The sequence below is a fragment of the Bufo bufo genome, chromosome 1 (genome assembly GCF_905171765.1).
Source record: "Bufo bufo chromosome 1, aBufBuf1.1, whole genome shotgun sequence".
Taxonomy (NCBI): domain Eukaryota; kingdom Metazoa; phylum Chordata; class Amphibia; order Anura; family Bufonidae; genus Bufo; species Bufo bufo.
The window spans coordinates 770,669,616-770,741,704 of record NC_053389.1 but is presented as its reverse complement, the minus strand read 5'-3'; the positions used below and the strand labels follow the sequence as shown (position 1 = coordinate 770,741,704).

Sequence of the window (72,089 nt, the reverse complement as noted above, 5' to 3'; positions counted from 1 at the left end):
ACAACTGTACGCGAGCCATCAGATGAGATTTAAAGAAAACAATCACAGTTTGCAGACTGATTTTTTTAACTCCTGTATCTCAGAAACAGCTGAACATTTTTAATAAAATCCAATTGAAAAAAAAGATTTTTAGCCCAAAATGAGTAAATGCAACCATAAAAAAATGCCCCCAACTGTGTACATAGATGTACCCACTGTTCGGCAGCTATGAAGCCAGTTACACACTCACCTCGGTTTCCTAGAAATGCATAGCTTCTGCTCTCTCCTCCCTCTTCTTTTCAGGTTTAGGCCTAGTTCACACGAACGGTTTTTTTTTGCAAGTGTACGGGCCGTTTTTTTGTGTTCCGTATACGGTCCGTATACGGAACCATTAATTTCAACGGTTCCGCAATAAAAACGGAATGTGTTCCGTAAGCATTCCGTTTCCGTTTTTCCGTTCCGTTGAAAGATAGAACATGTCCTATTATTGCCCGCAAATCACGTTCCGTGGCTCCATTCAAGTCAATGTTTCCGCAAAAAAAAACGGAACACATACGGAAATGAATCCGTATGTCTTCCGTATCCGTTCCGTTTTTGCGGAAGCATCTATTGAAAATGTTATGCCCAGCCCAATTTTTTATATGTAATTACTGTATACTGTATATGCCATACTGAAAAACGGAACGGAAAAACAGAACGGAAACACAACGGAACTCAAAAACGGAACAACGGATCCGTGAAAAACGGACCGCAAAAAACTATAAAAGCCATACGTTCGTGTGAACTAGGCCTTACACTGGGTTCATTGCTGTGTCTAATCTATCGAAGCCTGAGGGTGAAAAGCTACAAACGTTAGATTGATTTTCAGATTTACCATTGTGTTTTTAATATAGTGTCCTAAGGAAATCTGTGCATGGAGCAATGACTGTACACCTGCTTTAAGTGTGCTTGCACAGATATCTTGACTACTGTTCCTATCCGCTAGCACTTCTAGATGTGGCAGGTGGAATGTTTATGTACCTGTGATACTGAAGTACACATGCTCTATATAGTCAGGGAATATTTAGCGATATCAGTGAAGGGCATTGCACGCATGTAACTATGTACAAAGGGGGTAGAACAGTATGGGATATGAAGGGGGCAGCATTTCCCACTCCATTCCTGCCCTTTTATCTGCTGGTGCTGTTACATGGCTGGGAACTGATGTGATGCACTTTATAGTGGTGTCAGGACTGCGGATAATGAACATGCCGCATTGTATAATGGCACTGCGTACCTCTCTACTCCCCACGCGACTACAGGGTACGGATCATATTTGCTCACTGCTTTCATGTGCGCACTAAATGTTCAGAATCACGGAGGGGGAACTGCTGCTTTTGTGGGGATATTTTCCAAAAAATGGCGGCTGTTTTAATACACGCTTTTTTTTTGTATAAAATTGTAAAAAAGTGAAAGCAGATGTTCTATATATTTTGTGGCTGTTTATATTCCCAGAGAGATTTCTATGTACCTTATAATAAGGTGAATAAATATATATACATATATAGATAGCTATATTTCCAGGAACCAGCGGCTTACCTTGATCTTAGGCAGTGGGACCTGCAATGCAAACCTTCTGCCTGGGAGACATACTGTGCTGCCGGTACGTCTGCCAGATCCCACGTTTTTTGCTCCCTCTGTAACGTGGACGTGTCAGGCTGATATATAAAAGCATTTCAACCGAAGACTGGTAAAATGTTCATCTCTATGCATGTGTCCCGTTGTCTTTATTCAGTGTGGTGTTTGATGGCCGAATGATGCTTGACGGCTGTATGAGGGCAAAAATATTACATATCAAATATAAAGATTTACCAAAACAGCATGAATGACACTCTGGTGTATAATAGTTTGCAACACGAGTCAGATTTATAAGGAATTACATGTAATATACACTACCGTCTAATCGCTTATAACCTTCATCGGCGTTAAAAAAGTGAGGAACTTAAAAAGTGATTAAAAGGGGTCTTTCAGGACCCAGTCCCACAAAGCCTCCTTAAAGGGGTTGTGCAAGAATGGGGTACAGATCCGTATGTCCATTCTGGAAAAAAGATAGGATAGATAGGGGCTCATGCACACGAATGTATTTTTTTTTCCCGTTTCCGCTCCGTATTTTACATGTCTGTTCCACCCAAAATAGAACATGTCCTATTCTTATTCATTTTGCGGACAAGGACAGGCATTGTTACAATGGATCCGCAAAAAAACCCCGGATGCAATACGAATGTCACACGTGATGTCATCCATATTTTTTACGGATCCGTGTGCATGAGCCTGAAGTTAGGAGAGGTCTGATATATAAATTGGGGGACATTTATCAAAGATCATCATTTTACGCAGGTGTCTTTGATATCCTTTGCTCCACCTGAGGGCTTATGCACACGACTGTATGTATTTTGCAGTCCGCAAAAAACGGATCAGCAAAAAAAATGGATGCAATACGGATGTCACACGTCATGTCATCCGTATTTTTACGGATCCGTGTGCATGAGCCTGAAGTTAGTTGAGGTCTGATATATATTGGGGGACATTTATCAAAGATCATCATTTTACGCAGGTGTCTTTGATATCCTTTGCTCCACCTGAGGGCTCATACACATGACCGTTTGTATTTTGCGGTCCGCAAAAAAAAAATGGATGACATCCGTGTTGCCTGCGTTTTTATTGCGGATCCATTGTAACAATGCTTGTCCTTGTCCGCAAAACGGACAAGAATAGAACATGTTCTATTTTTTTGCAGAACGGACTTGCAGACATACGGATATGGAATGCACACAGAGTAATTTCCTTTTTTTTTTGCAGACCCATTAAAGTGAATGGTTCCACATACGGGCTGCAAAAAAAAAACAGAACGGATACGGAAAGAAAATACGATCATGTGCATGAGCCCTGAGGATGCGCTTAATTCATGAGAAGGCGCAGGCCTTGTCGGAAATTAGGCACATCCTCCGGCAGTCTGTGCGCCTAGACTGACCACGCTAGGTCCTTGTAGTAAACTGGCATAAATGATAATGAATGTTTTGGGGCTCACACTACCCCGACCTCCTCACTCCCCTTTTTCAGAAAGTACCATGGACAACGCACAAAAGCCAAATGCATCTAAATTTGGGAGCAGCGGCAATCAAAAAGTTGCAAACCGCGGACTTGCAATTTTCTTTACACCAGTTTCTGGCATGGGGTGGGGGTCATAATAAATGACCCTCGTTGTGTCTTATCTCTGCAAATCGTGGCATTACTCCAGGGCCGTCTTTAATATTGATTGGACCCTGGGCAAGAATTTAATTGGGCCCCCTGGATCCCGCCTTCCCACACCCTAGCATGCAATCACGCCCTCCACCACATCTCGTAGAGTAGTAAACTTTAATAATGATGAGTGGCCACTAGAGGTGTTCCTTGAAAAGTCAGTGTTTACATTAAAGTCATGCTATAGCCACCAGAACTACTACATTTAGCTGTTGTGGTTCTGGTGACTATAGTGTCCCTTAATATAGAGGGAAAAAAAAAGAATCAGCACAAAAGTATCAAATAAAATGGCTGTATCATTATTCTAAAAATTAAAAAAGCACAACTTCTGACACAAATCTATAGTATTTTGCAGATTACTTTTTCTTTTTTTACAATGTGCAGATAGTACTGTACTACTAACCCCTGCATACAGGGTAATACAGCGCCACATACCACTTACATCCAGTGACGTCTCTTTGATGTAGATGTTCTCTTTCCTCATCTTCTCCTTTCAGACCTTCAGACCAGACCACCATTTTTCAGTCATTTCTCGTCTCTGCAGTTTGACAAACAAAATCTTAGTTTACTACTTTTCCATCATCCTCCCATCTTCTGGACAAATCATCCTACCACCCCCAATACTGTGCCCCCCAATACTATACTGCAGAAATAGTTAAACCCCCTGATAATACTAGTACCATGCAGATAGTGCCCTTCAATAATTATTGCCACACAGTGCCCTAAAATAACTGCACCCAGAAAATAGTGCCCCTGACACCAATAGTGTAAACATAACGTCCCCCAAAAGCCCCCACAGTAATAGTGCTCCCAAAAGTCCCACCAATAGGAATATTTCTCTGCTAGAGCACACATGGTAGTAATAGTGCTCCTACAGTGCCCCCAACATGTCCCTACTGTGCCCCAAAAGTAACAATGCTCTCATAGTGCCCATACTAGTAATCATGTTTCCCATAGACCCCCAGCAGTAATAAAGCCCACCATAATGCCCCCAGTAGTACTAATTCTCCTTATAATGTGCCAGTGCAAAAAATACCCTCTTTTAATGCTCCCAGTTGAGCTAATGTCCCCATAGTGGCCCCATCAAAATTGCCAGTATAAAATACCCCTATATAGTGCCCCCAGTAAATGCCCCATAGTGCTCCTCTCCCCCCTTCTTCCTAGTGCCCCCCATAATGTACCAGTATAAAGGCCCCATATACAGGTGAAACTCCAAAAATTAGAATATTGTGCAAAGTTCATTTATTTCAGTAATGCAACTTAAAATGTGATACTAACACGTGAGATAGACTCATTACATGCAAAGCAAGATATTTCAAGCCTCTATTTGCTATAGATTGATGAGTTATGTGGCTTACAGCTTATGAAACCCCAAAGTCACAATCTCAGGTACCCTTTGCTCAGGGGGTATGGATTAATTAGCTGACTAGAGTGTGACACTTTGAGCTGAGAATATTGAACCTTTTCACAATATTCTAATTTTAAGTTGCATTACTGAAATAAATAAACTTTTGCACAATATTCTCATTTTTTCGAATTTCATCTATATAGTGCCCCAGTAGATGCCCTTAGTGTCCCCCATAGTTTGCAAGTATAAAATACCCCTTCTTAGTGCCCCCCATAGATGAGCCAATAGTACTCCTCTCTCCCCTTCCCCATAGCACCCACCATAATGTGCCCCAGTATAAAAAACCCCTATACAGAGCCCCCCATATAAAATACTCCTTCTTTGTGGCCTCAGTAGAAGCCCCCTTAGTGTTCCTCTCCCCCTTCCCCCATATAAAATACCCCTTCTTTGTGGCCTCAGCAGATGCCCCCATAGTGCCCCCCAATAATGTACCAGTAAGAACTGCCCCCTTAGTGCCACTCAATAATGTGCCAGTAAAAAGTGTCCCCATAGATGCCCCCACAGTGCCTCCCAATAATGTGCCAGTAAGATGTGCCCCCATAATGTGCCAGTAACAAGTGCCCCCATAGATGCCCCCCAATCATGTGCCAGTAACAAGTGCCCCATAGATGCCCCCCAATCATGTGCCAGTAACAAGTGCCCCTATAGATGCCCCCCAATCATGTGCCAGTAACAGGTGCCCCCCACTCATGTGCCAGTAACAGGTGCCCCCATAGATGCCCCCCAATCATGTGCCAGTAGCAAGTTCCCCCTTAGATGCCCCCCCAATCATGTGTCAGTAGTAGTACCATATAAAAAAAGAACACTTATACTTACCTTCATAAGGCTGACAGCGATGCGATGCCAGGCCTCTTCCGGCCTGTGTCCCGCGCTGTACTGCTCAGGCAGCCCGATGACGTCATCGCGCCGCCTGCATCGGCCTCTGATAGGCTGCAGGCCTAGTGCCTGCAGCCTATCAGAGGAACGGGAAAGGGAGACACCTCTCCCTCCCCTGCCCCGCCGCAGCACTTCCATCTTTATTGCTGTTCTGAGGACGGCGATACAGATGACTATGGAGATGAAACGCTTCCACAATGGAAGTGCTCATCTCCCTGTGCCCTGCGCCACCCCCCCACGTCACCAGTGGCCAGCGGGGCTTCAAGAGGCAGCTGCCTTGGGCCCCCCAGGAGCGACTAGGCCCAGGGCAGCTGTCCCTTTTGCCCTGTGTTAAAGACGGCCCTGCATTACACTAATCTTCTGTTTGGACAGGCAGACATATGGGTCCTAGCACAGTAAAATACTGTAAGTGATTCGGACTGTTGAGGCCTCACAAAGGAATCCGCCAAATCTGGTATAAAATCCACAATTGTTTCTCATCTAGAACAAAAACATACATTCTCGCAGATTGCCAACGATTTACATGATCGCAGGACCAGACGCAGATTCCAGGTTTATGATTGGCTGGGCATCATGCAGTGAAAGTGAGGTAAAACAGATCAGAGTTACCATGGCAACAGAAGCAAACGGCACAAGAAGAGAACTCGAATAATTAACATTGTGTCTAGAATGTGTAGAAGATTGTGCATGGGAATGTGAGCAGGTGCATAGCTGGAAAAACGGAGAGCGCGGGATCAGAAACGTTACAATGTCAGAAACCTAAATGATATCCTATCCGAGCACAATGACGGAGAAGGAAGGTCCGGTAAAGTGCGCCTCCCTGTTCTCAATAGGGTTGTGTCCTGTAAGGCAGATCCGGGTGACACCACTGCTGACGTAAGTGATAAAGGGTAGATAAAGGGTTAACAAAGTTAGTAATATCAGTTTTGAATACCTTGAGAGGTGTAGTTTCTAAAATTGGGGTCATTTTGGGTGGTTTATATTATGTAAGCCTCACAAAGTGACTTCAGACCTGAATTGGTCCTTAAAAAGTGGGTTTGGGAAATTTTCTGAAAAATTTCAAGATTTGCTTTTAAATTTCTAAGCCTTGTAACGTCCCCAAAAATAAAATAGCATTCACAAAGTGATCCAAATATGAAGTAGACAAATGGGGAATGTAAAGTAATAACAATTTTTGGAGTTATTACTATCTATTATAAAAGTAGATAAATAGAAATTAGCTAATTTCCAAATTTTTGGTAAATTTGGTATTTTTTAATAAATAAAAATGAAATTTTTTTGACTCAGTTTTCATGAAGTACAATATGTGATGAGAAAACAATCTCAGAATGGCCTGGAGTAGGCCCTTTCACACTTGCGTTCTTTTCTTCCGGCATAGAGTTCCGTCGTCGGGGCTCTATGCCGGAAGAATCCTGATCAGTTTTATCCTAATGCATTCTGAATGGAGTGAAATCCGTTCAGGATGCATCAGGATGTCTTCAGTTCCGGACCGGAACGTTTTTTGGCCGGAGAAAATACTGCAGCATGCTGCGCTTTTTGCTCCGGCCAAAAATCCTGAACACTTGCCGCAAGGCCGGATCCGGAATTAATGCCCATTGAAAGGGATTGATCCGGATCCGGCCTTAAGCTAAACGTCGTTTCGGCCATTGCCGGACCCGACATTTAGCTTTTTTAGAGTGGTTACCATGGCTGCCGGACGCTAAAGTCCTGGCATCCATGGTAAAGTGTAGCGGGGAGCAGCATAATTACCGTCCGTGCGGCTTCCTGGGCGCTCCAGAGTGACGTCAGGGCGCCCCCAAGCGCTGGATCACGTGATCACATGACACGTCATCCATGTGCATGGGGCGCTCTAACGTCATTCTGGAGCGCCCCGGGAGCCGCACGGACTGTAAGTATACCGCTCCCCCGCTCCTACTATATGGCAACCAGGACTTTAATAGCGTCCTGGGTGCCATAGTAACACTGAAAGCATTTTGAAGACGGCTCCGTCTTCAAATGCTTTCAGTACACTTGCGTTTTTTCCGGATCCGGCGGGCACCTCCGGCAACGGAAGTGCACGCCGGATCCCAACAACGCAAGTGTGAAAGAGGCCTAAGTAAAAGCGTTTTAAATTTATCACCACATAAAGTGACAGATGTCACATGCGTATGCCATTCTTTTTTTTTTTTTGCGGATCAATTGTAACAATGCCTAAGACGGACAAGAATAGGACATGTTCTATTTTTTTTGCGAAACGGACATACGGATGCGGACAGCACACGGTGTGCTGTCCGCATTTTTTGGCGGACCCATTGAAATGAATGGGTCCACCTCCTATCCGCAAAAAAAACGTAACGGACACGGAAACAAACATTGTTCGTGTGCATGTAGCCTAAGGGGTAGTGTGAATAAATTGACTACTGGGTGTTACCATTCTCCTTGTCAAAATGGTGTGTCCTGCACAGTCTGACAGTGTCCAATCATCTGGAACGGTATCAGACCGTGTAAGGACACATCCTACGGACTAGAGCAATGATAACGCCCAGTTATCAATGTATTCATCCATTCCCAGAAGGAATAAGACTTCACAGGGGACGGAGCCGTGTAGTTCCAGGGCTGGACCTCCGCCGATCAGCTGTGGATGGTCTATCCTGTGGATAGGCCATAGATGGTACAACCCTAGAATACCCCTTTAACCACCTCCGGACCGCCTAACGCAGATTCGCGTTCCGGAGGTGGCAGCCCTGCGCAGAGTCACGCATATATGCGTCATCTCGCGCGAGCCGAGATTACCTTGTGAACGCGCGCACACAGGCGCGCGCAGTTCACAGGAACGGAAGGTAAGAGAGTGGATCTCCAGCCTGCCAGCGGCGATCGTTCGCTGGCAGGCTGGAGATGTGATTTTTTAACCCCTAACAGGTATATTAGACGCTGTTTTGATAACAGCGTCTAATATACCTGCTACCTGGTCCTCTGGTGGTCCCCTTTGTTTGGATCGACCACCAGAGGACACAGGTAGCTCAGTAATATGTTGCACCAAGCACCACTACACTACACTACACCCCCCCCCGTCACTTATTAACCCTTATTAGCCCCTGATCACCCCATATAGACTCCCTGATCACCCCCCTGTCATTGATTACCCCCTGTCATTGATCAACCCCCTGTAAAGCTCCATTCAGATGTCCGCATGATTTTACGGATCCACTGATAGATGGATCGGATCCGCAAAACACATACGGACGTCTGAATAAGCCTTACAGGGGCGTGATCAATGACTGTGGTTATCACCCCATATAGACTCCCTGATCACCCCCCTGTCATTGATTACACCCCTGTCATTGATCACCCCCCTGTAAAGCTCCATTCAGATGTCCGCATGATTTTTACGGATCCACCTGATAGATGGATCGGATCCGCAAAACGCATACGGACGTCTGAATGGAGCCTTACAGGGGCGTGATCAATGACTGTGGTGATCACCCCATATAGACTCCCTATCACCCCCCTGTCATTGATTACAACCCTGTCATTGATCACCCCCCTGTAAAGCTCCATTCAGAAGTCCGCATGATTTTTACGGATCCACTGATAGATGATCGGATCCGCAAAACGCATACGGACGTCTGAATGGAGCCTTACAGGGGGGTGATCACCCATATAGACTCCTGATCACCCCCCCTGTCATTGATCACCCCCCCCTGTCAGGCTGCATTCAGATGTCCGTATGATTTTACGGATCCACGGATAGGATCCGCAAACACATACGGACATCTGAATGGAGCCTTACAGGGGGGTGATCAATGACAGGGGGGTGATCACCCCATATAGACTCTCTGATCACCCCCCTGTCATTGATCACCCCCTGTCATTGATCACCCCCCTGTCATTGATCACCCCCCTGTCATTGATCACCCCCCCTGTCATTGATCACCCCCCCTGTCATTGATCACCCCCCTGTCCATTGATCACCCCCCTGTCATTGATCACCCCCCCTGTCATTGATCACCCCCCCTGTCATTGATCACCCCCCTGTAAGGCTCCATTCAGACATTTTTTGTCACAAGTTAGCGGAAATTATTATTTTTTCTTACAAAGTCTCATATTCCACTAACTTGTGTCAAAAAATAAAATCTCACATGAACTCACCATACCCCTCACGGAATCCAAATGCGTAAAATTTTTTAGACATTTATATTCCAGACTTCTTCTCACGCTTATGGCCCCTAGAATGCCAGGGCAGTATAAATACCCCTCATGTGACCCCATTTCGAAAGAAGACACCCCAAGGTATTCGTGAGGGGCATTTTGAGTCCTGAAAGATTGAAATTTTTGTCCCAAGTTAGCGGGAGACTTTGTGAGAAAAAAAATGAAAAATATCAATTTCCGCTAACTTGTGCCAAAAAAAAAAATTTCTATGAACTCGCCAATGCCCCTCATTGAATACCTTGGGGTGTCTTCTTTCCAAAATGGGGTCACATGTGGGTATTTATACTGCCCTGCATTCTAGGGGCCCCAAAGCGTGAGAAGAAGTCTGGTATCCAAATGTCTAAAAATGCCCTCCTAAAAGGAATGTGGGCCCCTTTGCGCATCTAGGCTGCAAAAAAGTGTCACACATCTGTATCGCCGTACTCAGGAGAAGTTGGGGAATGTGTTTTGGGGTGTCATTTTACATATACCCATGCTGGGTGAGAGAAATATCTTGGTCAAATGCCAACTTTGTATAAAAAAAATGGGAAAAGTTGTCTTTTGCCAAGATATTTCTCTCACCCAGCATGGGTATATGTAAAATGACACCCAAAACACATTCCCCAACTTCTCCTGAATACGGCGATACCAGATGTGTGACACTTTTTTGCAGCCTAGGTGGGCAAAGGGGCCCATATTCCAAAGAGCACCTTTCGATTTCACAGGTCATTTACCTACTTACCACACATTAGGGCCCCTGGAAAATGCCAGGGCAGTATAACTACCCCACAAGTGACCCCATTTTGGAAAGAAGACACCCCCAAGGTATTCCGTGAGGGGCATGGCGAGTTCCTAGAATTTTTTATTTTTTGTCACAAGTTAGTGGAAAATGATGATTTTATTTTTTTCTTACAAAGTCTCATATTCCACTAACTTGTGACAAAAAATAAAAACTTCCATGAACTCACTATGCCCATCAGCGAATACCTTAGGGTGTTTCTTCCAAATGGGGTCATTTGTGGGGTGTTTGTACTGTCTGGCATTCTAGGGGGCCCAAATGTGTGGTAAGGAGTTTGAAATCAAATTCTGTAAAAAATGACCAGTGAAATCCGAAAGGTGCTCTTTGGAATATGGGCCCCTTTGCCCACCTAGGCTGCAAAAAAGTGTCACACATCTGGTATCTCCGTATTCAGGAGAAGTTGGGGAATGTGTTTTGGGGTGTCATTTTACATATACCCATGCTGGGTGAGAGAAATATCTTGGCAAAAGACAACTTTTAACATTTTTTTTATACAAAGTTGTCTTTTGCCAGATATTTCTCTCACCCAGCATGGGTATATGTAAAATGACACCCAAAACACATTCCCCAACTTCTCCTGAATACGGAGATACCAGATGTGTGACACTTTTTTGCAGCCTAGGTGGGCAAAGGGGCCCACATTCCAAAGAGCACCTTTCGGATTTCACCGGCCATTTTTTACAGAATTTGATTTCAAACTCCTTACCACACATTTGGGCCCCTAGAATGCCAGGGCAGTATAACTACCCCAAAAGTGACCCATTTTGGAAAGAAGAGACCCCAAGGTATTCGCTGATGGGCATAGTGAGTTCATGGAAGTTTTTATTTTTTGTCACAAGTTAGTGGAATATGAGACTTTGTATGGAAAAAAAAAAAAAATCATCATTTTCCACTAACTTGTGACAAAAAATAAAAAATTCTAGGAACTCGCCATGCCCCTCACGGAATACCTTGGGGTGTCTTCTTTCCAAAATAGGGTCACTTGTGGGGTAGTTATACTGCCCCTGGCATTCTAGGGGCCTAAATGTGTGGTAAGGAGTTTGAAATCAAATTCAGTAAAAAATGACCTGTGAAATCCGAAAGGTGCTCTTTGGAATATGGGCCCCCTTTGCCCACCTAGGCTGCAAAAAAGTGTCACACATCTAGTATCTCCGTACTCAGGAGAAGTTGGGGAATGTGTTTTGGGGTGTCTTTTTACATATACCCATGCTGGGTGAGATAAATATCTTGGTCAAATGCCAACTTTGTATAAAAAAATGGGAAAAGTTGTCTTTTGCCAAGATATTTCTCTCACCCAGCATGGGTATATGTAAAATGACACCCCAAAACACATTCCCCACCTTCTCCTGAGTACGGAGATACCAGATGTGTGACACTTTTTTGCAGCCTAGGTGGGCAAAGGGGCCCATATTCCAAAGAGCACCTTTCGGATTTCACAGGTCATTTTTTACAGAATTTGATTTCAAACTCCTTACCACACATTTGGGCCCCTAGAATGCCAGGGCAGTATAACTACCCCAAAGTGACCCCATTTTGGAAAGAAGACATCCAAGGTATTCGCTGATGGGCATAGTGAGTTCATGGAAGTTTTATTTTTGTGACAAGTTAGTGGAATATGAGACTTTGTAAGAAAAAAAAAAAATCATCATTTTCCGCTAACTTGTGACAAAAAATAAAAAGTTCTATGAACTCACTATGCCCATCAGCGAATACCTTAGGGTGTCTACTTTCCGAAATGGGGTCATTTGTGGGGTGTTTGTACTGTCTGGGCATTGTAGAACCTCAGGAAACATGACAGGTGCTCAGAAAGTCAGAGCTGCTTCAAAAAGCGGAAATTCACATTTTTGTACCATAGTTTGTAAACGCTATAACTTTACCCAAACCATTTTTTTTTACCCAAACATTTTTTTTTTATCAAAGACATGTAGAACAATAAATTTAGAGCAAAATTATATATGGATCTCGTTTTTTTTTGCAAAATTTTACAACTGAAAGTGAAAAATGTCATTTTTTTTGCAAAAAAATCGTTAAATTCGATTAATAACAAAAAAAGTAAAAATGTCAGCAGCAATGAAATACCACCAAATGAAAGCTCTATTAGTGAGAAGAAAGGAGGTAAAATTCATTTGGGTGTAAGTTGCATGACCGAGCAATAAACGGTGAAAGTAGTGTAGGTCAGAAGTGTAAAAAGGTGGCCTGGTCTTTCAGGGTGTTTAAGCACTGGGGGCTGAGGTGGTAAGTTGGTGTCAAACATAGGTTTTTGGAGCCTTTTATAGGCAAAAACGCCTCCTCCCTATGTTACACAGAAGCCTGATGGGAAATATTAAATACTGGACAGACTTTTTTTTTGCAATTTTTTTTTTGACTCTTCAGGTGCCTTTTTTGTGGTCAAAATGAATTTTTGGGGAGTTCACTGTGTGCTCCAGGTCTGGCTTTTGTCCTGTAGACATCCATTTATTTATTTTTTCCCTGCTTGAAAAAAATGCAAGACCCCATATTACTCTTCAGAGGAAGTGATATTACAGGGGGCACATAAAAAACAAAAACAAAGCAAGGCATTAAAAAATACCCAAAAATTCTACAGCGTACAATATATGCTTCAAAAACCGCACAACACAACCGCACGATTATAAAATGATGGCGTGTCGCTAGTATGTGCCCTCGCTTATGATCAATGTGTGGGTCCCCAACCTCTGGGACCCCCTCATATCCTCAGCATGAGAGGGGAAGGAGGGGGCAGAGCTGGCTTAGCGCTACGTCTCCTTACTGCCCCTTTGGTTCTCAGGACGGGTGGGGGCGTCCCAGAAGTTGGAGCCGACCCCCCCCCCCATTCATCATAAGGTGACGCCATATTTTTGTGATTTTTTAAATACACGAATTCTTTGCGAAAAATAAATCAGCTAATTATAGGAGCATCACTGACTGGAGGACAGAGCACATTCATGAGAAGCCCATTGACTTCATAGGCACAGTGTAATACTGCACTCCACCTGTGGGGGCGCTGCTACCAGTCTCACATATTTCTCAGTACCAACACCCCTGTGATTTGCTTGTCTTGAGGAGCCCTCATGCCAAAAAGCGGTCTGTCCAAAGACAAGGACCCTCCTTGAACAGCCAGGCTGGTGTTCATGAAACTTGCTGTTTCAAAAGGGTAATTTTATGAGAAAATATAAGTGTGTTCAGACGACGCCACGCCTAGCTACACCACTACACAATGAACGGGTCATTAGAAACACGACGCCACTAGGTCGCGGCATTCCTCCATGCTGCATTGCTGACGATTCCCGCCTTCAGAGCAACGCATGCGCACTTGCAGCATGACACAGTCCACTATGGAAACGCTTACCTGCTGCCGCGGCAAAAACCACGCCCTCTCTACGTTACGTCATTTCCGCCCTGAGAGTTACTTGAAATGTCAACTTCCTAGAGACCGACACAAACCCGGAAGTTGCAGAAGGTAAACAACGAGAAGGAGGAAAGAAACCGGAACGTCCGTAGATCCCGGGGAAGATGAGCTGGTGAGTGCTGCGGGCGCCTGCTGTGCCTGTCAGGAGGCTGTGTCATACCTCTCATGTACCTGCAGCAGACAGGTGTCTTTTTTTAATGACACCCCATTGGGGTATGGAGTGCCTCGGCCGGCCAACCCCTTATTATTTTCTTAAATTTCTAGTAGGAATAACAGAGGAACAGCATAACAAAAAGCCATAAATGATTATTTTTTGCGAAAGAAATATGGGGGCTGATAGATGGGGCGGCTGTATTTGTGTCAAGGTTCACATTTCACTGCAGGGCGTGACAAGGATTTAAAGCGATTGTCCAACATCCATAAAAAAAAAAAAAATGACAGATCATCCTGTGGCCGATGCCAGCCGCATTGGCGATTGGATGTCACAGAAGTGTTTAAGGGACTCTGTCTGGAAGCCTAAGGAATGGGAGACGCGGCACAGGACCTGATGGAAACGGAGTCTTTTTAAAAAAAATATTAAAATTAATGAATTGTCCGGGTGACCCCTTTAGGAGAAGGAGGTCTGGGATGCTGTCTTATACAAGTGTGTAGTAATGGACCCCGCTAAGATGGGAAGAAAGACTGACTAATTGCTCATTAATGTGGGAATGCCCAAAACTCTGTATAGTGGCCGTTACTCTGTTTATTCCTGCTAGAAATGTATGAATAAATTGACAGTGGTGTTCCCAGTTGGAGGGGGTGTCTCTGCACAGTCTGATGCTGACTGTGTAAGGACACACCCGTTGACATGGTAAACACAGAGTAGTCATTGATTTCTAAATTTCTAACAGGAATAACAGAGGAACGGCACAGCGCCCAGTAAGGCCGTGCTGTGTTCACTTCTTGTAGGAAGTGCCGTTTTAGTGAAACGATGGGAATGAACGGACCCTGATGACTCTGGTTGGGGCTCGGTGGGTTTTCCTCCTATTTTATCTGGCAATGGAATCTGCAGCTGCCCCCCCCCCCCCACAGGCCTATAATGGGGGTGCAAGTAGTCGCCAGACCCCCACCTATCAAAAGTTTTACCAAAACTCGCTGACCCTTAAGATCTCATCCACTTTGCTGCTGTTACACTGTGCCGAAAAGCTGCATCTGCCGTGTGTGACCATACCCCAAAGGGACCGTGGTTTTCCAGCTTTTGCATATTGATGATGTCCCTGGAGGATAGGCCATCACTATCAGACCGCTGAGCCGCAGTACACGGTCGGGGGGGATCCTCCGGCTCCATTGACTGTTTAGTTTCCTGCGCAGGCGATGGATGGGGCTGCCGGATTTCAGACCACCACCGATCTAGTGTTGATGACCTGTTTGGAGGACAGACAGCCTGTCTAAGTTTATACCTATGTGCCCCGGCGTGTTTCAAAAGAGGATGATGATGGAAGTTTTTCATTACATGTCCTTTCTGGACCGCAGCGGAATTCTGTTGGGAGAGTAGTCTTCGCTTACGAGGAGGCATGGCTTCAAACGGTGTAAATGTGGCGCAGATTTTCCAATAACTTGCCTATATTCATATTTTCCACACGTGTGTTTAAAGCGGTTGGCCCATCCCGCACTTTGGTGGCATCGCTAGGATATGTCCCCGGACCTAACTCTAGAACTGTGCACCCAAAGTGAAGGAGAACGTACTGCGCATGCGTTCACCATTATGGGAGTTCTGAAAAGAGCTGATCAAGTGCGCTAAGCTATTTCCAGAACTCCCATAGATGTGAAACGCGCAGTCGCCTCTCATTCACCTCCGTGGCAGTTCTGTAAATCGCTTGGGGCCTTCTTATAGAGATAGGTGCAGATCACCCCTCTATCAGACATTGGGGCATATCCGATTCCTAACTATATGCCCCCCCCCCCCCCAAAGTGTGAGATGGGGCAACCCCTTTATATCCGAAGTCTAAAAGATCCTCCCCAATGCTGGGGCCCCTCATTTACATTATATCTTACCGCACCTGCACTGCTCCGGATCCATGCACGGCCGCCGCTGCATCTCCCTGTCAAGCGGATCAAAATATCCGCGACGGAAGGGAGCAACCAGTTGCAGGCCGCACGGGGATATGCCTTCCTAGCATCGCGGGTGACTCTAGGGAGGTCTTTGGCCTGCCGCCACCTGCTATTGGCTGCACCCTCCCCCCTCTCTCCCCCCCCCCCCCCCCCCCCATTGCGTAGGGATCCGGAGCGACGCTGGTACCGGGGAGCGGGGTAGTATAACCTGCATTGGGGGGAAACTTTTAGACTTCGAATAACCCATTCAAGCAGACGACACCTGCGGACAAGATTAGGACATGCTCTATTTTTTTGCGGAGCCGCGACCGGAAATGCGGATGTGAAGAGCACACTGTGTGCTGTCCGCATCTTTTTCCAGCCCCATTGAAATGAATGGAATGTTGCGGAACGGATCCGGACCTTTCACACGGACGTGTAAATGGACCCTTAAGGTTATGATCACATGTGGCGGATTGATTGCAGAGATTTCCGTGACTGAAGATCCATACATTTGAATGGATTGTGCGTGAATTCTGCAAACTTCAACTCCATGTTGTGAAAAAAAAGTCAGTAGCAAATATAACAGTGTGTCCTGCATTTCATATTTCCCATAGAGCGTCATCTAACATCTAAGGGTACTTTCACACTTGCGCAGGACGGATCCGACAGGCTGTTCGCCATGTCGGATCCGTCCTTCGCTATTTCGCCGGACCGCCGCTCCGTCCCTATTGACTATAATGGGGACGGGGCAAAGCTCCGGCGCAGCATTGCGGTGCACGGCGAGAGCCGCCGGACCTAAAAAGTCGGACATGCAGGACTTTTAGTCCGGCGGCCTTTCGCCGTGCTGCGCCGGAGCTCTGCGCCCGTCCCAATTATAGTCAATGGGGACGGAGAGGCGGTCCCGGCTGCAATGGCGAAATATCGGAAGGACGGATCCGACATGGTGAACAACCTGTCGGATCTGTCCTGCCCGCAAGTGTGAAAGTAGCCTAAAACTTGTGTTTTTGCCGCAGAAAAAGCACCAGAAAACACAGGTGCAAAAAATAAATAAATAGCCGCTAAGAACGCCATAAAAAAAACTTATGAGTAAACCTAACCAGCAGCATCACCTTTTAGGCCTCATGCACACGGCCTTTGTGCGGACTTTCCGTGCATTGGGGACCTGCAATTTGCGTCCCCAATGCACGGGCGACATCCGTGCAGCGGCCGGGACGGATCGAGACCCATTCAATTTGAATGAGTCCGTGATCCGTCTGCACCGTAAAAAAAATAGAACATATTCTATTTTTTTTGCGGTGCGGAAGCCAGCTCCGGATTGCGGACTCATTCAAGTGAACGGCCGTGTGCATGAGGCCCCGGGATCACAGCGGACCCTCCGCTGCTTTCATCCTCTGCATTAAAAGTCGCAGCATAAACTGATGTGTTTTAAATTCAAAGCTTCCAGCAGAAGTCGGGTTTACACAGGGTGTGGATGACATTTCTAAAATCTCATCCACATTGCCTGTACTGTACAACGCTGTGGGTTTTTTGCATGACATTCGATACAGAGAATCCACAGCCTTTACCGCCATGTGTAAACCTACCCTTAAAAATATGCCCAGCTGTAGATGTCCGGGACCTGGCCTCACATGCAGAATGTAGTTATGGAGGCTTCCTGATCTCTAAGGGGTTTCTGTAGGCTGTAAATATTGATGGCTGATCAATATCAGATTGGTGGGGTTAAACTTTTGGCACCCCCACTGATGAGAACGCAGAGAAGCACTGCGGCCTCCTCACTTATACCAGGCACAGCGCTGTCCTTTGTGTAGTGGCAGTGCCTGGTATTGCAGCTTATTCCCAGTGACTTGAATTGGACTGAGTTGCAGAAAGGCTGTGTGACCACGAACTTGATCTAAGGACCAATTATCAATATTTAAAGGCGTTGTCTCACTTCAGACGTTGGTGGTATATCGCTAGGCTATGTCGGCACTACCACCTCTGGGACTCGCTCCTATCCCCAGAACAGGATCCCCGAAGTGAACGGAAGGCATGTGTGCGGTGCGTCGTGCATTTACTTCTATGGAACTTCCAAAAATGACAGAGTTCACTCAGCTATTTTCAGGACTCCCATAGAAATGAGTGGAGCATGCGCAGTGTGCTCTCCTGCACTTTCGGGGGTCCACTCTGGAGATGGGTGTGGGTTTCGTCTCATCTGACATTGGTGGTGTATTGCTAAGATAGCCACCTTTGTCTGAGATGGTAAACCCCTTTAAGCCTGCCAATGAAACCAAGACGTAATCAAGCCTGGATATATTGGGGTAAGGCCACATGAAGCGGGTGCAGCGGAAATACCGCACCTTTTACTGCAATCTGGGGGTGCAGGTGTAAAACGGAAGACTGTTTAGGGCATAAAGATGTGTCATCTAAAGTACACACCCTGAAGCCGGCCATACACATTCACTGGCGACCGCTGTCTCTCTCGACTCCCCCCGTACACGTTCACTGGCGACCGCTGTCTCTCTCGACTCCCCCCGTACACGTTCACTGGCGACCGCTGTCTCTCTCCGACTCCCCCCGTACACGTTCACTGGCGACCGCTGTCTCTCTCGACTCCCCCGTACACGTTCACTGGCGACCGCTGTCTCTCTAGACTCCCCCCGTACACGTTCACTGGCGACCGCTGTCTCTCTAGACCCCCCCCGTACACGTTCACTGGCGACCGCTGTCTCTCTAGACTCCCCCCCGTACACGTTCACTGGCGACCGCTGTCTCTCTAGACTCCCCCCGTACACGTTCACTGGCGACCGCTGTCTCTCTAGACTCCCCCCGTACACTTTCACTGGCGACCGCTGTCTCTCTCGACTCCCCCCGTACACGTTCACTGGCGACCGCTGTCTCTCTCGACTCCCCCCGTACACGTTCACTGGCGACCGCTGTCTCTCTCGACTCCCCCCGTACACGTTCACTGGCGACCGCTGTCTCTCTCGACTCCCCCCGTACACGTTCACTGGCGACCGCTGTCTCTTTTGGCTTGCAGATCGAATGAAGACCCATTATCTTCTATGGGGCCGCAAAAGATGCAGGCAGCACACCGTGTACTGCCCGTGTCCGTTCCGTGGCTTCACAGAAAACATACTTGTCCATATTGCGGACAAGAATAGGCATTTCTACAATAGTGCGGAGCGCACACGGCCGGCATCCATGTTTTGCATAACCGCTGTTTACAGACTGCAAAAAAGATAGGGCCGTGTATATGAGGCCTAAAGCTACTGTGTCCCATTGCTAAAAACATGTATGTGTGAACTGCCTTCTGCTGGAAGCTTTGAACCTGCAGCATCACTTTATACTGCGGCTTTCAATCTTTGCGTTAGAGGTTGAAAGCAGTGGAGGGTCCGCTGGGATCCTGCCAGTGATGCCACCGCGAAGACCACCCAATTTTGGTCAGTTTTTGCAGTTTTCCTCCCGATACTACCTTGAGGTTGGGTTTGAATGTAGGTTGTTGCTGGCGTTTTTTTTTTCTTCACTTTTGTTTTAGTGGCGATTTTTACATCTGTGGGAATATGAAAGACAGGACACACAATCATATATTTTGCTACTGACTTTTAGTTTTTTTTTTTATTAGGTGGTCAATCTGATATTCTAAGCATCAGTCAAAAAAGTTAAATCAATTCAGACAATAGGTGTGAGCGGCATGCTAGCTAAAGGTTGCGCTCTATTAGGAGACGTGGTGACACAAAAGGTAAAAGTGCTTTATTTTGTACACCGGTGCAGCCATCTTTTATAAGTTAGTATTACTGCATGTGATGTCGGTGGTCTGTGCCTTTGTTTTTGGGGTGGGGCACGGCCTCCGGATTGCCCCATCTAGTCCATGCCCCTCAAGGTCTGTCCATTCATTCACAGCGAGTAGCTCTGCTCCTTCAAACTACTGGTGTCCCTTGGACTAAATTACACCTTTTAATCCTACACCTACCTTAGTCCTAAAACTTAACCTTTATTCAAGAATATTTTAATAACTAACTAAAGGATATATATATATATATATATAAAATAAAATTGCCAGTGCGTCTCAGCAGATTGTATATGATTGCTATACTTCCTATTGGTAATCGCCTATCTAGGAATCAACATTGTTACCTTGCTGGCTGCGCGCTGCCAGCATGATTGTAGGTACAATGGATCAAGTCTGTCCTACTGTCTTCAGCAAATATCAGTAGGACAGACTTGATCCATTGTACCTACAATCATGCTGGCAGCGCGCAGCCAGCAAGGTAACAATGTTGATTCCTAGATAGGCGATTACCAATAGGAAGTATAGCAATCATATACAATCTGCTGAGACGCACTGGCAATTTTATTTTATATATATATATATATATCCTTTAGTTAGTTATTAAAATATTCTTGAATAAAGGTTAAGTTTTAGGACTAAGGTAGGTGTAGGATTAAAAGGTGTAATTTAGTCCAAGGGACACCAGTAGTTTGAATTTATTTAGTAAAACACCACATCCTTACACCATAAGGGAAAACCTAGACAGTTGCTCTGCTCCTTCCACTCCATGCCTGTTGTGCCTTGGTCTGCCCTTAGGGCACTTGCACTCTCTCTGGTCCTTGGAGGTCCTGCTTATACCCGAAATCTGTCCAGCCTATGGCTAGCCTCCTTGTGGTATTAAAGGCAGCTTCCCTTCCGGGAGGTGCCCCAGCAATAGGTGGTCTAGCCTTTTGGAGGGTGCCTGAGCAATAGGTGGTCTAGCCTTTTGGAGGGTGCCTGAGCAATAGGTTGTCTAGCCTTTCTAGTTCCTTGCAATGGCGTGCCATTCTTCTGTCGGTTTGCCCATATACTGATCCATGCCTGACTAGTGGATTTGACCCCAGCTTGATGCTTGTATTGACCCATGTAGCTGTGAAAGGCTGAAGACCAGGGATGGGGGGGATTTAGATTACACCCTTAGGCCTTGTCCACATTTCCGTGTCATTTTCAAGTCCATGAAAAAAGTGTCCTTGTTTCGTCCGTGAAGGATCCCTGTTTGGTCCGTGTGTCCCTTTTCAGCCTCTGTGGCGTCATTCGTAATCCACAGGTGTTGCTCAGCTGAAAATTAAATTCCAGAGCATCTCCTATCCTATCCTAGTCTTCACTGAAAAACGGATGCCATCTGATCCGTGTTGTCTGTGATATTCACGGACCCATAGACTTCAATGGGCATGTTTGATCTGCATCATGGACCAAGGTAGTGCATGTCTCCGTGATTTTTATTTTTTATTTTTTTTTGACTGACCCACAGTCAGTAAAAAAAAAATACTTGTGTGAACAGACACATTCAAATCAATAGGTACGTGTGCTGTTCGTGGAAAATGCGGACAGCAGACGTCAGTGAAAAACGGAAATGTGGATGAGGCCTTAGATGTGGCCCCAAGTCATTCCATTCAGTAACACATCAGATCCACATCTGCTGCCGTAATAGGCGGTCACCAGCATCTGTGCTCAGATATGGCGTGTGGGGGGTACTGATGAAAGGTTTGGGTTCTGAATAATAACATAATAAGGGGTCACGGGAGAACAGTCAGATGATAGGACACCCTACAGGGATGTGTGTTTTTAGGATGTGCCTATAGTTGAGGACCTGGCTGTCCGGGGTAGTGCGTTCCAGAGAACTGGTGCAGCACAAGGGAACTCTTGGTGCTCAGAAGGTTTGGATTCTTAGATTGGTACATCGGAAAGCACGGGTATGCTGGTAGACAGATGCTCTTTTGGCGTACGTCAGGTCAGTGGAGCTCTATGGATATGGTTAGTGGACATAGTGGTAAAACTCAACATCAGCAGAACCTTATAAGGTTGTCTGGCCGCAGCTTAGAAACGAGGCCTGTGTCTTACAGGTGGCACGTTCTGCTATTACCTACACCCCCACTGAAATCTATGGAAGGGGACAGCCCCTGTTATTGGCTTGAAACCAGGACAAGGAGCACTAAGGGCCCCTCGTTTTTGGGAACAGTGGAGGATCCCAGAGGCTATGAAAGTAATTCAGTGATTCCACTGAGCAGTTTCGGTGCCTGGCGATGTGCGCCTCCTGGCAGCACAAGAGTTACACAGCATTGACAGCGCAGAACTCTCTGCACAGCCCATTCTTGGGTATTTTTGGCCACCCTCCAGCTCCTAGAGAAAAATATCTCCTGTAGCCAAGTATGCTGTGCAAACAGAATCCATGTGAAGTTCCCTCCTCCCTCGCTCTTCTCTGAGCCCTGACTCACCTTGTTCTACATTCACCAGCACCAGATCATCCGCATCATGTGCCCGCTTCTGGTAGCGTCACCTTGAACGGAATGCGGACTGGCTGCTTATCCACACGGCTGTGTGGCAGTACAAAGGCACTCGAGGGGCAGTCTATTAAGGTTTAGATTGTCTATATGCAGGTTTGTATAAGGGTAGGTTCACACCTCTCTTTCACTCCTCTAGCAGGCTGTTCTGGCAGAAATCAGCGTGCTGGAGTTCACGGATATCGCCTTTCACCGCTGGACCTAGGGCTGCAGCTATTGGTTATTTTAGTAATCAAGTATTCTATCGATTTAAGGGTCCATTCACACGTCCGTTTTTTCTTTCCTGATCTGTTCCGTTTTTTTCTGGAACAGATCTGGACCAGATCTGGACCCAATCATTTTCAATGGGTCCTGGAAAAAAACGGGCAGCACAATGTGTGCTGTCCGTTTCCGTTGTTCCGTTCCGCATGTCCGTTTAAATATAAAACATGTCCTATTCTTTTCCTGAAAAATCGGATCCTGGTACAATGCAAAGTCAATGGATCCGCAAAAAACGGAAGACATTCGGATGTCATTACGTATGTCATCCGTTTTATACGGAATCCGTTCCTGGAAATTACATTTTTTTTTATTTTTAAAAGAAATCCAAACAACTTTATTTGCTTATTGAAATTTATACATGTTTCCGTTTTTTGTGGATCCGCAAAAAACGGATGACATACGGAAACATTTTCGGGAACAACGGATCCGCAAAAAACGGACAGAAAATCGGATTATAGAAAAATACTGACGTGTGAATGTAGCCTAAATCCAATGATTTATCGAGTACTCTAATAAAAAAATAAATGAATTAAATGTATATATTCCTTTATAAAAACTCATCAGACCCCACCCAAATGCCATCATCACCAGTGCCATCAGGCTGCTTTCCCCCACTCCCCCTCCTCCAGTGCCATCAGGCTGCTTTCCCCCCACTCCCCCCTCCTCCAGTGCCATCAGGCTGCTTTCCCCCACTCCCCCTCCTCCAGTGCCATCAGGCTGCTTTCCCCCACTCCCCCTCCTCCAGTGCCATCAGGCTGCTTCCCCCCACACCCCCTCCTCCAGTGCCATCAGGCTGCTTTCCCCCCACTCCCCCTCCTCCAGTGCCATCAGGCTGCTTTCCCCCCACTCCCCCTCCTCCAGTGCCACCAGGCTGCTTTCCCCCCACTCCCCCTCCTCCAGTGCCACCAGGCTGCTTTCCCCCCACCCCCCCTCCTCCAGTGCCATCAGGCTGCTTTCCCCCACTCCCCCTCCTCCAGTGCCATCAGGCTGCTTTCCCCCCACTCCCCCAGTGCCATCAGGCTGCTTTCCCCCCACACCCCCTCCTCCAGTGCCATCAGGCTGCTTTCCCCCCACTCCCCCTCCTCCAGTGCCATCAGGCTGCTTTCCCCCCACTCCCCCTCCTTCAGTGCCACCAGGCTGCTTTCCCCCCACTCCCCCTCCTCCAGTGCCACCAGGCTGCTTTCCCCCCACCCCCCCTCCTCCAGTGCCATCAGGCTGCTTTCCCCCACTCCCCCTCCTCCAGTGCCACCAGGCTGCTTTCCCCCACTCCCCCTCCTCCAGTGCCATCAGGCTGCTTTCCCCCCACCCCCCCTCCTCCAGTGCCATCAGGCTGCTTTCCCCCCACTCCCCCTCCTCCAGTGCCATCAGGCTGCTTTCCCCACTCCCCCTCCTCCAGTGCCATCAGGCTGCTTTCCCCCACCCCCCCTCCTCCAGTGCCATCAGGCTGCTTTCCCCCCACTCCCCCTCCTCCAGTGCCATCAGGCTGCTTTCCCCCACTCCCGGTGCCACCATCTCCCTCTCCTAGCCAGAAGTCCCCATGTAAGCGTGCATTATGTCCTGACAATTTGTCAGGATACAGTGCAGCGCTGTGCGGGCAGGTGGGTGACCACGGAGTGGTGAGTAATAGCAATCCCTTCACTCATGCTCCGTGGTCACATGGCACAAACAAATAATATATATATTTTTTTGTGTCCAGTTACTCGATTTAATCGAGTAATCGTTTCAGCCCTAGCTGGACCCCATTTACTATAATGGGAACAGGCGGGGTTCCGGTTGCTTTCTGGCATAAGTGGCAAAAAGCAGCCGGACAAAAACCTTTGCATGCAACGATTTTTGTCAGGCCAAAAACCGACACTCGTGCCATAAAGCGTCCAGATCCCATTATTGTCGAAGGGGTCCAGCAGTGAATGGCGGTATCCGGCAAACTGTGTCAGGCTTTTCTCTGCCGGATCAGTTAAATGGAGGTGTGAACCTATCCTTAAAGGGGTTCTCCTCAGGATAGGTCATCAATATCAGATTGGAAGGGGACTGAGACCTGGCACCCCACAGATCATCTGTATGAGAAGATGCGAGTGCCGTCTCCCTTCTCTTTTCCTGCCCGCGGCTGCTATGTCTATGGCGAGCAGGAAGAGAGAAGGGAAGATGGCACGTGCACACTGTGCATGCCTTCCCTTCATACAGCTGATTGGCGGGGGTGCCGAGTGTCGGACCCCTTCCAATCTGATATTGATGACCTATCCTGAGGATAGGTCTCCAGTATTAAAAGCCCGGAGAACCCCCTTTAAAGTGGTTATCCAGCTTGCCAAATTAAAAAACCTAAAAAACCCTCACCCCTAAATAGCCCTTGATAAATAACACTGTGTTCCCGTGTTTGCAATTAAAGGGGTATTCCAGGTAATAAGTATTGATGAGCTATCCTCAGAAAAGAAAATCAATATTTGATTGGTGGGGTCCGACTCCCTGCACCTCCACCAATCAACCTATGACATCACATGCCTTGGTCACAAGACCTATGTGTAGCCCAGTCCCTTTCAAGTGAATAGGATGGACCTGCAATTCCAAGCACAGCCACTATACACTGTGTGGCGCTGTGCATGGTATAGTATGGAGAGGCCACAGCCTTCCAAGGGTGGTTCTGAGAGTCGGACCCCAACAAATCTTGAGGATAGGTCATCAATTGGGATATATCACCTCACGTTTCGGCCTCTTGCGCACGAACGCTGTGTGCCCATGGCCGTATTGCGGCCCGCATTTGGCAGGTCCGCAATACATGGGCACCGGCCCGTGTGCACTCCACATTACGGATGCTGACCCATTCACTTGAATGAATCCGCAATCACGGAGATGTGGAACGGAAGCATGTATTGGAACCCCACGGAAGCACTACGGAGTGCTTCCGTGGTGTTTCTGTCCGTGCCTCCTCACCGCCAAAAAATAGAACTCAAGTTGAATGGGTCTCGATTTTATTTTTTTTCTTTTGTGTGCAAACTGCGGATCCGCAAAACATGGACACCAGCGGTTTACATCCCACACTTTCCCGTTATGCACTATTCTAGAAATGTCTATTCTTGTCCACAGAATGGAAAATAATAGGATATCTTATTTGTGGGATGGCGGAACGGACATATAGATGCGGACTGTCTGCATTTTGTGCGGCCCCCATTGAAATGACAGACGAATGCAGATCCGATACGGACCGAAAATGCAGTTGTGTGCATGAGGCCTTTGGCCTTGGTCCGCATCCAATCTGTCTTAGGTCGCATGCACACCAGGTGCTGTCCGCATCCATATGTCCATTCCGCCATCCCACAAAAAGATAGAACATGTCCTATTCTTGCATGTCCTATTCTTGTCCATTTTAGGGACACGAATAAGTATTTTACTATAGTGCAGGAATGGGAAATGTGGGACACAAACGGCCGGGAACCGTGTTTTGTGGATGCGCAGTTTGGGGACCACAAAGCGGATATGGTTATGTGCATGAGGCCTAAGCCATCTCCTTCAGCCTTGGCATCTTGGATTACTTGATCATCATTCTAGGCTGGGTCCACATAAAGCAGATAATTTCCTTTGCGGATTTTGCCCTAAATCTTGGGAAATCTGTGACGTAGCCATGTCAGAATCCAGATTTTGTCACGGCTTTTCGGCAAGGTAGTGGGCATGTCTGGTCAGGACTCGTGCGGGTAGTTATAATGTATTGGCTGGTTTCTAATTCCATGCTGTATGGGTATAGTACCGGACATACAATGTGCCTTTTCTTCTTTGCCTACTACAGCGTTTGGCTATCCCCAGTAGTCGGTGATCGGCTGCAGCGGGGCCTAGCCGGTGATCGGCTGCAGCGGGGCCTAGCCGGTGATCGGCTGCAGCGGGGCCTAGCCGGTGATCGGCTGCAGCGGGGCCTAGCCGGTGATCGGCTGCAGCGGGGCCTAGCCGGTGATCGGCTGCAGCGGGGCCTAGCCGGTGATCGGCTGCAGCGGGGCCATGCCGGTGATCGGCTGCAGCGGGGCCATGCCGGTGATCGGCTGCATCATCACTGCAGGATAGCAACCAGAGTGGTGGAGGGAGGTCATGGTCAGCCATGTGCATTCCACATTTTCCCGGTCCACATGTCCCGCCCTATGTTAAAAGTGCCTATTCTTGTTTGCAAAACGGACAAGGATAGGACGTCTTCTGTCTTTTTTATTTTTGCTGAATGGACGTACGGATGCAGCCGATCTGCAGTTTTTGCCGATCCAAAGATACAGTGGTGTGCATGGGTCCTTAATGTGGGTGGCCGCCTTGAAATGTGATGTAATGTTTACACAGGCAGTTTAGCAGAGGCAGCACCGGACCGCAACACGAAGGACCCGGGTGATTAGTTCCTCCACTCCGAGGACAGCTTCTTGACCCGCTTGATCATCCAGCACCGTGCCCGATTAAGGGACCATTACTGAGCACTTGTACTCTTTGCTGTAAGACGCGGCGCTGATCCATACATTAATCCAGATCCCACAAGCTGCTATCTTCTCCTCTGCTCGGTGAACAGATTGCACGATTGCGCTATGCCAAGAATTTCCATGGAGAAGCTGCACGGCTCCATTTATATCATTCATTACACTGATTTTCAGGCATGTGGAGAAGTGTTTATTAAGGAGCCGGGTCCTAATCTTTCATCCCTGTAGACCCGGGACTGACGTGTGTCCCGTCCTGTAGACCCGTGGTCGGGCTGTCTGTGCTGCTCTGCTAGGCTTTTAACTGTTTATTGTGTAGTCATGGTATTTCAGCGCTGGGAGAGCATGCAAAGAGTTAACGGCGCCTTCATATTAGATGCGAAAAAGCAGTAATATATCGGTATATTTTCCCTGCAGTGGATTGTGCTTTCCACGAGTCCATCTGGAGATCTGTACTGTAAACAAGCTGTGAGTCAGGCCTTCTAAATATACCAAGCCATAGCCAGCCTCCAGAACACGCTCCAGCCACCGCCGCCATCCCATTGGCTGACAGGGTGCTGGTTGCCATGTGCATAACTAGTGTGTTTTTTATTTTTTTTGTTTTTTTTCCCCTCATAATTATTTTTTCTTTTTAATTATCCTCTGCTGCCAAAGAAACATTGGTGCCAGGGATCTGCCACATCCCGTTTGTGGGGAAGAAAAGTTTGGCGAGAGAGAATGAGGACTAAAACTTGTGCGCAGCGAAAGGAGGGACGCGATGTGATTGTCTGGGGCGACCCGGCTTCTTCTTCTTTTTTTTTTTTTTCTGAGACTTGGTTGGCAAATGGTTGTGAGGGTTGTGTTAGGACAGCAAGCAAGTGCATCGGAAAAATGAGCGGTTTTATGTGGATGTAATATACCCACTATGAGAGCCGTATCTGTATATAAACTGATAATGTACACGGTATATAATGATGAGAGGTATCTGTATATACACTGATAATGTACACGGTATATAATGATGAGAGGTATCTGTATATACACTGATAATGTACACGGTATATAATGATGAGAGGTATCTGTATATACACTGATAATGTACACGGTATATAATGATGAGAGGTATCTGTATATACACTAATAATGTACACGGTATATAATGATGAGAGGTATCTGTATATACACTGATAATGTACACGGTGTATAATGATGAGAGGTATCTGTATATACACTGATAATGTACACGGTGTATAATGATGAGAGGTATCTGTATATACACTGATAATGTACACGGTGTATAATGATGAGAGGTATCTGTATATACACTGATAATGTACACGGTATATAATGATGAGAGGTATCTGTATATACACTGATAATGTACACGGTATATAATGATGAGAGGTATCTGTATATACACTGATAATGTACACGGTATATAATGATGAGCGGTATCTGTATATACACTGATAATGTACACGGTATATAATGATGAGAGGTATCTGTATATACACTGATAATGTACACGGTATATAATGATGAGAGGTATCTGTATATACACTGATAATGTACACGGTATATAATGATGAGAGGTATCTGTATATACACTGATAATGTACACGGTATATAATGATGAGAGGTATCTGTATATACACTGATAATGTACACAGTATATAATGAGAGGTATCTGTATATACACTGATAATGTACACGGTATATAATGATGAGAGGTATCTGTATATACACTGATAATGTACACGGTATATAATGATGAGAGGTATCTGTATATACACTGATAATGTACACGGTATATAATGATGAGAGGTATCTGTATATACACTGATAATGTACACGGTATATAATGATGAGAGGTATCTGTATATACACTGATAATGTACACGGTATATAATGAGAGGTATCTGTATATACACTGATAATGTACACGGTATATAATGATGAGAGGTATCTGTATATACACTGATAATGTACACGGTATATAATGATGAGAGGTATCTGTATATACACTGATAATGTACACGGTATATAATGATGAGAGGTATCTGTATATACACTGATAATGTACACGGTATATAATGAGAGGTATCTGTATATACACTGATAATGTACACGGTATATAATGAGAGGTATCTGTATATACACTGATAATGTACACGGTATATAATGATGAGCCGTATCTGTATATACACTGATAATGTACACGGTATATAATGATGAGAGGTATCTGTATATACACTGATAATGTACACGGTATATAATGATGAGAGGTATCTGTATATACACTGATAATGTACACGGTATATAATGGTTAGCAGATATCTGTATATACACTGATGCCGCTCTCCCGGTGATATGGTGCCATGGATTGTGTCGGGTTGGCTGTGGGATAGAAGTGCTCATTAGTGGTTAGACCTCAGTCTGTTCCTGACACCCGCACTGCTTCCTGGTCTCCTCCTTGATCTCTCATCCCCCTTCCTGTCTGCTATAACTATACGCTTGTTATCCAAGGTGAGCTGATCGGATGTTTATAGAAAGTCTATTTCCAGGTGGCAGCGATATATATGTTCTGTAAGGGACCACAGACGCAGCGTATACTGCAGTGTATGGTCCTGAGCGCTGCTGCTCTTCAGCTTCTCAAAGACCTTTGGTAGATGTTTTTGCTCTGCAGTGTGAACTTGTGTTTCCTATTGTTTTCTTTCTCCTCCATTGTCCTGATCATTCTTTGTGGACGTATGGACAGTTGTAGAGCAGTTTTTTTACTACCTACGATGTGTGTTGGTGGGCGTCTTTGAACTTGGGCCCACAATTTCCAGAATCAAGGGTCCACAACAGTCAATGAAGATACTTACACGTCTTCCTTGGAGGAGCCAGTGCCATAATTTTGCTGTCCATTTGCTATTGATCTCATAAGTGCTTTACTAGGTATACCAAGTTATGAAGATGTCCAACCAGTATTGAGGGGTTCCCCACCACGGTCTCTTTGCTCAGGGATCTCATGGACCATTGGTGTCTTCTAACATCTCCCCAGTAATCTAATTATCTATTTTAAAGGGATTGTGCAGTTTTGAAAACTCATTTTCATACACTATATTAGGAAATTCTCGTCTTTTGGTCCAAGTTAGGACTGCAGTAAACTATTATTTTAGTAATCGAGTATTCTACCGATTTTATTTTAATCAAGTACTCTAATAAGAAAAAATTAATTAATAGACTGTTTGTTTTCCTTTTTATAACAACTCATCAGCTCCTCTCCCCCAGTGCCTTCAGCGCTCTCCCCACCCGGTGCCATCAGATGCCATGTCCGCCGGTGCCATCAGATGCCATGTCTCCCCCCCCCCCCCCCCTTAGTCACTACCCTGACTCTCCCCTGTAGTCACCGCAGTAGTACCATAGTGTTGGCATTCAGAAGCCTTGGAGAGACTAGTGCTGCTGCCACCCAGCTTTCCCAGGCACAGATCTCTATGGGCAGCAGGCTTCCTACCTGTGTCTATGGCGGAGCGGATCCTGGCCAACGCCTCCTGGTGCTCCTCGACCTCCAGCAGCTCGGCGATATCCTGGTGCTGCCAGCTCTTCCTGGGCACGCACTTGTTGGCCAACTGCCTGAGCTGCACACAGGTCCAGCGGGGCGAGTGCCCGATGTCCATCTGGCACAGCCGTCAGCGCTTCCTGGGCTCTCCCCGCTGACAGGTCCAGCAGTACGTGTGCCCACACAGCACAGTGACCGGGTCCGGCAGGAAGCCGCCACAGCCCGGGCACCACAGCACACACTGCGCTTCCTCCCGCACCACGATCGAGCCCCGGTACTGCCGCAACAGACACTACAGCAGGGGCTCCAGGGAGGCCACAGAGCGGTGAGTGAGAGGCTTCACTTCACTCACGCTCTGTGGTCACGTGATTTAAACGAATCCTCAATGCAGGGAAATTGCATCGAGGATTTTTTTGACTTGATTACATCGAGTAATCGTTGCAGCCCTAGTCCAAGGGTAGAAACTCTAGATGCACCAAATTGCACCTCTTTTTTAGAGTTTTTTTTTTTTTTGTTTTTTTTTTTTGTGTTGCAGACCCCTTTGTAAATGTCAGCCATTGTTTTGAATAGGTGGCATGTAATTCATATTTTCTCCTGTGGTGGCGCTGCTAGAAGTTTTGAGTTCAGGTTTCTACAGAGATTACAGCTAATTTTGAGGGTTTCCAAGCAGAGGGGTGCAGTGATGGCCAGTTCGCAGTGTTCGCCAACGAACACATGCGGGTTGCCATCTTGACTCATAAGTCCGGCGACTTACCTGTGCCTGCGCCGCTAGCCGGTCTGAAACAAATGCGGTCACCGGGAGCAGGCAGTTCCGAGAACAGCCCGATGAAGGCCCCCGGCGGCTGTTCTCAGAACTGCCTGCTCCCGGTGACCGCATTTGTTTCAGACCGGCTAGCGGCGCAGGCACAGGTAAGGGCTTACCTGTGCATCGCCGGGCTTGTGAGTCAAGATGGCAGCCCGCATGTGTTCGTTGGCGAACACTGCGAACTGGCCATCACTGGAGGGGTGCTTTTGTGATGAGCTCATTTTCAAGGGACCCTTCTGACAGGTAGAGAGAGTCCAAATCCCATTATTAAAGGGGTTGGTCCATCACTTACATTGGGGGCATATCGCAGGATCCCACATCTGGGACCTGCACCGATCTCTAGAACGGAGCTTGCAAATTAAAAAAGAACGGACTGCGCACGTGTGGCTACCCTCTATTTTCTGCAGTCCCACAGAAATGAATGACCGAGCGCTGGCTCCTTACAGTGGCCGTCTTCTGCAAGTATTGTAACCGGCTTCTGGCCACCATTTTTATTTGCACTAGTATCCTACAGCAGTAAGCAGCCTTTGCCTCTATAGCAGTGACACATGGAGATCTGCGATTGTCCTCCCTATACATGTATGGACTGTTTGTATGCAGGAAATATCTTCTTGTGCACAAAGCCAGGAGAATCCGCTCAGACCTTACAATAGGAATTCACGTCCAAAACTGTGACCCCTTTCTCTTGAAAGTTCCCTTTTGAAGTTCTGTGCCAAGATGAAGGTGTGTGTTTTTTGTTTGTTTTTTTGTTGGCGTCTTCCGACTTAGACGGTCCTTCTGTCATGGTAAGTAATGAGTTGGTGCACATATGAAGAAAACGTGAGAACGTGCAATCAGATTTGTGTCCACCATAGTCATGCTGATTACATCAAGATATTGCACCTGAGTCTGGTGGAGCAGTCTGTTCCAGGTCTCTGGCCGGGGAGGAGTTAATGGCACAACTATCTCATAAATGATAGTCCTGATACTTTGGCAGTGAAGGAGTTTGAGGAACTGGGGACAATCCTCTGCTCACAGAAGTGGGATTTTTTTTTGTTAGTGACATTTTATTTAGCGTTACCCATGAGTGACGTGTTCTGTGTCCTCCTGTGCTGCAACAATAAACAGGAAGGAGTCCAGGCCGCAGCCAGTCATTACCTGCCCATAATTGTATGACTTGTGGGCAAGGACGGAAGGAGGGGGAGACTCAGCCAAAAATAAGTCAACGGAAGTTCTACTACATAGCAGGGTGACAGGACGACAGTAAAGAAGAAGAGGCCAGAGTCACTCCATCAATCCATCCATGCCTGCCATGCCAGAGGGGGCAGAAGGTTGGCCTGCCATGTTGGAATCTGTATGTTGTGAGTGCCACCTAGACAAATCTTAACCAGGAGCCACCTCCAAAAGTAAGGAGTCATGAGGATGTCAATATATGTTGCAGCGAATCAGAGGGTCCAATCCGCAGCACGTCAGTCATGAATGGCGCAACAAAATTTGAGTTCTCGCAGATCCCCTTCTTACTTTTTCAATATATATATATATATATATATATATATATATATATATAACAAAAAAGTTCAGTGGCAGCACCGTCTTTTTTGCAATTTTATATATATATATATATATATATACAGTGTATATATAAAAAAAATTGCAAAAAAGACGGTGCTGCCACTGAACTTTTTTGTGTTTATATATATATATATATATATATATATATATATATATATATAAACAACCCTAACTGTCCTTGTAAACCTTCTCGAAGCCTTTTTGGGATGTGGTTGCATGTATTGGCAGAAGAACATTATTAGTTGGGTCGGGAGTTGATGTTGGGTGGTGAGACCTAGATCACAGTTGGCATTGTTGTTCTTGTGGAGACTCTACAGCCAGTTACCTTCTCCTGCACCAAACCTGGTGAACCATCTGTGCATTAAGTCATTGTTCTGCTAGAATTGGAAAGGACCTTCCTTAAACTGCTGCCACACGGTTTTCAAGAATATCATTTGTCTGCTCTGGAAAACCATCAAACACAACCCAAAATCTTCATTCCTTCTCCACCAAACTGTACACTTGGCTGTACCCATTGACTCATCAAGAATTTTTAATAAATCTCCCCCCTTTGTTTAGGATAAGAGAACATCTCCAATTCTCCAGAGTCATCTCTCTGTGGGTAGACCAGAATCACTGTTTTGTTAAAAAGCTTATCACTATGCAACCTACCTAATATATAGTGAGTAATAAAATGTTTTCATGAAATCTGAGGGTGGCATCTCATCATGGTAAACACTGGCATCTGTGCCCAAACTGTGAACCAGAAGATCATGTCTTAACCTGTGAATCTAGATTACCAAGTCTTGTAGATTGAAGGACGACGATTACTCTGATGGATAGCTACATTTTTTGGTTTTGCTCTTCATGCCGTGGTCCCAATAACTGGTCTCCAACCACCTAGTGGATAGATGATAAATCTTTAGCGATCTGTCCAGATATTATGTTAAATGGGTTGTTACCTATGGGATTATGCTGAGAGACCTCCCTTCATAGCTGCCGTTTCAGTGCCCATAGTGGCTGTTACCAGCCTTTGCTGGGGTTCTCACTGTATGCTTATGAAGATCAGGAGACATGGACAGATTAAGGGGATTGTCTGTTTCAATGTATTGTGAGTTATTGGGGGCATTTTTCAATTTTTAAATACCTTTTTATGACCGTCTTAATAGATGATGGAACATCATTTAGGACCTCCATTGGGAATCTAGAAGAAATCGCTAAGTGCTTCCCTTTCTCTTGGCCTGCATTAGGTTTGCCATCCGTCATTCATGGCAGCCCTTTTAGGCTATGGCAGGAGTTACGAAAACAGGGTAGCACAGTCCGTTTTGGCCTTTCACTTAATTTTGGCCGCTGCATCAGACAGGTTTTCCAATAAAGGAGTTGTCCCACCTGGACATTTATGGTATATCGATAGGATGTGCCATGAATGTCTGTCTGATAGGTCTGAGTCTCGCTCCTCTCTCAAAAACGAGACCCCACCATGAATGGGAAGCACACAGCTCGTGCATGGCCACCTATCCTTTTTTTTCCACTGCTCTGGAACTGCAGGAAATGGCTAACCACTGGCTTGGAAGACCCCTATTAGTAAAAGGAGAAAGCTGCACACGTATGGTTTGCTCTTACTGTGGGACCTGTTCTTGAGATAGGTGGGGATGTCACCTCTGGGACCCATTCCCAGAGGTCGCGCTACATTTTTTCCGGAAGAGTAAAAATACTCCTCTGATCATTTTTGAGGAGTATTTTTAGCCGAGGAGGAGTACGTAATTTGCGGTAATTCATATATATAATACACAGGCCTAAATAATGTTAAGATGTTGCTATTTCGGCAAGGAAACCATTACCAGTCTCCTCTATAATGTCTTCCATGCAGAAATAGCTAATTTTGACTTTTTTTTTTTTTTTAAATTTTATCTCTCAGAAGACTGAATCCCTACCTTTCTTGAAGCACCAAATCTGTCACGTAGAGATCGGCGCGGTAGACTGCGCAAAACACAATGCAATAAGAATTGAACAGGGACGTCTGGTGGTTGTGGCAGGGAGCAGTGGGTGGGGTCTGGGACGTCTGGTGGTTGTGGCAGGGAGCAGTGGCTGGCGGTCTGGGACGTCTGGTGGTTGTGGCAGGGAGCAGTGGCTGGCGGTTTGGGACGTCTGGTGGTTGTGGCAGGGAGCAGTGGCTGGCGGTTTGGGACGTCTGGTGGTTGTGGCAGGGAGCAGTGGCTGGCGGTCTGGGACGTCTGGTGGTTGTGGCAGGGAGCAGTGGCTGGCGGTCTGGGACGTCTGGTGGTTGTGGCAGGGAGCAGTGGCTGGCGGTCTGGGACGTCTGGTGGTTGTGGCAGGGAGCAGTGGCTGGCGGTTTGGGACGTCTGGTGGTTGTGGCAGGGAGCAGTGGCTGGCGGTCTGGGACGTCTGGTGGTTGTGGCAGGGAGCAGTGGCTGGCGGTCTGGGACGTCTGGTGGTTGTGGCAGGGAGCAGTGGCTGGCGGTCTGGGACGTCTGGTGGTTGTGGCAGGGAGCAGTGGCTGGCGGTCTGGGACGTCTGGTGGTTGTGGCAGGGAGCATTGGCTGGCGGTCTGGGACGTCTGGTGGTTGTGTCAGGGAGCAGTGGCTGGCGGTCTGGGACGAATGCACAGGGGTCAGTTATAGGACAGTCTTATACACGGTATATTGGACTATTGCACAGTATAGTGTACTTGGCGTCTCTGTACCTCTATGAGCACTGTGGCTTTCACTATAAGGTCTGAAGCACACGACTGTATCCATTTTGCGGTATGCAAATCACAGATGCGGTCCGTGTGCAATCCGCATTTTCTTGCGGACCCATTGATTTAAGTGGGTCCACCAGAACAGGAAATGCTCTATCTTTTGCAGCATGGAGATGTGGATAGCACACGGATGTCCATATTTTGTGGATCTGCGATTTGCAGACCTTAAAATGGATACAGTCGTGTACATGAGACCTAATGGAGGCAAAATGGCGGCCCCTATATCTGGGACAATCTATTGCCTATTTGCCAACCCTCCTTGGTTTTTCTGGAGTCTCCCTAAAAATGTAAGCCCTCTTAGATCCCAGCAGGGCACATAACATTGCACCAATAACAAATTGTGCCGTCTAATTATGATAAATTCATTTAATGTGCTCACCAATAATAAAAAAGTCTTCCAATAGTCACATTAAACTCCAGCTTTGGATACAGTTAATTGTCATGGGTTAGAAGTAAGAAATGGACAATCCAGCTATAGCATAACCCTAAATAGTAAATAATTTTAATAGTACTCATACAAAAAAACACAATATGTCCTAAAATGTCCATGCATAAAAGCGTCCATCAAAATATAGGAAAAGGGGATTATATGACCCTAATAATGATACCTAAAGCTAGGCCCTGTGCCCAGGGGCGACTCCTGATGGTGGAGACCCCCCGTCCTCGAACCTAACTAACAGCTCCTAGTTAACCCTACAGTGTATGGGCTATTCATAAAACTAGTGGTGGACTAGGTTTAGGCATGGACAAAAAGGATATATGACAATGCACGGTGTATACAACCCTATTGGTAAATTATACCAACAGGTACACTGTGCAGCTAACTAACTAACACAAAAACGACACCTAAAAAGATAACTGATAGTGACACAGATGCGTCTGTGTCACTATCGGTTATCTTTTTAGGTGTCGTTTTTGTGTTAGTTAGTTAGCTGCACCGTGTACCTGTTGGTATAATTTACCAATAGGGTTGTATACACCGTGCATTGTCATATATCCTTTTTGTCCATGCCTAAACCTAGTCCACCACTAGTTTTATGAATAGCCCATACACTGTAGGGTTAACTAGGAGCTGTTAGTTAGGTTCGAGGACGGGGGGTCTCCACCATCAGGAGTCGCCCCTGGGCACAGGGCCTAGCTTTAGGTATCATTATTAGGGTCATATAATCCCCTTTTCCTATATTTTGATGGACGCTTTTATGCATGGACATTTTAGGACATATTGTGTTTTTTTTTGTATGAGTACTATTAAAAATTTTAGGCCTCTTTCACACGGGCGTTGCGGAAAAATGTGCGGGTGCGTTGCGGGAACACCCGCGATTTTTCCGCGCGAGTGCAAAACATTGTAATGCGTTTTGCACTCGTGTGAGAAAAAATCGCGCGTGTTTGGTACCCAAACCCGAACTTCTTCACAGAAGTTCGGGCTTGGGATCGGTGTTCTGTAAATAGTATTATTTTCCCTTATAACATGGTTATAAGGGAAAATAATAGCATTCTGAATACAGAATGCTAAGTAAAACAGGGCTGGAGGGGTTAAAAAAAATAAAAAAAATCATTTAACTCGCCTTAATCCACTTGCTCGCGATGCCCGTCATCTCCGTCTGACTCTTTTACTGTAAAGGACCTGTGGAGAGCATTAACTATAGTTTAAGGACCTGGGATGACGTCACTTTGGTCATCACATGGTACGTCACATGATCTTTTACCATGGTGAATCACCATGGTAAAAGATCATGTGACGTACCATGTGATGACCGGAGTGACGTCATCCCAGGTCCTTAAACTATAGTTAATGCTCTCCACAGGTCCTTTACAGTAAAAGAGTCAGACGGAGATGACGGGCATCGCGAGCAAGTGGATTAAGGTGAGTTAAATGATTTTTTATTTTTTTTAACCCCTCCAGCCCTGTTTTACTATGCATTCTGTATTCAGAATGCTATTATTTTCCCTTATAACCATGTTAAGGGAAAATAATAAGGTTAGGGTCTCCATCCCGATCGTCTCCTAGCAACCGTGCGTGAAAATCGCACCGCATCCACACTTGCTTGCGGATGCTTGCGATTTTCACGCAACCCCATTCATTTCTATGGGGCCTGCGTTACGTGAAAAACGCACAAAGAGGAGCATGCTGCGATTTTCACGCAACGCAAAAGTGATGCGTGAAAATCACCGCTCGTGTGCACAGCCCCATAGAAATGAATGGGTCAGTATTCAGTGCGGGTGCAATGCGTTCACCTCCCGCATCGCATCCGCGCGGAATACTCGCTCGTGTGAAAGGGGCCTAAGGCGTATTGGTACGCCTTAGACTTTTTTTAAGGGGTAAAATCGCCTGAAGACGCGTCTATGACGCTTGTACAGGCGTTATTGCGACCTCTGCCCATTCCTATCAGACATTTAGGCATGTCCCAACAATATGTCACAAATGTCCATTCAGGACAGCCACTTTTAAAGATTTCTGATGGTAGACTTCTGAACGACTTGTCGTTTTTTGGTTGTCCAATGAAGGTTTCTATTCTGGATGAAAATGCTAGTAGTTAAAATGACCAATCACTGTTGGGCCTCTTTTTGGCCTGGTCTGGGCTTCCACTGATGGGATGCAGATGCTCTGCATCTTGGCAAAAAGGATTTTTCAGCTACAACACTTGACAGTGATTTAAGAAAATCTAATTTAGCAGATCAACTGTTACCAGCTATAGCAGATACAAAAAGGCACCAGTGGTTGGCAGAAAATGGTCTGAATAGGCCTTTTTAACCGCCCAAAATCTCTAATATTTTTACACATACAGTGCTTTGAATTCAGTGGCTGTCATGTAATGCTTCCCCCCACCTGTGGAGGCACTGCAGGAAAACTGAATACTTGCTTAAAACTTCCTTTTGCGTATTACAGCTGATGGTTGTCGGCCATACTACCAACCTCTGCAGAACCATCCAAATATCTAACTGGGTCCTAACTCTCCCCCTATGGCAGATGTTGGGAGGAGGGAAGGATCGGGTTTGTTGGATTTTAGTTGAGTTTTGAGGAGACTGTCCTCATTGAGAACACATTGATGTCTATCGGGTCAGGAAACAAATAGCTTTCTTAAGTGTACGTCCAGCCTTCGACCAGTTGCTTGGTTTGCTCTGTTGAAGCAATGTTGTCACTCCAGTCGTCTCACCGTGCATTTGAAAAAACCTGTTAAGTGACACGCTTTCCCAGGAAGCCAGCTTGATTGATAACTGTAATCTGCATTCTTTTAATTCCATCACCTGCTGAAGGCTATCTAATCAACATAGCAAAACCTCCATACAGATGAGGAGTTGTGGATTCTGATCATATGGCATCACCAACAGGCCATTTATCTTAGACCGTCAAAATGGATGCAACAATAAAGAAAACTACTAAGAAATATGGGCATAAATACCAGGGTAGCAGACATAACCATTGCTATGAGGCCCACCGACCATGCAGGTAGTGAGGACTAGGGACAGGTGTGCTACCCTGTATTGTGACGTCACATGTTCATGATATCTGCACGGTGATGTCATTATTTGTACATCTATGTACTGACATCCCTGCATAATTCCTGTGCCCTTATGTCAGTGAGTAAATTATCCCGGTACTGTGGGGCATCACTGTGTGCATTATCCCGGTACTGTGTGGCATCACTGTGCATTATCCCGGTACTGTGTGGCATCACTGTGTGCATTATCCCGGTACTGTGTGGCATTACTGTGTGCATTATCCCGGTACTGTGTGGCATCACTGTGCATTATCCCGGTACTGTGTGGCATCACTGTGTGCATTATCCCGGTACTGTGTGGCATTACTGTGTGCATTATCCCGGTACTGTGTGGCATCACTGTGTGCATTATCCCGGTACTGTGTGGCATCACTGTGTGCATTATCCCGGTACTGTGTGGCATCACTGTGTGCATTATCCCGGTACTGTGTGGCATCACTGTGTGCATTATCCCGGTACTGTGTGGCATCACTGTGTGCATTATCCCGGTACTGTGTGGCATCACTGTGTGCATTATCCCGGTACTGTGTGGCATCACTGTGTGCATTATCCCGGTACTGTGTGGCATCACTGTGTGCATTATCCCGGTACTGTGTGGCATCACTGTGTGCATTATCCCGGTACTGTGTGGCATCACTGTGTGCATTATCCCGGTACTGTGTGGCATCCTTGTGTGCATTATCCTGGTAATGTGACCTATAGATGAGCGAATCGATTTTTAACTAATCAAATTCATTCAAAATCGGCCTTCTGTAAGACAGAGGCTGGCCCTGCTGCTTAAGAGGGCCAAACATCTAGCCTGATCCTGTCAATCTCATGCTGTCACCGTTGCTCTGAGTATCGGAGAAAGCACATGCGCCAGTGATGTCTGTGTACACGCAGATGTGGAGGTGATTGCTTCAGACAGAGGAGCGCCACCTCTGCTTCTCGGTATACCCAGACGTCAGTGGCGCATGCGCAGTGGTGATCTGTGCTGCTCAGATAACAACTGATACTCGGAGCAATGGCACTAACGCAAGATTGACAGGACTAAACAAGATATTGGGATCTGTCAATAAAGGGGAGGGGAGTTGATGAGCAGCAGGGCCAGCCCCTTGGTGCTCCAGGAGGCTGAATTTGTAGAAATTTAATTTGTTAGGATTGATTCACTCATGTCTGTGGCATCGCCGTGTGCATCATCCCTGTGCCGTGGCATCGCCGTGTGCATCATCCCTGTGCATTAGGAAAACCATAGCTTTATGTTCTGAACTTGCTGTTGAAGGTGATTGTGGTGGAGTGAGACCCCATTCCAAGTCTTGCTTTGAGGCTCCATATCCACTGTTTATGGAAAAAAAAAAATTGCCGCTGTACGTTAAAGCATTTCTATAGTATTTGACAACATGCATTTCTGCATTTCTCCTGTAGTGGCCACTGCAGGGGAGATAAGCAGATTATGGCAATATCACTGTCTGTTTGCTGGAGGTCTCCAGCCCGATCTGAGGAAATCGGATGTGAAGAGACAACCCCTTTTAGATCGCCGAAAAATCCCCTTTCCATTAGGCTCAGTGTAGTGATTACCTTCTGCCGCCTCTCTGGGTCTGGCTTATGGTCCTCGGTTCACCGATGTGATCCGCACTAAAGAGATGTCACATGACCGCAGCAGCCAGAGGTATCTTTCAGGTCATTCTCTCGGATATTTATTTTTTCTTTTCCTTTTCTTGATCAGCAATGTAGCAGACTTTCCGGACCATCTGTCTCCAGAATATAGCGCTTTTGCTTTATATTATTGGTACCCATGTGTTCAGAATATGTCTCTTGGCATGGGTGTCAGTGAATCTCTCCGCTGCCACATTTCCATACTTCTAAACCAGCAAATAGAAGTTTTTGGAACTCAATGATAGATAGATATATATATAGATAGATATAGATAGAGAGATATATATATATATATATATATATATATATATATATATATATATATATATCTATTTTTTTTCTTTTATTCTGGATTAACAAGTATAGCGTACATTACATTGATGAGTCGCTTGGTGCCGACCTGGGTACTAATACCTACATCATAATAATAATAATAATACAAATTATTATTATTTATTATTATAGCGCCATTCATTCCATAGCGCTGTACATCTGAGAAGAGGTATACAGTGATGCCTCAACATACAATATTAATTGGTTCCGCGACGACCATTGTATGTTGAAACCATAAGTCTATGGACAATGGGTAATTGGTTCCAAACCTCAAAAATGTCAACCCGGAATAAGGAAAAAGGGAGGTTTTTATGGGCATTTTATTTTTTGCCTGTTTGGGAGGCATAATGTCCCTTCGGGGATCTCTATAGAGAAAAAAAATAATTGCCACTGTTAAAAATCCACCAAAAATCCATGGTGGTAATTCCACTGCTAAATGTGTGGGGGTGGGGGGCTTTACTGTTCAGCCTGATTTTGGGGTACTGTATTTTGTAGTAAAAGCAGTGTGCATAGAGGCTTACCGTGTTACTGTAAATGAAGTGTTCAGCCTGCAGCTTGCCTGTCGCTCTCCACACGATCCTCCCGACACAGCCCTACAGCACACACGGCATTCAGCCAATCAGCTTTCACAGCACTTCAAACTGTAAAGCACGCTGATAGGCTGGAGTACAGTACCACCCCTGTACTGTTACTTCAGCCAATCAGCGTATGTCTCTGATTGCCGCAGACTGCACACACTGTCCTAGAGATGAAACACTGATTGGCTGTATTACAGCCAATCAGCATGTACAATAGTTCGCTTTGGTTGCGCGCCATTTCACAGAGGCTGCCGCGCTGCCTCACAATCACAAAAGGTATCGTATGCGGAGTCTGTATTCAACTTACGATAGCCTAGGAGAGGCCATCGTAAGTTGAATCCATCGCATGATGAGTACATCGTATGTCGAGGGATCACTGTACATACATAATACAGACAATTGCACTAATCATAAACAAGACGAGTTACAAACTGGTACGGAAGGAGAGAGGGCCCTGCCCGCGAGGGCTTACAGTCTACATGGTATGGGAGAAGGACACAGTAGGTGCGGGTGAAGCTGGTCGTGGCGGTATAGAGGCAGCAGGGTCACTGGTTGTAGGCTTTATCTCCTTAAAGGGGTCTCTGCTGTTGGTATCGCTGTACGAATCCAGTTTCATCGGGTGACCACATTGTAGATGCTAGTTAGCCGTGCTGCAGAAAGACGTCCTGGGCTCACACTAAAGGCGGTGGGCATCCAGGGTATTCATTGGATGCATGCCGCCCTCGACGCTGGTTCAGGAGTAGGTCTTATCTGTTACTTGTTATCACCACCAATTGTGGTCAGAGACGCTCTCCCCCTCAGTGTCGGACTTGGGTTCCTTGGGCCCACCAGAGGATATCCTTCTTGGGCCCAGTCTCGTATATCATCAGTAAAGTTTAATAGGTTTTGAATCAAAGAAATGGACCCCAGTGGCAAGTGACTGGCTCCAAATGGGGTTTTACTTCTGGACCTTCGTGCTCACTATGTTATTGGGCCCACTGGAGGATCCTCTAGTACTCTGGTGGGCCAGTCTGACCCTGCTCCACAGAAAGACACCAAAATAAACTATTAAAATTAGCTCCCTATTTTGTCTCTGTTGTTTTGATATATACAGTCAGGTCCATAAATATTACGAAATGGACACAATTCTAAAATTTTTGACTCTATACACCACCATAATGGATTTGAAATGAAACGAACAAGATGTGCTTTACCTGCAGACTGTCAGCTTTAATTTGAGGGTATTTACATTTAAATCAGGTGAATGGTGTAGGATTTACAACAGTTAACAAATGGGAGACACATATGCAAAGTGACCAAAAGTAATGGGACAATTGGCTTCTCAGCTGTTCCATGGCCAGGTGTGTGGTGTTCCCTCATTATCCCAATTATAATGAGCAGATAAAAGGTCCAGAGTTCATTTCACGTGTGCTATTTGCATTAGGAATCTGTTGCTGTCAACTCTCAAGATGAGATCCAAAGAGCTGTCACTATCAGTGAAGCAAGCCATCATTAGGCTGAAAAAACACAACAAACCCATCAGAGAGATAGCAAAAACATTAGGCGTGGCCAAAACAACTGTTCGGAACATTCTTAAAAAGAAGGAACGCATCAGTGAGCTCAGCAACACCAAAAGACCCGGAAGACCACGGAAAACAACTGTGGTGGATGACCGAAGAATTCTTTCCCTGGTGAAGAAAACTCCCTTCACAGCAGTTGGCCAGATCAAGAACACTCTCCAGGAGGTAGGTGTATGTGTGTCAAAGTCAACAATCAAGAGAAGACTTCACCAGAGTGAATACAGAGGGTTCACCACAAGATGGAAACCATTGGTGAGCCTCAAAAACAAGAAGGCCAGATTAGAGTTTGCCAAACAACATCTAAAAAAGCCTTCACGGTTCTGGAACAACATCCTATGGACAGATGAGACCAAGATCAACTTGTACCAGAGTGATGGGAAGAGTAGAGTATGGAGAAGGAAAGGAACTTCTCATGATCCTAAGCATACCACCTCATCAGTGAAGCATGGTGGTGGTAGTGTCATGGCGTGGGCATGTATGGCTGCCAATGGAACTGGTTCTCTTGTATTTATTGATGATGTGACTGCTGACAAAAGCAGCAGGATGAATTCCGAAGTGTTTCGGGCAATATTATCTGCTCATATTCAGCCAAATGCTTCAGAACTCATTGGACGGCGCTTCACAGTGAGGATGGACAATGACCCAAAGCATACTGCAAAAGCAACCAAAGAGTTTATAAAGGGAAAGAAGTGGAATGTTATACAATGGCCAAGTCAATCACCTGACCTGAATCCGATTGAGCATGCATTTCACTTGCTGAAGACAAAACTGAAGGGAAAATGCCCCAAGAACAAGCAGGAACTGAAGACAGTTGCAGTAGAGGCCTGGCAGAGCATCACCAGGGATGAAACCCAGCGTCTGGTGATGTCTATGTGTTCCAGACTTCAGGCTGTAATTGACTGCAAAGGATTCGGAACCAAGTATTAAAAAGTGAAAGTTTGATTTATGATGATTATTCTGTCCCATTACTTTTGGTTCCTTAACAAGTGGGAGGCACATATGCAAACTGTTGTAATTCCTACACCGTTTACCTGATTTGGGTGTAAATACCCTCAAATTAAAGCTGACAGTCTGCAGGTAAAGCACATCTTGTTTGTATCATTTCAAATCCATTGTGGTGGTGTATAGAGCCAAAAATGTTAGAATTGTGTCTGTCCCAATATTTATGGACCTTGACTGTATGTGAGCTGGGTGATAATGATGATGGTTTTGGTTGGAGTGGGTTTGTTTTTTTTCCCCCTAGGGCTGCAGCTAACTATTATTTGAATAATCGATTAGTTGTCGATAATTTCATCGATTTAATCGGGAAAAAACACCAAAATGACAAAAAAAAAAAAGTTTATATGATTTTACTTTAAAAATTATGTTCAAAGGCCATATTAAAACAAATTGTGAATAGCAGTGTTATTGGGGATCTGTGGGTGGCACTGTTATGGGGGGGGGGGGGATCTGTGGATGGCACTGTTATGGGGAGGGGGACCTGTGGATGACTATGCTATGGGGGGATCTATGGATGACACTATATTAGCATCTTATGCTATATGTGTCATCCACAGATCTCCCCCCATAGCAGTGTCATCCACGGATCTCCCCCCATAGCAGTGCCATCCACAGATCCCCCCTCCCCATAGCAGTGCCATCCACAGATCCCCCCTCCCCATAGCAGTGCCATCCACAGATCCCCCCTCCACATAGCAGTGCCATCCACAGATCCCCCTCCCCATAGCAGTGCCATCCACAGATCCCCCTCCCCATAACAGTGCCATCCACAGATCCCCCTCCCCATAACAGTGCCATCCACAGATCCCCCTCCCCATAACAGTGCCATCCACAGATCCCCCTCCCCATAACAGTGCCATCCACAGATCCCCCCCCCTCCCCATAACAGTGCCATCCACAGATCCCCCCCCCTCCCCATAACAGTGCCATCCACAGATCCCCCCCCCTCCCCATAACAGTGCCATCCACAGATCCCCCCCCCCTCCCCATAACAGTGCCATCCACAGATCCCCCCCCCCTCCCCATAACAGTGCCATCCACAGATCCTCCCCCTCCCCATAACAGTGCCATCCACAGATCCCCCCCCTCCCCATAACATTGCCATCCACAGATCCCCCCCTCCCCATAACAGTGCCATCCACAGATCCCCCCCCCCTCCCCATAACAGTGCCATCCACAGATCCCCCCCCCCCCCATAACAGTGCCATCCACAGATCCCCCCCATAACAGTGCCATCCACAGATCCCCCTCCCATAACAGCCCTGGCCCCGCCGCTCACAGCAGTATTCCTTAACCGGCAGTAACTTTTACTTTAAATCACTGCATCTTCTTTTATCTTACAATGAAGCTCCAGTAACAGGCAGAGCGTGCGGCGGCGTAACGTCACTTACTCACTTTATGAATGAAGCAGGCGGAGCAGGCGCGTCACGTGAGTAAGTGACGTTACGCCGCCTCCCGCTCTGCCTGTTACTGGAGCTTCATTGTAAGGTAATAAAGATGCGGTGATCTAAAATTCAAGGACCCGCAGGCATAGCGCCCGCTCCCGCCCGTATAGCAACTAATCGGCCGATTATTCGATAACGGGATTCGTTGACAACGAATCCAGTTATCGAATATTATCGATAACGTCGATTAATCGTTGCAGCCCTATTTCTTTCTTTCCAGTATATTTTTGCCACTTAATATGTATTTCCCCCCTCCTTCCCCTAACCAGTCACAAAAAGACCTCTTATAGTTAGTTTGTTTTGTATTTTGCATTATTTCTAGGGATGAGCAAATCGACTTTGTATGAAACATCCGAAGTCTATTTGCATAAAACTGTTTCAATACTGTACGGAGCGAGCGCTCCGTACAGTATTAGAATGTAATGGCCGCACAATATTAGAATGTATTGGCTTCGATGAGCCGAAGCTTTTACTTTGCGAGACTTCGCACAATAACTTCGCACAATAACTTCAGATATTGATTTATATTGTAAAAAAAAACTATTTCCTGAACTCTGGATCGGTTCCAAGGTACCATTTGGAACCAAGCCCAAGTTGGGGAAATTTTTTTTTTTTTTTTTTTAATAGTACAAAGTAATAACTTCGGCTCATCGGAGCCAATACATTCTAATACTCTCGCTCCGTACAGTATTGAAAATAAGTTTTATGCGAATCGACTTTGGATGTTTCATCTGAAGTTGATTCGCTTATCCCTAATTATTTCCACTGTAACTGGAGCATCCTGTGCACATGGAGAGCTGATCAGGTCCCCAGCAATCATGTCACCACAGGCACCATACCAGGACCAGGCTTCAGCATGGCACGGAGAGGCTTAAATGCCAGCATTAGAAGTTTGTGGGCACAGTAGCCGTGCTGGGGCTCAGTCTGATGTAATATGTCTGGGGCCTCCGATACTTGAGGCACAGTGGGGTACCATTATATCAGATGACCCGATTTCCAAATGCTGTATGTAGAGATACGGAAGTCGTTCAGGGGCCACAGACGCAGTGATTCGTCTCCATTGAAGCACGCTCGTTGTGGCTTCAGGGTCTTTCGTAGTGAAAGTAAATCGGTAAGTAAGCAGACGTGATCGCAGGGAAACCCAGCCTGTTCCACTGGTCGTAAAGCGGAAAAGAAGCAGGGGTTAATTTTAGCTTATCAGTGCGGGGATACTTGTACTCGTCTTCCTCTTTTCACGGAGCTTGCTTTGAATTTCCATTTTTAAGCTATTATAACATCAGTGTAATGGAAATTAAAGGGGTTATCCCATGATTAATGTAAAAAATTTAAATCACACATTTAATACTTGACGGTCTTTTTCTAAGAAAACTAGAAATAGCCTTGTACCGCACATTGGTCTCCCCATTCATTGCTCTATTTGTTCTGCTAGATTTATTTCAAGCTGGAACTCAAGGGTGTGTCCTTTCTGCTGCAGCTCTCTCCCTATCGTCTCTCAGGGGGACATGTCCTTTCTTCTGTAGCTCTATACAGCTGGTGACAGTTAAAGGATGGAATTGAGCATGTCCGACCACCTACCTGAGGTGGACAGAGAAATAAGTAAAAGAATAAACAGCAGGTGGTGCTGTACAGATATATTTTATTGAATAGCTCACTGGCTATACTCCATTTTTAATTGCGTGCCATTACAAAATTATTCTCATCCAGGTGCTGGTTTGAAAAATGTAGAATATTTCTTGTGGGACAACAAGTGTTTTTGTACAGTTTGAGTACGGATATTTAGAGGTGAAATGTGTTGGTAGATGAATGTAATCAGCGTCTAGTAATACTTACTAAAAGTCCTTTTCAAACCTCTGAATTCAGACAAGGTCCTGGCATGGTGTGGAGCGCCACCTAGTGTGTGGGATGGGGAGAGACACTGCTTGTGAGCCATAAAGGGATGAGCGTATATCACTGTAAGTGTCTGATCAGCGGAGGTCTGACTTCCGGGGCCCCGCTGATCACAAGTGTCCACGGCGGTCATTCAACTGTGTGAGATTTCTGGTAGAAAGATTTGTAGTTTAAGGTACTAGCAAACGACCCCTCAAGTGCGCCCCCTACGTGTATTACTAACCAATGTTTTTGTATTTATGAGTCCTTTCTTTATATCTTCTAGGAACCCCTTCAAGGCCGGGCCGAAAAAGCAGATTGTTTCTAAAACCGTAAGTAAACAAGTTTGATATTGGAAAAGGCACTGAGGTGTGTTTTTATTTTTTTTTAAATGGCACACCCCACCCCGCCGGACCTGTGAAGGGAAGCATACTTACCTGCACCCCCCACCAAGCCGGACCTGTGAAGGGAAGCATACTTACCTGCACCCCCCACCAAGCCGGACCTGTGAAGGGAAGCATACTTACCTGCACCCCCCACCAAGCCGGACCTGTGAAGGGAAGCATACTTGCCCCCCCCCCCAAGCCGGACCTGTGAAGGGAAGCATACTTACCTGCACCCCCCACCAAGCCGGACCTGTGAAGGGAAGCATACTTGCCCCCCCCCCCCCCCCCACCCCGCCAGACCTGTGAAGGGAAGCATACTTACCTGCACCCCCACCCCGCCGGACCTGTGAAGGGAAGCATACTTACCTGCACCCCCCCCCCACCCCGCCAGACCTGTGAAGGGAAGCATACTTACCTGCACCCCCCCCCCCCCCCGCCAGACTTGTGAAGGGTAGCATACTTACCTGCACCCCCCACCAAGCCAGACCTGTGAAGGGAAGCATACTTACCTGCACCCCCCACCAAGCCGGACCTGTGAAGGGAAGCATACTTACCTGCACCCCTCACCCCGCCAGACCTGTGAAGGGAAGCATACTTACCTGCACCCCTCACCCCGCCAGACCTGTGAAGGGAAGCATACTTACCTGCACCCCTCACCCCGCCAGACCTGTGCAGGGAAGCATACTTACCTGCACCCTCACCAAGCCGGACCTGTGTGTGACCGCCCCTCACATTACTTCTCCCACATGTCCGTTTCAGCTTGATGCCAAGCGTAGTTGTATCGAGGGAGTGCTTAGCAGTTACTAGTTTAGTGGGGTTGTGCGCTGCACAGATATTGATGTCCTCTCCTCAGAATAGGTCATAGATATTAGATTGGCGGGGATGCTGGGAGTCGGAGCCCTGCTTTCTCTTCAAAATTACCTTTGCGCCGTCTCGATCATTCGTACCGCTTGTACAAGTGAAACAACGCGCAGTTAATTTTGAAGAGGAAGCAGCGCTCACACAAGCGCCTCCCAGCTCTTCAAGCAGCTGATCAGGATGGGTGTCGGACCATCACCTATCTGATATTGATTAACTATCCTGAGGATAGGTCATCAGTTTCTGTGCGCTGCACAACCCCGTTAAAAGTTATTGCCGTTGTGGAAATGGTCCTTCCATTTATTCTCCGCCTGGATATGGTGGTCCCCTATCCCAGAGGATCACATCAGGAGTGATGGGCCCCTAGGTCCTTTCTGCACGTTAGCATTGTGCTCACTACATGTAGTTTGCCCGCGATTCCCTTCTGGTAGATGATGCCGTCTGTATGTTTTAGGATTTTTGCCCCCCCCCGCTTCCACAAAGCCGCCATTGTGGGTGCAAATGTACACAGTCACAGACATCATCTGCATGAATTCCACCTTTTCGGTCACTGGCGAGTGGGCAAGGGCGGCTCTGACATCATGGACTCGGAGAGGCAGTTCCCATTACTGCCAATCACTTCGGAGTTCTGCTTTCCACCGCTGTAAGGAGATCATGGAGCAGAGAGATTTACTAGTCGGCTGCATACGAAACCGCGAGGATTGTGAAATAATCTGTGTCATTTGGCAGCAATCCTAGATGTATGAGATGATGCAAGTCCATGCCATTCATTCTGTTCCAAGCTATATGCAATATGGATGTCCAGGGGCATCAGTCTTACCTTCAAATCACCTCATTCTACCCTCTGGAACAGTAAAAGGGCAGGGGTTAGGCTGGATCTCTGGCATACACGCCCTGCCCTCAGCCTCTTGAGTGGAGAAGACCAGATGGTATTCTATTGAAATGACCCTCAAGCCCCCCACCATAAGCCGGGTTGTATGAAACCTGCAGAGGTGAGATAGCAGCTGCAGCACAGATTTTAAAACGACAAAAAATTGCCTTCACAGCCCTGCCGTCCAGCGCCACAGCTCCGCGGGTATTTACCGTTTATGCACATGTCACCGTTGAGGCCATTGATTGGTCAGCAGTGGTCACGGGAACGTATGCGGAATGTCACCTCGTCAGATGTGGCAGGGAAGACAGCTGCAGCGCTAGAACGGCGGGAATGGGAAAAGGGGAGTTATTTTTCGGTGTTAATGTTTTTTTTTTTTTTTTGTTTTTTTTTAAATGGGTCCCTTTAAAGCTCATTCCCCTGAGTAGAAGCACAAAAATTACCAGATAATCATTTTTATCTCCGTGGTGGTTTAGTGATCTGTATTATTGTACAGTCATTCTACCATTGCTGTACATCCTCTGTACAAAGCCACCAATCACAGGAGGCAGATCGGCAGGAGGAGGGGTAGAGCAGCAGCCTGAACCAATGGTGAGACAGGAGGCGTGTCCCAGACTACCTCAGACTCACTATAAATACCGTAGCTAAGCTGTAGTCACAGATCACAGCTCTTACCTAATGGAGCTGAGAGAAGAAGTAGCCAAGCATCAAGATCTGAGGAACATAGGCGGTGATGATCCCCCTGTAGGCACGGACTTGTTTCAGTTTTGAGCTCCTGACTGGACAGTTACTTTAATTTCGTGGATCTGTCTCTAAGGGCTCGTGCACACACGACTGTATGTATTTTGCAGTCCGCAAAAACGGATCCACAAAATATACGGATGACGTCAGTATGCATTCTATATTTTGCGAAACGGAACAGCTGGCCCTTAAGGGTCCATTCACACGTCCGCAAAATGGGTCCGCACCCGTTCCGCAATGGGGCCGCAAAAGATGCGGACAGCACACACTGTGCTGTCCGCATCCGAACATGTGCTTTTCTTGTCCGCAGCCATGGACAAGAAAAGGCATTTCTATTATATTGCCGGCTGTTCCACGCACATGGCCGGTGTCAAACACATGGCCGTGTTTTGCAGATCCACAATTTTTGCGGACATGTGAATGGACCCTAATAAAACAGTCTTATCCTTGTCCGTAAGGGCTCATGCACACGACCGTATGTGTTTTGCGGTCCGCAAAAAATACGGATGACGTCCATGTGCACTCTGTATTTTGCAGAACAGAACAGCCGGCCCCTAATAGAACGGTCCTATCCTTGTTCGTTATGCGGACAATAATAGGACATGTTCTAATTTTTTGCGGAAGTCATCTCCTGCATCTCCCGGCAGCTGTGGTGAATATATGAGGGAGGCAGTGAGCGAGGAACGTCTTCGCTATTCAGTACTACACTGAAGATGGGCAGCTCACTGCCAAAAGTCAAATACAGGGTCAGGTTTTTTTCATAAAAAAAATGCTAAATCAATAAATACAGTATATTGAAAAAAGTTTATCAATTGCCCTACACTTAAAGGGGTTGTCCGGGTTCAGAGCTGAACCCGGACATACCCTTATTTTCACTCCGGCAGCATCCCTGAGGCTAGCATCGGAACATCTCATGCTCCGATGCGCTCCCGTGCCCTGCTCTAAATAGCGCAGGGCACGGGCTCTTTTGTTTTCAATAACACACTGCCGGCTGGAAACTTCCGCCCGGCAGTGTGTTCGGTGACGTCACCGGCTCTGAGGGGCGGGCTTTAGCTCTGCCCTAGCCGTTTTACTGGCTAGGGCAGAGCTAAATCCCGCCCATCAGTGCTGGTGACTTCACCGGGGTCCTGTCGGCCCCATTGAGAGCCCCGGTACGTCACCGGAACTCCTAAAAATGCCTTTGCCCTGCGCAATTTAGCGGAAAAGGTGCAGGTGCGTTGCGGGAACATGCGCGATTTTTCCGCGCGAGTGCAAAACATTGTAATGCGTTTTGCACTCGCGTGAGAAAAATCGGCATGTTTGGTACGTCTTGTTTGATGGACCATGTGATCACCGGAGTGACGTCACCACAGGTCCTTTTCCTGCACACAGCAAAGAAGAAGACAGAAGAGATGCCGGCTGCGCGAGCAAGTGGATTAAGGGGAGTTAAATTATTATTATTTTTTTTAACCCCTCCAGCCCTATTGTACTATGCATTCTTTTTTTAGAATGCTATTATTTTCCCTTATAACCATGTTATAAGGGAAAATAATAATGATCGGGTCCCCATCCCGATCGTCTCCTAGCAACCGTGCGTGAAAATTGCACGGCATCCGCACTTGCTTGCGGATGCTTGCGATTTTCACGCAGCCCCATTCACTTCTATGGGGCCTGCGTTGTGTGATAAACGCACAATATAGAGCATGCTGTGATTTTCACGCAACGCATAAGTGGTGCGTGAAAATCACCGCTCATGTGCACAGCCCCATAGAAATGAATGGGTCAGGATTCAGTGCGGGTGCAATGCGTTCACCTCCCGCATCGCATCCGCACGGAAAACTCGCCCGTGTGAAAGGGGCCTTACGGTTTCCGTTTCTGATCCGCAAAAAACGGATCGCATACGGATATGTTTTGTGGAATAACAGAAGAGGACTTAAATCAGAGAAAAAAAAACGTAGATACTGAACAATGGATCCGTGAAAAGCGGACCGCAAAACAACAACGGTCGTGTGCATGATCCCTTACATGTGGATTTTGCTACGGCTTTCTCCACTTTCACTCCCTACATTGAGGGGTGAAATCTGCAGTGTTTTTCCACTACATGTGGATGGGATTTTTATACAGGAGGGGCATCCATGGATCCCTATGCTTGTGCTCTTTGTCAGTGGTCGACAACCTGTTAAAAAAATCTGTTTTAAAAGGGTATTCTGTGACTTTAATATTGATGGCCTATCCTCAGCGCTGTCCCTGAGTAGCTCTGGCGCCGGAACTACCCAGCTCCATCCACTACTGCGGCGCTGTAGGAGCAGTGCTGCAGTGACCAGCTGTCGCCAGAGATACTGCAGAACAGTTGATCATTGGGGGGCTGGGTGTTGAACCCCTGCTGATCAGATATTGATAGCCTATCCTCGGGTGAGGCCATCACTATTAAAATCCTGGAATACCCTTTTAACCTCTTCAAGACATCTGCCCTACATGTACAGGGGCAGTCGTGGGTTTAAATAACTCTGCTTCTGAAGGGGCGCTATAGACACCAAGTGCCTGCTGTTTTACAAAGTAGACAACCCATCTATCGGAACATAATCTCCCATAGGCTGCAACGGTAATTCATTGCAGTCTATGGGAGAAGCGATCAGCCCTAGGGGGACTTAAAAAATAAAAATATATATTTTAGATTTTTACAAAAAAAATCACATGGAGCAGCACCACAAAAATGCCCAAAAAGGTTTTTCAAAAAATGTATAAGGAGTGCCAGCAGATATGGATATCGACAAATTCACCTGGATACAACAAAGAAGAAGTTCCCCGGCACCTCCGTATGGTGAAAGGAATGTGTCCTTCATTCACCTATGCAACGTTTCAGTCTTGCTGGGACTTGAATAAAGGACACATTTCTTTTACCATATGGAGGTGCCGGGGAACTTCTTCTTTGAGATATATAGTTGTTTTTTGGGGTTTTTTTTGTATTAAAACTCACGAAAAAGTGGTAGCTCTGTAGTTATACTGACCTGGAGAACGAAGGTCAGAGGTCAGTTTTACCACACAGGGAACGCGAAAAAAACATAACCCATAAAAACATGGATATTGTTCTTTTTTTTTTCCAGTTCCGTCCAAAACAGAATAACCCCCCCCCCCCCCCCCCCTCCCTCCCTCCCCAGATTCCTACTATATCGCATGCATTATTAAAGTACAACTTGTCCTGCAAAAAAGTCCTCACACCGTCATGTGAATGGAAAAATAAACAATTTATGGCTCCGGGGAGGCAGGGAGGAAAAAAATTGAAAAAAAAAAACCCAAAAACTAAAATTGGCCCATTCCTTAAGGGGTTAAACCTGTAACTGACCAGGCAGTCTAAGATTTGTATAGTTGGAGGCCACTGCAAGGTAATATTGTAGGAATATGGCCCCGTAGTGCCTGCGATAGCCACCTCACTGTCTGGTGTCCCACAAAGTATGAGCACTGGACAGGACAACACCATTCTGGATTCTGTAGGATAATCCTCTTCTTGTTCTTTCTGTATATCCACAGTGAGGCGCTCATGAGTCTTTTTTTCCTCTTTCAGGTAGAGAGGGACTTTGAACGGGAATATGGCAAGCTCCAGCAGTGAGTAATCTACCCAAATACCCCCTCGCTTCTCACCTGCATGTCACGTGGTATGGGTTCATGTGTCATTCAGCCTCGTTCCTGCCCTCCATTACTTTACTTTAAAAGGGGTTTTCTGACCTATTACAACTGATTACCTATCCCCAGGATAGGATTGACCCGGTACCCCTGCAGATCAGCTCCTGTGAGTGCTGCAGCCTTCTCTGTGCTCATCAAGCACAGCGCCATACATTGTATAGTGGCTGTGCTTGGTATTGCATCTCAGCCCTATCCACTTCTATGGGGCTGAGCTGCTCCTAGGCCATGTGACCGATGAACGTGACGTCGATGGCCTAGGAAAAGCTGAGAGAAGGCTGCAGTGCTCACAGGAGAGCTGGCACCTTCTCAAACAGCTGATCAGCGGGTGTCCTGGGTGTCCGACCCCCACTGATGACCTATCCTGAGGATAGGTCAGAAAACCCTTCAAATTTTCTTGATCCTTCTTGATGCTTCTGATGACCCTATATCACTCTTCATCTCGCCATAGGTTGGAAGACCAAACCAAAAAATTACAAAAAGACATGAAGAAAAGTATTGATGCAGACCTAGGTACCCACGTTTTTTTTTTGGGGGGGGGGGGGGGGGGGGGGTTTGTACCCCTCTTTGCCTGTGTTTAGGAGAGTACGATGAGTAGTGTTCTCCTCCTAAGCAGTCTAATAATGTGTTCCCGTATCTTCCTTCAGCCATGTCAAAGTCTGCTGTCCGGATCACGTCGGACCTTCTTGGGAATCCACTGTGTGAGCCAGACCCAGATTTCTTATGCATGGTGACCGCGCTGGACACTGCAATGAAACGTATGGATGCCTTTAATCAGGAGAAGGTAATCAATGATGTCCCTGTACCACCGGCCTTTAATGCCCTAACGGCTGCCAATATACATTTTTAAAGGGGTTATCCCATGATTAAAGGGGTAGTGTCACTTCAGCAAATGGCATTTATTATGTAGAGAAAGTAAAAAAAAACCTCTACATATACTAATATGAACTACACAGTAATTTATATGGACTTTCAAACGGGAAAAAAAAACTATCCCACATAAAACAAGCTGACGTTCAAGTGAATGGGACAAACAGCTGTAATGGCAGCTACAATTCTAGACGGGGTGCAGGTAAAATTGAAGAGGACGTAGCACTTCCCCTTCCAACAGCTGATCTGTGGGGCTGCTGAGAATCGAATCCCCAGCGATCTGATATTGATGACCTATCCTGATCATGAAACCAGACAACCCCTTTAAAGGGCATCTGTCAGCAGATTTGTACCTATGATACGGGCTGACCTGTTACATGTGTTCTCGGCAGCTGAAGCCACCTTTGTTGGACCCATGTTCATATGTGCCCACATTGCTGAGAAAAATTATGTTTTAATATATGCAAATGAGCCTCTAGGAGCAACGGGGGCGTTGCCGTTACACCTAGAGGCACTTTCTCTGCAACTGGCACTCCCTCTGCACTTTCACAGGGCCAAGCGTGATGACGTTTTCCCTGCCTGGCCTTGTCAAAATGCAGGGGGCAGCACAGTTGCAGAGAGAACAGAGCTTCTAAGCGTAAGGCCTCATGCACACGGCTGTTGGGCAGTCGTGGCCATATTGCGGTCCCCCATGCACGGAACGGCCGTGTGCATGAGGCCTAATGGTAGTGCTCCCGTTGCTCTTAGAGGCTCATTTGCTTATGTGCCCATATATCTTTGGAGTCTTCCAGAACTTGTATGACACAGAACTTGGTCAGTAGCTGATTAGAAGGGGCAGAAATCTCAGGGGCAGGCAACCGGCGGCACTCCAGCTGTTGAGAAACTACAACTCCCAGGATGCATACTTGCTCTGCTCTTCTAAGAACTCGCATAGAAATGAATGGAGCATGCTGGGAATTATAGTTTCACAACAGCTGGAGTGCGGAAGGTTGCTGATCCCTGCACTAGGTGTTCCCCTTACTGAGCACTGCCGCAGCTTTCCCTGCAGCATTATTGTAAGTCTTGCATTACTGGCCCCACCAGTGTTCATTTCACATCCGAAGATGATCATCTGTGAGCCACGGTCCCTGCAGTGCGCTGCAGCACGATCCGTACAGTGCCTCTATACCATTAAGATCAGTAGTGCTCTACTGCAGACCGTGGGGCTGATTTGTACCTACTCACATAGGATGCATCAGTTTACGAGGCGGTGAAAACGGCGCTGATCGATTTGTGCTGTAGACATACATTTAGTGGATTTATAGATGTCCTATAAAAAAAAATCTAATTTGGTAATTTTACACCTTCTTTTGACCGTATACGAGGAAGGTGTGAAATAAACGCCTAATAAATCTGGTGCACACAATCATGGACATTTTATCAAGACTGTTGTTTCCATATGCCAGTCTTGATCTCCTGTGCGCTGGATTAAGATGCGCCTAATTTATTAAGAGACAGACGCCAGCCATCTCCGTGTGCCATAAACTAAAATAGACTTGAGCTGTAACTTAACGCCAATTTCGTATATTCAGCGGGCCATATTAGGCCCCCCCACTAAGCCCCACCCCCTTATTTTGCCAATTTAGAAAAGTCACTTCTTGGATCATTGCTTAGTAAATGTGGGCCAATACGCTGAGGATCTACTGGAGATGGAAGTTACGGACACTGAGCCATCATCTGTTGTGTGTGTGTGTGTGTGTGTGTGTGTGTAGGACATGTCAAAGCAATAAAGTGGGATTCCCCTTTAATCACTGTGGTGGCGTTGAGTAATCACATGCTACGCCCACTTCCTGACATCGGTATTGCCGCACCAAGACTTTATATGCAATCAGAAAGAAAACCTTGAAGGGGATTTCTCGCAAATGACCTTTATCACCTCTCCACCAGATAGATGATAAATGCCTGATCGCTCACATCCCCACCAATCCCTAGAATGACGATGAGTGCACCCCTAATCCTCATCACTGCACAACTAACTGCAAGTCCCAGAGATACTCCATTCATTGTCTATGGGACTGAAGGAAACGGACATGTACTGTACTCGGCAGTCCCTTAGACTCTAGATGGAGTGCGCATGGGTGACCGCTGCTACGTTCCAAATTGCTGTCACCGCCATCATGCAGTGAGCAGGAACTCCGGATCTTATGATCAGCAGGGCCCCTGTGGATAAGTGATAAGCCATTTGTCGGAATACCCCTTTAAGGATATGGTTATATGGTGACATTTCATGTAATGCGCTTACAGATTTTGTGTCACGCGTTGCGGCAACTTTTTCCTTCATTGACTAATGGAAGTGGCACAAGACTGTGTGTTTTGACCTCCAACTCGCAGTTCTAAAATAGTCACGTGGCAGTAAGTTGCAGACAAGGTGCACAGATTTTACATCCTACCATAAAGGATATATACAGTGCCTTGAGAAAGTATTCATACCCCTTGCACTTTTCCACATTGTTTCACCTTACACCCACAAACGTAAATGTATTTTATTGGGATTCTATGTGACAGACCAACACAAAGTAGCAAGTATGTGTGATGTGAGAAGAAAATGATACATGGTTCTCACAATTTTTTGGGGGGTCTTTTGGGGTATGTCTCTACCAGCTTTGCAAATCTAGAGGTTGAAATTTTTGCCCATTCTTCTTTGCAAAACAGCCCAAGCTCAGGGCTCTTTCACACCTGCGTTCTTTTCTTCCGGCATAGAGTTCCGTCGTCGGGGCTCTATGCCGGAAGAATCCTGATCAGTGTTATCCTAATGCATTCTGAATGGAGAGAAATCCGTTCAGGATGTCTTCAGTTCCGGACCGAAACGTTTTTTGACCGGAGAAAATACCGCAGCATGCTGCGCTTTTTGCTCCGGTCAAAAATCCTGAACACTTGTCGCAAGGCCGGATCCGGAATTAATGCCCATTTGAAAGGCATTGATCCGGATCCAGCCTTAAGCTAAACGTCGTTTCGGCGCATTGCCGGATCCGACGTTTAGCTTTTTCAGAGTGGTTACCATGTCTACCGGGACGCTAAAGTCCTGGCAGCCATGGTAAAGTGTAGTGGGGAGCGGGGGAGCAGTATACTTACCGTCCGTGCGGCTCCCCGGGCGCTCCAGAGTGAGGTCAGGGCGCCCCACGTGCATGGATGACGTGTCGCATGGGGCGCTCTGACATCATTCTGGAGCGCCCCGGGAGCCGCACGGACTGTAAGTATACTGCTCCCCACTACTACTATGGCAGCCAGGACTTTAATAGCATCCTGGGTGCCATAGTAACACTGAACGCATTTTGAAGACGGATCCGTCTTCAAATGCTTTCAGTTCACTTGCGTTTTTCCGGATCCGGCGTGTAATTCCGGCAAATGGAGTACACGCCGGATCCGGACAACGCAAGTGTGAAAGAGCCCTCAGTCAGATTATATATAGAGCGACTGTGAACAGCAATTTTCAAGTCTTGCCACAGATTCTCAATAAGATTTAGGTCTGGACTGTGACTGGGCCATTCTAACACATGAATATGCTTTGACCTAAACCATTCCTTTTGTAGCTCTGGTTGGATGTTTAGGGTCGTTGTCCTGCTGGAAAGTGAACCTCCGCCCCAGTCTCAAGCCTCCATGATTGTTCTGTATGTAGCTCCATCGACTCTGACCAGCTTCCCTCTCCCTGCTGAAGAAAAGCATCCCCGCAGCATGATACTGCCACCCCCATGTTTCACGGTCGGATGTCAGATCGATGTGCAGTGTTAGGGTACTTTCACACTTGCGGCAGGACGGATCCGACAGGCTGTTCACCATGTCGGATCCGTCCTTCCGCTATTTCGCCGGACCGCTGCTCCGTCCTCATTGACTATAATGCGGACGGGGGCGGATTTTCGGCGCAGCCTGGCAGTACACGGCGAAAGCCGCCGGACTAAAAAGTCCTGCATGTCTGACTTTTTTGTACGGCGGCTTTCGCCGTGCACCGCCATGCTGCGCCAGAGCTCCGCCCCCATCCCCATTATAGTCAATGGGGACGGAGCGGCAGTCCGGCGGCACGGTGAAATAGCGGAAGGACGGATCAGACATGGTGAACAGCCTGTCGGATCCGTCCTGCCGCAAGTGTGAAAGTAACCTTAGTTTTCTGCCACACATAGCGTTTTTTATTTAGACCAAAAAGTTAAAATTTGATCTCCTCTGATCACAGCAACTTCTTCGACATGTTTGTGTCCCCTACATGGCTTGTGTCAAACTGCAAATGGGACTTTTTATGACTTTCTTTCAAAAATGGCTTTCTTCTTGCCACTCTTCCAGATTTGTACACAACTAATAGTTGTCCTGTGGACAGATTCTCCCACCTGAGCTGTGGATCTCTGCAGCTCCTCAAGAGTGACCATGGGAGTCTTGGATGCTTCTCTAATTAGTGCTCTCCTTGCCTGGGCTGTCAGTTTATGTGTCTTGCTAGGTTTGCAGTTGTCCCATACTCCTTCCATTTTCAGATGATGGATTGAACAATGCTCCACGAGATGTTCAGAGCTCTGGATATTTTTTTATAACCTAACCCTGCTTTACACTTCTCCACAACTTTATCCCTGACCTGTCTGGTATGTTCCATTGGTTTTCATGATGCTGTTTGATCACTAATGTTCTCTAACAAACCTCTGAGGCCCTCACAGAACAGCTGTAGTTATACTTAGATAAAAAAATACACACAGGTGGACTCTATTTACTAATTAGGTGACTTCTGAAGGCAATTTGTAACGCTTGATTGTGCGCCCCAGATTTGTCATGTATCATTTTCTTTTACCTTTACACACACACTTGCTACTTGGATGGATAAAAAAATGTGGAAAAGGTCGAGGGGTATAATACTTGATGCATTTTGAGAGTATTTCATAAAACAGAGGTATGTTATTCATGTGCTCCTTCTGTTTTTAGGTAAACCAAATTCAGAAAACTATGATGGATCCTCTGAAGAGGTATACACAGCTTAAGCCTCATATATACATGTGTTCGTGGAAAGTCTGTGGACACATTTACATTGAATTATTTGTGTGTGTGGAGTCCTGCAATTAGCTGCTGGTGCTGCTGAGTCTGAACTTTGCTTCTGTTTCTGTTGACTCTCTTCAGCTTTTCCCCCTGCCTTCTTTTTTACGCTCCTTTTACAATAGGCAGTCTCCGTGCGGATCGACAACATAGAACTCAATCAGTGCTAGTTTTTATAGGGCCTGATTCATACTAAAAGGGGGTGGAATGTTCGATACTGCAATCGTTCATACCCCATTTAGTTTGCAGAACATACATGAATTCAATAGGCCTAGTAGACCAATATTATAGAGTGTGACTACAGGATCAGACTACACAGTGTTTGTTGTCTGTTACCGTGGTGACAAGAAGTGAGGCAGAGGAGCTGGAGACACAAAACGGTAGGAGATTTCTAAGCAAGACTATATGCAAAGTTGCTTCATTTTTCCTTTTAGATGCAGAGGGAAAAAAAGGTTTGTTGCAGATATGTGTGTGTATAATTGAGTTAAAGATGTACCGTATTTTTCGCCTTATAAGATGCACCTGTTAAGATGCACCCCAGATTTTAAAGGAGGAAAATAAGAAAAAAATATTTTTCATCAGACCTCGTATCAAATTCTCAGATCAGACCCCCATATCAAATCCTCAGATCTGACCCCCCAAGACATTACATTAGACCCCCATATCAGGACATTACATTAGACCCCCATATCAGGACATTACAATAGACCCCCATATCAGGACATTACAATAGACCCCCATATCAGGACATTACAATAGACCCCCATATCAGGACATTATATGAGACCTTCTTCAGACTTCATATTAGCCCTCCATTTCAGACCCCCATCACACCTCAGATCAGACCTTTTAAAATAAAATAAAAATTCTCTTGCCTCTCCTGCGCCGCGGCTCCTCTCTGGTTACGGCAGTCTCTTTAGAAGTCGCCCTCCCCTGAATTCTCTGGCCGGCGCTGCACAGTCACCTGACTGTGCAGCGTCGGGTCATAGTGCGTGCACTATGTCCTGACGCGGTCGTGATAATTTCCCCCCCCTCGCCCCAGGAAGGAACACCAGGGAGGGTTAGTACCGGAAGCGTTCGCAGCGCTTCACTCCCCTCTCCTGGCACCTAATGCATATTAGTGAGCGCTTCCATAATTTAAGCGCTCACTAGTATTCGCTTTATAAGACACACTGCCATTTCCCCCCCCCCACACACTTTTTTTTGGGGGAAAAGTGCGTCTTCTAAAGCGAAAAATATGGTACGCGTGTGGATTTGTGTATATGATCGTATACAGGGAATAGAGTGAGGGACATATTTGTGCACATACTGCACATAAAGGTTTGTATTTTATGTTACACACAGGTACAGCAACGTGTTCCCCTCACTGAACATGGCAGTGAAGCGCCGGGAGCAGGCACTACAGGAATACAAGAGGCTGCAGTCAAAAGTTGAGAAATATGAAGAAAAGGAGAGAACGGGGGCAGTGATTGCCAAATTACACCAGGTGAGGGTCACCATAGTACGGCCTATGTCTCATACATACAGTAAAGCCGCTGTAGATGCTGTTTCATCTAGTGCCACCCCGTCATCTATTACTATTGTCATTTGAAGCATGTGGTTTCTCTTTCTGCCACTTCCTTTTCGAGCAGGCAGTTCCGCTTCACTTCCATTAGACGGCATGTGACAGGTAGCGTCCCGATCGTGGGCTTGGTATCAGTTTCTGCGAGAACGCAGGGTGGGTGTCGGCTCAGGTCTAGGGCACATTGCACAGATTGCTTTCTCACGTTTCTCTAAGTTCTTGAATCCCGGCCGTTCACTTTCTCCATACCCCGGGAGTATTTCCCTTTTATTTCGCAAGCACCTGCCTACAAGATACTAGGCATGAAACATAGAAGAGGCAATTATGTCCAAAAATACTAACACTTTTGGTGATTGGTTCTACCTGCAATACAAGGGGGCGATTTATATTCTATCTCGTGGGGGCGGCAGGAGCGATACGCGTGGTATCGTAGCATCAACATTTTCCTTCTGAATATGCTGCAGTTTATGTTACTATTATATTTATCAGTACATTATTTACAGCTCAGTAGTGGGATGCGGGGTACATAATCATCATGTACAGCAGCTTGAACCTGGTGGGATTTATAAATTTGAATATAATTATACCTCTCATCTTTTAAAGGGAAACCGTCAGCAGGGCCGGTTCCATTTAGATCAAGCAGTAAATGGGCCCCAGTGTACTAATCATAGGACCAGAAGAATTGACCCCTCTGGGCTTTGGTAAAGGGCAGGTGCTTGTCTTTCAGTACTCCTGGCCATATACATTTGACTGAACACTCATTCAGCTGTCTGCTGTCCCTCCTGACCCCTCCATACACATGCATGCTCGGCCAGATGTTCTCCATAGAGACACGGGTGTAAGTTGCTCCCTGAATGTGGTTTCTCTCCCCTGAGATAAAGAAAAGGACTGGGCACATTGAAATTCAGTGTGCCTGACCTTTTCTTTCCACCAACATCTGCCATCAGGGTAGAGTCAGAGGACCCCTTACATATTCCCACCAAAATCAGCAGGTTCAGCCAACAGTCATGTAATGGTTTATGCCCAGTTTTAAAGGTCTCACCTAACACATTGGTGTCATATCAGTACAAAATACCACCAATGTCAGATAGGTGCAGGTCCCACCTATCCCTAGAACGGAGCTCACAAAGTGTAAGAGAGCGCATACGCTGTGTGCTCTCCATTCACTTCTAAGTCTACTTTCACACTGGCGTTTTGGCTTTCCGTTTCTGAGATCCGTTCGGGGCTCTCACAAGCGGTCCAAAACGGATCAGTTTTGCCCTAATGCATTCTGAATGGATAAGGATCCGCTCAGAATGCATCAGTTTGCCCCCGTTCCATCTCCATTCCGCTTTGGAGGCTGCCTGCAGCGTTTTGGTGTCAAACGTCCTGGCACACAATGTAAGTCAATGGGGACGGATCCGTTTTCACTGACACAATCTGGCACAATAGAAAACGGATCCATCCTCCATTGACTTTCAATGGTGCTCAAGACGGATCCGTTTTGGCTATGTTACAGATGATACAAACGGATTCCGTTCTGAACGGATGCAGACGGTTGTACTATCTGAACGGATGCGTTTGTGCAGATCCATGACGGATCCGCACCATACGTGAGTGTGAAAGTAGCCTAGAATGAGAGCTGTGTGCTGTCCATTCACTCTGAAAATATCCAAGGGAGAACGCTCGGCTATTTTCAGCTGTCCCATAGAAATTAATAAATAGCGCACCGTGAAAGCGCGGCCACCGCTTTATTACCTCTACAGGAATGCCAGAAATATCTGAACCAATGTTTGGCTATTTTCGGAACTCCCATAGAAGTGAATTGAGGGCGGTCGCGCAGTGAGCTCTCAATTTGGAGGCTCTATTCTAAGGATAGGTTCGGGTCCCAGAGATGGAGCCCGCTCCTATCTGACACAGCGATATGCCACCAATGTCTGCGGTGAGACAGCCCCCTTTAAATCGCATGGCGTGGCCGAGAACTATACCATTTTGCTGTTCTGCTGTTTACCCACAAAGCCACGTCTCCATTACCACGGCTAATAGATTGGTGGTGATGTCATTTGGACTGACCCAGAAGTTCAGGGGGCTTCATGGAATCGAGGCTTTAAAGATGACGGCTCTAGACCTGGTTTGTCTAATATGATCTGGCTGCTAGACTTTCAATTCCTCACCACTTTTCACTGAATGCAAATACTAATGTGTGGCTTCGAACGCTGAAAATTTGTCACGCAGCTGAAAGTTTGTCCCAATGTGTCAGTGGCGCCCAGTACAGGAGGCAGATTTGCTCTGTTGCTATGTATAACTCTGAGGGTTGCTGACACTTGATACGTTTCGACAAACCTTCAGCTGTGTGGACAGGACAGGGTCATTACGGATATTCTGCCCCTGACTGTAACCAATAATGCTTCCATTCACTGACAGCAACATGCTTGGTGTTTCAATTCACCACCATTGCTAAGTTGTAGTCTAAAATAAAATTAATTATATCACCACACTGGATAAATCTGTGGTGATATCTGATTACACCCAAATAATTATCAGATTCGTTTTGTAACTGGGATTACTTTAAAACATAACATTTACTAAATCATTTAAAATAATGGTTTCTGCAAGGTGATGGACAACAACAATATCTCCAATATACCACTTCAAATGCATGAAAAAGGGTGGATCTTACCCCATTCTGTGGGATCCACATTCAATGGAGAAATTTCCTGGTCTTGATTAGTACCAGGAACCGGTGTGACCAGGGTGCTTGCGTCGGTATTGGCACTGCAGATAACTCCTAGTAGGCCCTATTCTGCCTTTCCTGCCTCGTTAGGGGTCAGGGGCTACAAGCAGCGCCTACCTATCACACATGGAGCACCCGCCCCGACACCGAACCTTTCCCTCAGTATGGGTCTAGTGTTCTATATGGCCCTAATTACAAAGCCTTTGTAATTCGGGCCATATAGAACACTAGACCCATACTGAGGGAAAGGGTGCTCCATGTGTGATAGGTAGGCGCTGCTTGTAGCCCCTGACCCCTAACGAGGCAGGAAAGGCAGAATAGGGCCTACTAGGAGTTATCTGCAGTGCCAATACAGACGCAAGCACCCTGGTCACACCGGTTCCTGGTACTAATCAAGACCAGGAAATTTCTCCATTGAATGTGGATCCCACAGAATGGGGTAAGATCCACCCTTTTTCATGCATTTGAAGTGGTATATTGGAGATATTGTTGTTGTCCATCACCTTGCAGAAACCATTATTTTAAATGATTTAGTAAATGTTATGTTTTAAAGTAATCCCAGTTACAAAACGAATCTGATAAGTTGTAGTCTACCCTAATCATGAATGACCTGACAAGGTACAGGTGGAGGCACTCTTTTTAGTAGGTAAAGAACAAAATGTTTGCTTAGCTGGTGCGTCAGCGCCACACGAAAGTTCGGCCCGCCAGTGCAGCTTTGGTTTTGTAGAATGTACAATGCTGCCATCTAGTGTTATGATAATGAACTTCTTAAGTCCCGAAATTCACTGCTGTTATGTTTGTGCCCTGATCCTCAGGCCAGGGAAGAGCTGCGCCCCATCCGGGAAGATTTTGAGGTGAAGAACCGTCAGCTGTTGGACGAGATGCCAAAGTTTTACAACAGTCGCATAGATTTCTTCAAGCCCAGCTTCCAGTCGTTAATCAGAGCAGAGGTATGAGGAGCGCTTTTCTTCATTATCATTTCTCCTTCCTGCCCTTTTATAATGCTTAGTCGCATTCACATAAGGAGCTTCACTGCTTTTTCCGATCCAGCTCATGTCCCCTCCTCTCCACTAGGTGGTGTACTACACCGAAATGTCTCGGGTCTTCGGAGAGCTGGCGCAGCAAGTGGATGAGGCGCAGCTGACAGACGCCGAGAGAGAAAGTGAAAACGAGGCCAAACTAGCCGAGCTGCGAGCCTTGTCCATCGTAGCCGATGATTGAAGAACCAGTGATAGGGTTATATGTAACATCAGGTGATGCGTACAGAACCAGGTCCATATGAGGCATCCAGAATGTAACCATGTCTGATATCCAGACTGGGCAGGAAAGTCACACACTACTGTCCAACATTTTCCTCAATGGCGGTCCTCATGAACACACTAATTACTTGATAAAAGCCATGGCTGAGTGGTTGTGGCTAGGAGCTTAACCAGCTCTCCTGACATGTCTGTTGTAGTAGCTACTTGCATTCACCCTGTAGATCTGAACATCTTCCAGATTAGGCTAATTTCACACATGCGTCAAAGAAATCTGGCCATAGAAGAGCCTGCCGGAGATCTCTGGTTCCAGCGTAGCCAGTGCCTGCTGGACTCCATTGACTATAATGGGATGCGCTGGGAATCTGGCTGGTCCCAGACCTATATGTCGGGATTTGGCTGGACAAAGATCGTTGCGTTCAGCAATTTTTGTCTGTCCGACTCCCAGCTGATAGGCCAGGGAGCGTCCGGATTCCAGAGAGTCCAGTGGGCACGCAACAGTATCCGGTTACGCCAGACCCAGAGAACTCTCTGCAGGACTTTCTTTGACGCATGTGTGAAATTTGCGTTACATGAGGAATACAATGCTTTACTAACACAGACAAAACATGGCAGGGGAAGTGTCAGCTCCCCTGTAAGTGCCTTTATTTAAAAAAAAAAAATCCTTTTTTTTTTTTCTCTCATATTTTAAAATTCCTGTCTGTCAGCCATCTTTGTCTTGTCTTTCCCTCCTGCACATGATACAGTAGGTCCTCCCTGCTGTATAACTAGCATCTCTCATAGCGGTGTTTAGGCTCGAAAAACGAATATACGTTGTGTGCGGATTTCACGTCACCCATTGTTGATTAGTACTCCTGTAGTGCAGGACACCCTTGGGTGACTAGAGTCCTATGGATACATGTGACGTGTACGCCGGGAGCTTTTCCTGGTGTCGACTCTAAACATAGAACTCGTTCATCTGCACAGAGCCTTATTCTTCAAAAGCCATTTTGGTTGCTTCATAACATTAGGACTAAGGGCGGGCGCTGCTTGCAAATGTGGAAGCTCATTCCTGATCATCGCCCTCTTGTTGGGGGATGAATGATCGTTACTACGATTGTTTGTCCCCGTACAGTTTCCCTGTTTTTCGGCTGCACGTTCTTTACACGGGGCGATATGCTGCCCATGAACTCAGATTGCTAGCACCCAACAAACTGTCTTTTGCTGGTTTGTCCATTAACCGATGACTCCTTTCCATGGGGCAGGAGCGTTCATACTAATGGTAATGCCCATCTGCAGTGTATTACTCCGCATTGTATTCCCCCGGAGGTAAATGATGCATCAGGCTGGGCCCACATGCAAAAAACATTTTACGACCACATCAAAAACCTGAGGCAGAAATGATTGTTTGATACGTGTGGGTATGTTGGAAGCGTCTTGTAGCATTTTTAAGTTTTTGTCAAAAATACTGCGGCCAAGATGTGTCTTCAAACATACAATCCATTTATCTCTATGGGAGGTCTCTCTGTGAATAGGGGTTAACTTTTAACACATTTAAAATATTACAAAATTAAAAAATGTCACCAAAAACACTAAAAGAAGGCTTTTAAAAACACAGAAGAAATGGTGTGAAGGAGGCCTCGAGGGTGTTACTAAATGACTTTTTGGGGTATATTTTAAGTTGTGACACTTTTTACTATTTTTATTTATTTTTTCCCCCTATAGAGAGGTCAATTCGGGAGCACCTGAAAAAGAAAAAAAAAAAAAAAAAACACACAAAGAGCACGCTGTGATTAAAGAAAAAAAACACCAAAAAAACAACATTAGGAAACAGTCATACAATGGCAGTACAAAAAACCCCCACAATTTTTTATCATTTCTCGTTCACAAACATTTTTGGTCCTAAAAAGCACTCGTACAAAAAAGTGACATGTTTTTAACAGAAGAAAAAAAAAACGCACTTGTACATCCACCCTAAGGCCTCATGCACACGACCGTTGTTTTGGTCCGCATCCGAGCCGCCGTTTTTGCGGTTCGGATGCCGACCGATTCACTTCAATGGAGCCGCAAAAGTTCCGTGGTCCGCAAAAAAATATAACCTGTACTATTCTTGTCCGTTTTGCAGACAAGAATAGGCAGTTATATTAATGGCTGTCCGCGCCGTTCCGCAATTTGCGGAACGCACGCGGACGCCATCCATGTTTTGCGGATCCGCAAAACACACAACTGTTGTGTGCATGAGGCCTAAAGGTGTTGTCCAGGAATAGAAAAGCATGGCTGTCGTCTTCCAGACACAGCCTCGCACCTGTCCACGGGTTGTGTCTGGTATTGCAGCTCTGCTCCATTGATGTGGATGGGACTGAGCCGCAGTGTGGCAGGTAGGGCACGGTTTTTCTACTCCTTGACAACCTCTTTAAGAAGCAGTTCTAAAACTACACTCCCAGTAAGACAGCTTGTTCCACTAGTTTTTATGTAGGCGCTTCCTCCATTAACATTAGTCAGTAATGCCATATAACATCATATATAATCTGGAGCAGGGCATGCTGCCATTTTATTCTAGCAGACTAGCTATTAACCATGTATGGGGGTGTGTGTCCCAATTCTCCCCAAACCGAAGAAGTCTAGGGGAAAGAAGGGTCGGGCAGTTCGAATTTGGCATGCCTGATGAGCCGCCACCAGAGGTGTCTTGACAGCGGTTTATTCCTCTCCCGCTGTGAGAGCACATGCACACTCATCCAAGCCGAGGATGCATGTGTATGGGGGGGTGAGATAGAATGGCTGTATATTCTGAAGTGCATGGCCAGCTTTACCTGCAGGCTGGTCAGGGAAATGGATGCACGCGTACGCCCTCTTCTGGCCAGTCCTGATATCAGCATTCTCATCGTATTCCATCCGTTCTTTCTACCGTCTTATGAATTCTTCTTTTTAGATGGGGAGGACATTAAGCTATTTCCATTGTGAACCCCAACATGACTCCTGGAAGGGCTTGAAAGTCAGATCTAATTAAAGAGACGAGGCAGCTATGTCCTTATGTATTTGTACGTTGCTGTCTGTATGGGTGGGCAGCAAGCAGAAGTTCAGGCCACACTTCAGGGTTATAAGGTTCTGGTATATGCTCTGTGAGTGTACAGTAGAAGTATGATCCATGACCCCTATATACTACTACCTCACCTTCTGCTCCATTTACCAAAGATCGTCACTATCCGTCCATTATCACCACCCACTTATCTATGCTAAGTGTTGCCCCCCCCCGTGGTTATTGCATACACTTTATATATTCTGTACATGCAACTTCTCGCTAGCGCCACCTTCTGAAAGTGGCTCCCTATGAGCCAAAATACGACGACTTTGTCACCAGCCTTGGAATATGACAAGGGAAAATGCCACGCCAGATATCCATCCGTAGACGGCTGTTTTTCGGTGTTTGCCCTTATCACTATGGAATACGGCATCCCACTGAGCCAGCCAGAATCCTGCTCTGTACTGATGAGGGGCAAGCACCCCGAGTAGATAGATATCTGGCTTGGCATTTTACCAGGCTGGTTAAAAAGTCAGATTTTGACTCGTAGGGAGCACTTCCAGTAAGTGGCGCTAGTCAGATCGTTCTCTTTCTTGGGACATATGTCTTTGCGTGTTATTTTCCCATGGAGCACTTCCAGTAAGTTTCTATACAGAACTGGTCTCTTTAAGGAGAGCCGGTACCCTGCTTAAAGGCTCATGCACACGATGGTGTGCCGGTCTTGCCCGTATTGTGGCCCGCAAACAGACGGGATGCGGACCTATTCATTTCAATGGGTCCGTAATCCGGAAGATATGGTTCGGTGTGGAACGGAGGCAAGGAATGGAAGCACTATGGAGTGCTTCAGTGGGTTTTCTGTCCGTGCCTCCGCACCACAATAAGAGTGCATGCACGACTTTTGTGCAGTCTGAACCATCGGATGCGGACCCCATTCAAGTGAATAGGTCCACATCCGCAGGTGGCGGGCACGCGGTTGGTGCCCATGCATTGCGGACCGCAATTTGCACTCTGCAGCACGGGCATCGCTGGCACAAAGTCGTGGGCATGAGCCCTAAGGCTGAGTTCACACTTCCGTTATTTCGATCAGTTACGCCTCATGCACACAACTGTTTTTTTGGTCCGCATTCGAGCCGCAGTTTTTGCGGCTCGGATGCGGATCCATTCACTTCAATAGGGCCGCAAAAGACAGCACTCCGTGTGCTGTCCGCATCCGTGGCCCCGCAAAAAAAATAGAGCATGTCCTATTCTTGTCCGTTTTTGCGGACAAGAATAGGCATTTCTACAATGGACCGCCTGTTCCGCAAATTGCGGAAGGCACACGGGCAGCTTCTGTTTTTTGCGGACCGCAAAAAACGGCGCGGTCATGTGCATGAGGCTTTATAGTGAGCCAAAATCAGGAGTGGGTCAAAAACACAGAACAGGTGCAAATCTTTCCATTCACTGATGGAAATAACTGACCAAATAACTGAAGTGTGAACGAGGCCTTAAAGGGTTTCTCTAACTACTATAATGCCTCGCTTACCCCGCTACCTGGCACCTGTGTCACTGAACGGCTGCCGCTGCATCTCCCTGTCGCGCGGATCAAAACATCAGGCGATGGGGGGGGGATTAGCCAATAGCAGGCTGTGACGGGGACGAGACTCTCTAGCATCATGGCTGACTCTAGGGATGCTCGTTCCCATTGCAGCCTGCTATTGGCTGCCCTCCCCAAATGTTTTGATCCGCACGACAGAGAGATGCAGCTGCGGCCGTGCAGGCATCAGAAGTATGACGGGCCTGGGCATTTTGGGGGGCATTATAGGGGTTGGATAACCCCTTTTAAAGGGGTATTTTCATCACAGACAATGGGGGCATATCGCTAGGATATGCCCCCATTGTCTGATAGATGCGGGTCCCACCTCCAAGACCCGCACCTACGCCGAAAACAGAGCGGGTGGCTGGAGGACCACTGGTTTCCCGGGGTCTGGCCACCACCAAGCGCTCTCTCCATACAAGTGAATAGAAGCACACTGTGCTCGCGCAGCCACTGCTCCCATTCATTTCTATGGGGCTGACAGAAATAGCCGAGCCAGCACTTGGCTATTTTCGGCGGCCCAGTGCGCCCTCCACCACCTTTCCGTTCTTGGGGTCCCAGCGATATGCCCTCATTGTCTGTGATGGGAAAACTGCTTTTAAGCTATATTCTGTATACACGCTCTTGTTACATGGCTTAACTGTAAAGAGGTATTTCATCTCCTAACATAACACTAGGATATGAGATCTGGGATCCCCACCAAGGGGTCCATGGTCAGAGCTTGGACCCGCGAGAGGATCCTATGGTATTCTGGTGGGCCAGTCCGACCCTGGCTGCCAGCCCCTTCACTCTCCCAGTTGGTGGCCTATCAAAATGACTCTTAAATGACAAGGAACATTTCCACCTACAATAAATTAACCCTTTAAATGTAGCAGGTGTAACCAAGCAGAGCTTAGCATTTCACCGAGCCGACCTGCTGCAGTGGCAGCCATATTGGATGCCACCAGTTTCACAGCAGATGATGTACTGATTGAAAACTGAACAGTTTTTGTCGTGGACAACACTCCTTAAAGGGGTTGTCTGAAATTAGAATAAAGGTCTGCAGAACAGCGCTACTCCTGTCCATGGGTGGTATTGCTTCAAAGTTCCATTCAGTACTCTACACAGCCCATAGAGTGGCGCTGTCTCCTTTCTTTTTCTAATCTCTACCTAGCTGTGCATTTGGTCAGTCATTCTCAGGGGCACAGAGCTCAGAAGCTGCTAACAGGTCTTCTGGGGCAGACACTATAAGGGAACACACACCATGACCTGTCTATATTTTGGACTGAGCTCTGTGCCCCTTACCCCCGTTCCGTTGCTCCATTCCATAGGAGCCTGCAGGGGCCTGACCCCAGACTGTAGCATGCCTAGGCCATGGCTCAGGGCGTGCACCCACTAATGTCTGCGGACTTGTAATTAACCTGTATACTGAGATGCTGTCTTTTAATACTGGGGGCCTGTGCTCCAGAGGTCTCTATTTTAATAAAAATATCTGTTCTACTTTTGTCTCCTGTTGTAATCCCAGTTCAGTACGGTATTTTATTTTCCACAGAGGGTATAACCTGACATTTAAAGAAGAGCTGTCGCCTCTCCAGTCACATCTGTTTAGTAAATCCTTGCATTCCCTATGAAATAACCATTTTCGTAGAACTTTGCATTGAGCTGTTCCTCTGTTACTCCTCCTGGTTATGAATACATTGACAACTGAGTGTTACCATTCTCATTTGTCAAAGGGTTGTGTCCAAACCAAAACACCTTTGGTGAGCACAGTTTCCACCTAATCATATACAGTAAGCTGCTCACCATAATGTAGCCAAGCTTCATAAACTTAGGTCGGTGCGGTGTGCACATTGTAGGGACACACTAGCAACCAGTAACACCCAGTTATCAATGTATAATACATTTCTAGGAAGAATAACAGAGGACCTCAACCATGCAGAGATATAGGAAAAGGAAATACATAACCAGGAAATGACCTATTGTATAAAAGTTCCATATTTAACATAAATATATTTTATACGTTTTCCATGTCAATTTTTTTTTTTTTTTTAAATCACCAAGTCTTTAAAGTTTTCACCCTGCC

The 72,089-nt window shown here is 46.4% G+C and overlaps 1 protein-coding gene across 2 annotated transcripts; it reads left to right on the top strand.

Moving 5' to 3' along the window:
* Window positions 1–13,909: 13,909 nt before the first annotated feature.
* Window positions 13,910–67,215, top strand: BIN3 (bridging integrator 3). 2 transcript variants are annotated; one of them, XR_005775666.1, is made up of 10 exons: window positions 13,910–14,026; window positions 47,787–47,832; window positions 53,898–53,938; window positions 54,465–54,526; window positions 54,661–54,797; window positions 59,819–59,859; window positions 61,271–61,412; window positions 65,016–65,150; window positions 65,275–66,704; window positions 67,070–67,215. XR_005775666.1 is itself a non-coding variant. In XM_040414793.1 (9 exons), exons 1-9 carry the CDS (start codon window positions 14,019–14,021, stop codon window positions 65,419–65,421), a joined length of 759 nt encoding a protein of 252 aa, XP_040270727.1. In that variant the 5' UTR covers window positions 13,910–14,018; the 3' UTR covers window positions 65,422–67,215. The 2 variants fall into 2 exon arrangements, 1 of the variants encoding a protein (XP_040270727.1); XM_040414793.1 differs by having other exon boundaries at window positions 65,275–67,215.
* Window positions 67,216–72,089: the final 4,874 nt, after the last annotated feature.

Excerpts from the sequence above, each read along its gene's own strand:
- BIN3 (XM_040414793.1), top strand. Across the intron at positions 54,527-54,660 it reads AAGTATTGATGCAGACCTAG|CCATGTCAAAGTCTGCTGTC; the intron begins GTACCCACGTTT and ends ATCTTCCTTCAG. Across the intron at positions 54,798-59,818 it reads ATGCCTTTAATCAGGAGAAG|GTAAACCAAATTCAGAAAAC; the intron begins GTAATCAATGAT and ends TTCTGTTTTTAG.